The sequence below is a fragment of the Panthera onca genome, chromosome A2, assembly GCF_046562875.1.
Source record: "Panthera onca isolate mPanOnc1 chromosome A2, mPanOnc1 haplotype 2, whole genome shotgun sequence".
NCBI lineage: Eukaryota > Metazoa > Chordata > Mammalia > Carnivora > Felidae > Panthera > Panthera onca.
The window spans coordinates 55502079-55563026 of NC_138340.1; the positions used below are offsets into that span (position 1 = coordinate 55502079).

Consider the following 60948-nt stretch of genomic DNA (forward strand, 5'->3'; position numbering starts at 1 on the left):
AGAATCCCAAGCAGGCTCCATACTGTCAGCACAGAGCCTGACACGGGGCTTGAACTCATGAACCTGAGCAGAAATCAAGAGTCAAACACTTAATCGACTGAGTCACCCAGGTGCCCCTATAGGTGCTATTCTTATCCCCATTTCATAGATGGAGACACCGAGCCGAATCGGGAGGAGACTCACAGTAGCAGGTAAGGAGCAAAGCACGAACCCAGGTCTCAGGCCTATCAGCAAGTGAGGCCTGGCCTGGGACAGAGTCCCACAGCCCACCCCATCCAGAAAGTGAAGGGGGAGCTTCTTCTAATCAATCAGGCCAGGAGCCTAAGAGGAAAGTACACATAGGAGAGGAACTGAACATTCACAGGAAAGGAAACACAAGAGCTCACTCATAAAGATAGAGCTAAATTAGAACCATCTGGAGAGATGAGTTTCTATGTCTCAGATTGGTAAAGACCGAACAAGCTGATAAAACCCTGTGTTGGTAAGAGGTGGCGGGAAACAGTAATCGCTCAGACATTGTTGTGGGAGGGCCAGGGGAAGATAGTATCAATATTACAAATGCCTGAACCCTCTGACCAGCAACCCCACTTGTGGGAATTTACCCCACAGGCATGTGGAAGCCACAGTGGGAGAACGGCGTATGTTCAGGGTTCTTTACTGCAGCACGGTTCATAGTAACACAAGTTTGAACAGTTAGGTCCCCGACAGGGAACTGGTGAAATCAGATGCTTTATTGTATGTTGGCACAAAAACACAATGAGGAAGCTCTTGACATGCTGATAGGGAACTGTGTACAAGAGACCTTAAAGTAAAAGGTGAGGCGGCTAGACCTGACGCCAAAGGCACGATCCATAAAAAGAAAAATGGGTAGACTGGACCTCATCAAAATCAAAAGTGTTTGCTGGGCAAAGGTGCTGCTAAGAGCATGGAAAGACAAGCTGCAGAGTAGAAAGTATTTGCAAACTTTCTATCCCAAGAAGGACTTGTATCTAGACTATATAAAGAATAAACTCAATAGGAAGAAAACAAATAATTCCACTAGAAAATGGGCAAAAGAGGGGTGTCTGGGTGGCTCAGTCGGTTAAGCGTCCGACTTCAGCTCAGGTCATGATCTCACAGTTCATGAGTTCAAGCCCCACATTGGGCTCTGTGCTGACAGCTCAGAGCCTGGAGCCTGCCTTGGATTCTGTGTCTCCCTCTCTCTCTGCCCCTCCCCTTCTTGCTCTTTGTTTATCTCTCTCTCTCTCAAAAATAAATAAGCATTTAAAAAATTAAAAAAAAAAAAGAAACAGGGCAAAATATTTGAATAGGTAGTTTAACAAAGAGGATGCATGGTCACCAAAGAGGATCCATGAATGGAAAATAGATACATGAAACATTAGCCATTGGGGAAATGCCAAATAAGGCTCTGAGGAGAAAACCACTAACCTATTCAAATGACTCAAATAAGAAATACTAACAATATCAAGTTCTGATGAGGATATAGAGTAACTGGAGCTCTTGAACACTGCTGGTGGGAATGCAGAATGGTACAGCCACTCTGGAAAACGGCTTGGCAGTTTCTTACCCACTTAAGCATATGCTTACCATTCAACTCAGCAATTGTACTTCTGGGTACTTATCCTGGAAAAATGAAGACAGGTTCACGCAAAAACCTGTCTGTGAACATTCACAGTAGCTTGATTTGTAATTGCCCCGAACTGGAAACAACCCAATGTCTTTACACAGGTGATTGGATAAACAGACTGTGGTGAACCCATTAAATGGAATACCACAGAGCAACAAAATGGAATGGATTATGGATAAGCACAACAAACTGATCATAAGGGCATTATGCTGCGCTACAGAGTGCCAGTCCCAAGAGTGTACATAGTGTGTGATTCCATTTATATATCACTGTCAAGTGACATAATTACAGTCATGGAGAAGCGATCGGCGGTTGCTGGGGGATAGGGTTGGGGAAGGGCATGATTATAAAGTGGTAGCACAAGGGAGTTTCTTTTGGTGATTGGAACAGTTCTATATGCTGATGGTTACAAAATCTATCCGTGTGGTAACATTTCATAGAACTCTGCCCCAGAAAACAAAACAAATGCATGTAAAAACTGGTGAGTCCCAAATAAGGTCTGATTTGGAGTTAATAATATTGTACCAAGGTCAATTTCCTGGTTTTGACAATGCACTATGATTATGTAAGATGTTATCACTGGGGGAGCTGGGGGAAGCTGGGTGAAAGGTCCATGGGAACTGTCTGTACTATTTTTGCAACTACGAGTCTTAAACTATTTCAAAATAAAAATGTAAAAAGTAGTAATGGTTTGGGGCTGCTTGCTTTTATTTGCTGTAAAAAAAAACCAGCGAGGTGAAGAATGCGTGCGGTGAGAGTCCCACTTGTGTGAAATGTAAATGCAGGAGTAATTCCTGTCTCTGACAGAATATTCCTGGAAATACACACAAAGGACTGAGAATATTGGAGCCACATTGGAGGGGACTGAGTGGCAGGGACACAGGGGTGAGAGAAAGAGAGAGGAAGCTTGATTTTTTTTTTAGCTTTCCTCTTGAGACTTTCTGATTTTATGATGAAAACATCTATCACCTTTTAAAACTTTTTATTTAGTTTTTCTAAAAGCTGAGAGTCGGACCTGGGGCCCTGGGGAAACAGAGGAGCCATCTGTTTGGCCTCACAGCACGCCCAGTCCAGAAGGGAAAGGGGCCATGTCCTGGGGATGAAGATTGTATCAGGAAGGCAATATCTCACTAAGCTCAGAGAGACTACAAACACAAAAGAATAATTGACAGGGCGGGGGGACACCCAGCTCTAGCTGGCAGGGCCCCGGAATTGATGGCTCCTTCTTCTTCATGACAACAATGACCAGAAGTAATAAACAGAGCCACCAGGACAGTGGACACTTACCCAGGCACGTAGCCGAGCACTTCTCTGAGACTAACTCACGTAACCTCATGACATCACTGTACAAAGGAGGAAACTGAGGCACGGAGGCAAAGTGACTTGCCCAAGGTCCCACGTGGAGTTTGCAGCACTGTGACATCCAGGGCTTCCTGCCCAAACTATGCTGATTTCCACCTTGGATCTCCTGACCAGAATCCCACACAACAGATGCTGGGCCAGAGTCACAGAAGGGGAAGGGCCCCCAGCTTGGAGGCCTCTCAGGCTAGTAGAGAGAAGGAGGTGGTGTGGAGTCAGGCAGGCAGCACAGTGAGGCACTGGATGTCCTCATGGAGCTTGACGGGGAAGGGCAAGCAGATGACAGCGTGTGAGGTAGAGATCGTGAAAGAGGGCCTCAGCTGGGGCAGGCTGGTCAGACAGTCCTGGGTCCCAGTCTCTCCTTGCACCCTCCTTTTCCTCCCCCCAAATGGGGAGCATAATCATGCCCTCCTCCCAGAGCCTTCTTGTAGGCACCAATAGGCACAGGATGCCTTGTTGTCAGTAGCTCCAGAAAGTTGATACTACAGCCCAAATGTCCATCAACAGGTGAAAGGGTGATTTGTGGAAGAGCATATAGCAATGAATGAGCCTAAATCACAGTTATGTGCAGTGACAAAAACCTCAGAGAGTGACGAGAAAAAGAAGCCAAGGGCGGGGGCGGGGGGAAACGTGTTCTGTTCATTAGTGTATTTTTTATTTATTTTTAAAAAATTTTTTAAATGCTTATGTTTGAGAGAGAGACAGAGAGACAGAGTGTGAGTGGGGGAGGGGCAGACAGAGAGGGAGACACAGAATCCAAAGCAGGCTCCAGGCTCTGAGCCATCAGCACAGAGCCCGACGCGGGGCTGGAACTCAGGAACCGCAAGATCATGACCTGAAGTCAGACACTTAACCGACTGAGCCACCCAGGTGCTCCCATTAGCATTTTAAAATAAGCAAAACTAATCTATGGTATTAGAAGTCGGGATCATGGTGATCTCTGGGGTCTGGGGAAAAGGGCAGGGAAGGGACTGGGAGGGAGATGAAAGGAAGGGACTTTCGGTCACACAGGTGTGCTCATTTTGTGACAACTCATCAAGCTGTACCCTTGTGTTTTGAGCATTTTCATGTATGTATGTTATACTTTAATAAAAAAGGTTTGTTAAAAAAAAAAAAAACTAAAGGAAGGCAACCTACAGAATGGGAGAAAGTATTTGTGAATCACATATGATAGGGGATTAATATCCAGAATACAGAAAGAACTCCTACAGCTCAACAGCAACAACTACCACAAAAGCCAGCCATGTTAAAACATAAGCAAATAGATAGGCCTCCAAGAAATAACCAGGAAGTATTTGAAAAGATGCTCAACATCACTGATCATCAGGGAAGTGTAAACCACAACCATACTGAGATACCACTTCATAGACCTGAGCATGGCTACTATCAAAAACAAAACAAGTGTGGGAAGGATGTGGAGAAATTGGAAGCCATGTGCACTGCTGGCGGGAATGTAAAATGGGGCAGCTGCTGTGCAAAACAGTATGGCTGTTCCTCAAGAAACTAAAAATAGAATTATCATACGATCCAGCAATTCCACTTCTGGGTAGATACCCAAAAGAATTCAAAGTAGCGTCTCAGAGAGATATTTGTACACCCTTGTCCACAGCAGCATGATTCACAGTAGGCAAAAGGCGGAAGCAACCCAAGTGTCCACTGATGGATGAATGGATCAACGCAATGTGGCATTACATACGATGGGATATCATTCAGCCTTAAAAAGGGAGGAAATTCTGACACAGGCTACATGGATGAACCCTGAGGACATGGCGCTCAATGAAACAAGCCAGTCACAAAAGGACAAATACTTTCGGATTCCACTTATGGAATGTACTTAACATAGTCAAATGCCCAGGGACAGAAAGTAGGATGGCACCCAGGGACTGAGGGAGGGGAATGGGGAGTTAGTGTTTAATGAGAAGAGTTTTAGTTCGGGAAGATGAAAAGTTCTGGAGATGGATGGTAGTGATGGGTTCACAACAGTGGGAATGCACTTATGTCACTGAAAACTGCATGCTTAGAAATGGTTAAGATGGTAAATTTTATGTTATGTGTATTTTCACATAGTTAAAAGCAAACAAGTAAGCAAACCAAAGGACTGTGGACTGGCCTCTAAGTGGACTGGAAAGGTGACCTGAGATGGACCTCACTGAGCTTGGGTCTCCTCACCTGGTGACTGGAGGTAACCAGTGCCTGTATCTGCTGAGGGTGTGGTAAGGTCAGGCGACAGACAGGGCATCTCATGGGTCTGAAGGTGTCAATGTTCTCATGACTTCCTGGGAGGCCACCGTGGGAATGGGCGGGACACGAGTTTCTCATGCATAGTCCCTGGCAGGGACTAAGAGTTCCCCCAGGCCGGGGGAAGCCTGCTGCTCACAGCGGGTGCCATGATGCCAGGCAGTGACTTCACGTGACAGGCCAGGGAGCTGAAGGAGGCCTAGGTGGCGGGCAGGGTGGGCGAGCCCAAGTTATTCTTCTCTGTTCTCAGGGTTTTCAAATGAGGTGTGATAGAGGTGCTTCCCCACCCCTCAACAACAACTGGCAGACCTTGTGGCCTTTCTGGTCACTTCTGGGGATCAGCAGAGGTCTCCCTGTAGGTATTTTAAGAAGTCCAGCTGGCCAAAGTTAAATCAACATTTAGAGTTTGTATCCAAATGGAGACCTGTGTCACTGCCCAGCTAGGTGGGGCCTGATGGTGAGTCCTGGAGGCCACCTGGCTCCTTGTAGGTGGGGTGTGCCCACCTTGGGGGCAGGTAGGCACCCCCCCACACCAGAAAGGGGGCAGAAAGGGCCTGTCGGCCAGTGCTGCTGTCATCTGGCATCTGGCTCTCTCTGGGACAGCCGCCTCTACATCAGTGTTCACTCTCAGGGGTGCTTTGTGTGTTCTTAGGAACTCCCACCCCACCCTGGCATGGGCACTCCTGAGGCCCCTTGCCACCTGCCTTTATTGGACTCCCCACACAATCCACTTCTACTAATGTCCCTTCATCCCAATTCTCTTTGGATGGGTCCCCGAAGATAAACCCAGCCTAGTCATATTCCCACCCCCTCTTAACCCATCTGCCTACAAACTGCCTCTCTCTACTCTGCCTGTGCTGGTAGCCTTTGGATCCCTTTGGACTGGTCTGGGCAGGGGCTGGGCCCCAGCCTTGTTCCCCTCATGCACCAGGGGGGAACTGGTCATGTTCTCCTGGAGATGTCTACCCATGCACTCCCCTGGTCCCCTGGAGATCCTGAAACCAGGGGATGTTGCCCAGCTTGGCGTGAGATGGGGGATGCTCCAACTTGCTGCCTCCAACCTGACTCTTCCAAGCTCTCTCCTTGATCTGAGACTGTAGGTGGAGGATGGCCCACTTTATAGAATGTTCTCTCCCACCTCTCCTTAGAATGTGGGGGTGCTTGTCCCCTGTTATTCTCAGCTTTACAGCCTCAGCTGAGATAAGGCAAAGCCCCATCTAGCCAGCTGTTTCCCTGACAATCTCAAAAGGCTTTCTGCTGGGCCCAGTGACTCAGAGAGGTCAGTTCTACTTCATGAAGGAGCAAACTAGGGCTCAGAGAGGCCAGGCAGTTTGCCTAAGGTCACACAGCCAGCAAATGGTGAGGTCAGGATTTGAGTTCTCTCTCTTCTGGGCTACTCTGCCTTAAAGTGGCTGCCAAGGCAAGAGCTGGGATGTTGAAGTAGGACCCTACGGGGAGCAGTGGTCTTACAAAGCAGATTTCTCAGCCTCGTCCCAGGTTAGCTATCACCTCCAGGCTCTCTCTACTTGTGTGGAGGGAGTGGGGATGGCAGGTAGGAGGACCTGGGGAGCACTGCAGTGAGGGAGGGCTCCCCCAGAGGACAGAACCACTCCTTTACCCCAGTACCCCTGCCCTCTGGCTGCTCCTTCTCTTCCCCCGCACCCTTTTAGTAGCTGGGCTTCCTGTCCAGACTCCATTCATGACCAGCAATGAAACTTGAGCCTTGAGCAGAAACTCTCAGCCTCAGCCTCTTCATCTGCATCAGGAGGATGGTCAGAGTCCGGCCTTTCTGGCCAGGCTGCTGTTAGGACAGGGCTGTATCATGTGACTTAGGGTGTGGACTCCAGGCCAGAATTCTTGGAATTAAATTCTGCCTCTGTAGTTCCCTGGATGTATGGTCTGTGGAGGTTACCTAACCTCTCTGTGCCTCAAGTTGCTCATCTGTAAAATGGGGGTAACCATAGAGAACTGACTAGTAGGAACGCTGAGAGGATGAAGTTAATTACTATGGACAAGACTCCCACAGGGGTGCTGGCTCCTGGTATGGAACAGATGGATGTGAGCTGTACTGTCATGTTACAGGGGAGGAAATGGGCGAGGTGGTTTGTGCAGCATGCAGCCTCTTCCACTCAGTGTCCTTACCTCTGAAGCCAGATTGCCGGCAGTTGAGGGGTCTGGCATGTGTGGGACCTCAGGGCCTCTACTCACCGCCCCCAGCCTCCCCAGGCCTTGCTCCTAGTTCTCCTGGCCAGCCAGAGTGCATCTGGCCAGAGCCCTATCCAGCCAACCCTTCCTGGAGGAGGATTCAGGTATTAGTGGGGATCCGGAGCCTGGGGGCTGAGTGGGAGGAACTGTGGTCAGGGTGACTGGAAGGCTGGGTGGGCAGAGGCCAGTGCAAAGGCAGCCCTCTGTTCTTCACTCCTAAAGGCCCCAGTTCCACTGCATCTCTAGGACATTTCCTGGGAGAGATACATGGCCTCTTTGACCTTCAGCTTCCTCATCTGTCAGAGCTGTCAGAGGTCCATCATAGGGATTCAGTGAGCTAACCACATATCAGGTGCTCAATAAACAGTGGCTGCAATTGTTATATCAGTATCTCATTGGTGGGGGTGGCTGTCTAGGGCTTAGAGATTAGTAGGATGCCAGAGCCCAGAAGAAAACTTGAGAATTATGGCCGTATACATACTTTGCAAATGAGGAATCCAAAACCCAAGGTCACACAGCAACTAGGCAAGGGAGCCAGGGGAACCACACAGGGATCCAGGCTCCTCAGTCCACTGAACCAGTGTTGTCACATGGGCAGTTTCTTGCATGGCCCTGGGAATATGCAGAGGGAAGGGGGGGGGGCGGTGCTTGTGACTGGGAGGTGGGTGGAAGGACCAGAAACTCCCTGGGGCACGTAAACACACTCACACTCACACACTCACACACTCACACACTAGAAGTGGCTACTAGAAGTAGCCATGGTCGGAATCCCCTACTAGTTACTCAGTTCTAGGGTTGGGAGATGTAATACAGAGCCAATGCAGGCTGGACAGAGTGGGGGACACAGATGTCCCATCCATGACTGCCATAAGCTTCTGAGTGACTCAGAGAATTGGAAGAGCCTTCATTCATCATCGACCTCAGCCCTTCATTATGAATACTGCTCTTTTAAATTATGGAATACTCCCAACATACAGAAAAGTGCAGAAAATAATGTAGCAAATGCCCACGGATTCCTCGTCCAGCTGTCATAAATTCTAGCGTGTTGGCTCTTGCTCCTCTTCTTCCTCCTGCTCCTCCTCCATCTTCAAAGATCACATTAGGGATACAGTAGGAGCCCTCAGGTACCCCTCACAGATGCACTTCTCTCCCTCCCTCCCATGAGAAATCACCCCCTGAATCTGGAGTGTATCCTTCCCTCATTTGTTTTCACACATACATCTGCATCCGTAAACATTACCCGTGTCTGCTTACTATCAAACTTTATATAAATGGGGCTATCCTATGAGACACTCTGCAACTTGTGGTTTTGACTTAGCCTCAAGTTAGCAAGGTTGTTCCGCACTGTTCCACAGAGCTCGAATCCATTCACTGACAGTGTCTAAATAAACGGCAGTTCATGAGCCCTTCTCCTACTGATGGAAGGCTAGGCTGTTTCCAGTAGTTTGCCCTCACAGATCAGCTGTCCTGCATGCAAATGTTGATCCAGGGGCGCGATGGCTGGGCACAGGGTCTGAGCACCTTGGCTTCCCTAGGCGATGCCCTTCTGCTTCCTGGGGTGGTGATGCTACTCTGTAGCCCCACAGCTGCACATCAGGGATTCATGTTTCACTAACGCTTGAGGGTAGACCAAAGCCTCACTTCTTAAATGAGGAAAGTGAGATGCAAGGAGGAAAAAGATCTGACATCCTAGAGTTGGTGACCAAGGGAGCCAGGGCTTGAACCCAGTTCCCTCCATGTTCCAGTTATCTATTGCTGCATAACAAACAACCCCAACACTAAGTAGCTTTAAAAAAAAGCTATTTTGCTCATGAATCTGCAATTCCAGCAGGGCTTAGAGGGGAAAGCTGGTCTCTGTGGTGTCCAGCTTGTGGTGTCAGCTGGGACCACTCAACTGGAAGATCCATTTCCAAGATGACATATACATGGCTGTTGAGCTCAGCTAGGAATGAGGGTGGGGTCTTAGGGGCCTCTTCATGGGCTGCTTGGACTTCCTCAGGGCAGAGTGGCTGGGTTCCAAGAGCCAGTGTCCCAGAAACTGGCACAGTGTCACTTCTGCCTTACTCTACTGGTCAAACAAGTAAAGTGTCCAAATTCAAAGAGAAGGAGGGTCTGTGTTACACCTTGTGTCTTGATGGAAGAAGTGTCAAAGAATTTGGGAGTCATGCTTTAAAACTGACACATGTGACTTCTGCAACATGCCTTCAATAATGTGGCTTCAAGATGCTCTAACTTTATTATCAACATTTTTAATTGATAGATTTTACTTTAAAAAACATAAAATTTGGTAACATTGGGCCTTCATTCCCAGATGGCCTCACTAGCTGGGGTGAGGAAAAAATCACTCTGGTAAATCTCGTGTTTTCTGCATTCCCCAGCATTTTGAACTGACCCCTATGGACCTTTGAGTTGGTAAAGTATGGGTTATAATTCTAAAACATTAGAAGGGCATTGGGGAACAATCATTCCATGGGGATTAATATGAACACAGTCTGGAGTGTTTAACTGAGAGATATCCCAATATGAAGCCCTTGGAAGATGTTCAGCTCTATGGGGAGAATAATCCTGGAAGGCTTCCCAGAGGAGGTGACACTTGAGCTGACTCTTGAAAGACAGGAAGGATTTATAAAGGTTCAGGACTCTGGGAGCCAATAAGTGTGATCTCCAATTGAGTCGCTGAGCAGTAAGATCATGAAGGACATAACAGCAAGGAGTTTTCCCTGGGTGTCCAATCTGCGGTCCCAAATCCAGTCTCTTCATTCTTGGGTGGGAATGTAGAGCAAAACTTGAGGCTTGAAGTGGGTGATGACTTGAAGGACACCCAAAGACACCAGACCCTCAAGATACTGTTCTCTCTGGCTGGCCATACTGCTTCAGATTCCACCATCAGCACCACCCCTGAGATTGCAACAGTCTGCAGGAGGCACATGATACTTGTGAGGAAGGACACGTGTGTGCATAAATTAGTCCCTTGCCAGTTAATCTGAAGTGATATGGATTAATGAACCCATCAGATTAGCTAGCATAGACAAGGAACTCCTGGGATGAGTAAGTAAGTGTTGATAAAGAGAAAAGAAAGCGCTGGTTGAAAATGGCTGGGTGGGGCCCCACCATGGGAAACCCTGAGCGTCACAGGGCAGAGGAAGATCTCAGGTCGCCAGGGAAGGGAGAGACAAAGGCAGGAGTAAGAAGGTGAGAGCCTTGAGGGCCACCATTTGTCACGGCTTCCTGCAAGTCACTTAGTCTCTCTTTTTTGGGCTGCCATTTCCCCCACTGCCAAAGAGGAGACCTCTTCACACTCGTGCTCTGGGAGTCGAGGATCCCTTAAGCCTAACCTTCCAAGACACTAGGATCCCAAGTTCTCATGGATTCTAATTGTATGATTGTTTTATTAAATGTTGTCTTTCCACGGTACTTTTGAAAATACAATCAAAGACACCGTGGCTCAAAGACTCAACTTCCAGAGCTCCAAGAGTTTAACATTTGATGTTCTTTAGGGTGTAAGCTTTAAAATTCAATCATTCTAAGCTTTTATGAATCCATCGTACTTTCTCATCCAGACCCATGATTGTAATGAAGCCAGTGATTTATTCGTGTGCCACCTGCAGTACGAATTTTCTTCAAATTTAAAACTTAAATTTAAAAATGTTTCCTTTTAACTTAACCTCATTCTAAATAATAACAATTATCTGTGAAATCGTGAATTTGAGGGACAAACTATTTCCCCAAAAACATACCAAATAAGCTTTGGTAATGTAAGTCCTGGCACCCCCTCGAACCATATCAGGCACCATCAGCAATTTCTATACCACATTTCAGAAGCCACTGCTCATGTTTGGAGGCTGGGTGCCCTTCTCCTGAGCTCCCAGCACAGAGACGGGAGTGGGCAAGATCCACAGGGAGATACTATGCATCTATACCACCATCTAGTGGCCAAAACGCCAGACACAGAAGGAAGGAGCAGAGAGCGGGCGCCTGCGCCTGGGAAAGTTGCAGGTGAGGTAAAGGGACAGATGACTTGAGAAACAAAGCAATTTGATGGCTAATCAAGTTCTAAACGGGCAGTACAGAGACAACTTAAGTGTCCCTCCCTGGATGACTTTAAAAGAACTATAGTACATCATGTGGTATAACATGCAGGCATTGCCAAGGATGCTATAAAGAAATATTATTGATACGGAAAAGATGCTCAGTTGAGAAAAAAAACACTAATCAAAGCAATTCCATGCAACTTATTTAAAGTGTGAGTATAAATCTACTTTGGGTGTCCATTTAGAGAGAATGTTACCTTCCCAACTTCCCCATGGCAGTAAATGAACCCCATTCACATAGCTGCTCAAGCCAGAAACCTAGAAATTACTCAACCCTCTCCCCTACCCCAATCCACCCACTTCTCTCCCTCTCCACAGCTACCACCCTGGGCAGAACCAGCATCATCTCTAGCCTGGGTGACCACATTGGCCTCCCAAGTACAAACTTGTCCCGCTGCCTTCTCCATGCCATAGCCAAGAAAGCTCTCTCTGATTAACACCTGCCTCCCGATCAAAATTCCCCAGCAGCTTCCCACCTCATGTAGAATAAAAGCCACCTCCTTGCCATGGCCCCCATGTGCCAGTCTCCTCTCTAAACCTCTCCACTCCACTCCTGCTCGCCGAGCTGCTGTCACTTCCTCAAACCTGGAGACTTTGCCTGGGCTGGCTCCCGACCCCGAAACACCCCTGGCTCTGTTCCATCCACGCCTGCCTCACTTCTACTCAAACCTCAGACCTGGGCACAGTGTCACCTCCCCTGAGAAGCCTCTGTGGGTAATGGGATTTCATCTCTGTATTTTGATTTGCCTGGGGAACAAGTATTCGTATGATATAATCAGAAGAAAGCAATCGAGTTATATTTGCTTTAAAGTAAAATCAAACATATAGACCACTGGCACACAGGGAGTTCAAAGAAGGGGGAGATCTGTGTGGGCTGGAAGGCTGGCAAAGGTTTCCAGGGGAGGTGATGATTGGAGGAAGGGACATTAAGCCGAGGAAGGAGGACAACATTCCAGAAAGGGAAATATGTGAACAAAGGCATGGATGTGGGCAGGGGCAGCTGGAGGAGGTGGTGCTGAGTGATTTTGCCTGCCTGGCACATTTAATTCTAGTTGAAAAACTTTTTTTCCTCTCAGGATCCACCCTTCCCCCATTCTCAGACCATGTGTTTCCAGTGGGGCTGATTCTCAATACGGGTGTGTGAATTAACCTGGGCCAATGAGAGCCCTTCCTGGTATTTTTGCCTCATCTACTGAAAAAGGGTGTTGTATTTCCACTGTAGTTACCAAGCTGGGAGGATGTATGCCGGATCTTCTTTGCCATTGTAAAGGAAGAGCTTGCCTGAGAATAAAGCCCGTGCAGCAGAAACCAGAGCCAAAAACGGAGACAGTCCCATTCCTCACGACGGTGCTTGAGCACCTGGATTTCCACCCTAGACTTTTCAGATCTGTGAAGCCATAAATTTCACCTCTTTTGAGGGTTAGGCTAGTTTGCCATCTGTTTCTGTCACTTGCAACCCAAAGAGTCCTAATTTCCACATGAGTTTGGCTGAAACAGAGACTTGGTATGGAAAGAAGGTACCTGAGCAAAGGCAGCAGAAGCAACAAATATGGTGATCATTCTTTGAAGGGAAGACCTTTATTCCCAGTGGACTGAGGCATTTAGTCTGAGAATTAGAGTTTGAATCTTTGAGCCAAGCCAGAAATCTGAAACGATAGGCCTTCCCTCCTGACCGCCCACAAGCCACAATCTCTCTCATCTATCCAGAAATCCTTTGAAAGGAGACCCAGGGACAGAAATGGCCTGGGGCAGCTCCCGTTCTTGGCCTCCTGGGGCTCTGGAAGGAAACTTTCTAAGTCTTCCCAGACCGCACTGGGAAGGCCAAATATCCACAAGACAACTAGGCAGGGGACGAAATGGGTGAGGGTGGGGATCATCTGATGCATTTTCCGTTGCTCTTTCCCTGCTTGTACACAGTCCAGCTGCTCCCAAGAGTCTTTGGTGTCTGGCAGGGAGATGCTGCGGAAGAAAGGAGAGAGACACAGGCCCCCTGGTTCTAGTCCAAATCTAGTTCCTCCTAAGAACTGCATGAAGACATGACATGTGGCAAAACCCGAAGGCCCTGAAGCACCTGGGTCATGTGTTCCCCCGTGAGGCCTCACATATTGCCTGGCACAGGGTCCTATAAAAGGGTCTAGTTTCCATTCAGAAAAAGACCCCAAGCGCTTGCTGGGAACGAGCAGAGCAGAAGTCCATTAGGGCTGGGATGGGTGATCATACATGTCACTGACTTGTCTCTTCAGGGCACCTCACACTCCTGCCCTCCTGCAGCCATCTCATCCAGCCCCCACAGGGGCTCAGCTCCCTCAGAAACCCTCTGGCCTGACATCAGTCACAAACCACTTTCCAGCGTTTGAAATCTGCATCTGTAGATGTGAGCTAAAATCAATACAGAAAAGTATTTATTAAAATTCAGTGCCTTTTCATGACAAAAACTCTCAGAAAAGAGTATCAGATAGAATTTCCTTAATCTGATAAAGGGAATCTGCCAAACATACAGATACACACAGAGACAGGCAGACAGACAGACACAGACACACACACACACACCTAACATCATCATTAATGGTGAAATATTAAATGCTTTTCTCCTAAGTATAGGATCAAGAAAAGGATGTCCACCACTAACTTTTCTATCCAACATTGTATGGCAGGACCCAGTCATTTCAATAAGGCAGGAAAAATAAAAATAAAACATGATTGGAAAGGAAACTTACAAACTGTATTATTTCAGATGACAATGTTGTATATGGAAAAATCCAAATAATCTGCAAACTATTAGAATGAGTATATTTAGTAAGGTTGCTGAATATAATCAACATGTAAAAATCGATTGAATTTCTATATGCTAGCAATAGCCAGAAAATGAAAAACTTTAAATATCATTTATAATAATATTAAAATCATCTAATATTTATGAGTAAATCTAATGAAAGAGGTATAAGATCTCTATGCTAAAAACTACAGAACTTTGCAGATAAACTGAAGAAGGTCTAAGTGGAGAATTACACGATAGTCACTGATTGGCCAACTTAATATTAAGATATCAATTCTCCCCAAATAGATGTGTACAGTCAATGTAAGCCCAATGTAGATCAATATCTCAGCAGGTATTTTTGAGGAAACGCATGTTGATCTTAAAATCTATATGGAGATTCAAAGGACCTAGAATAGGTAAGGACGATCTCAAAAAAAAAAAAAAGTTGGGGGACTTAACACCACCAGATGTTAAGAGTTTTTATAAATCCACAGGCAGTAAGACAGTGTGGCACAGCATAATCCTGTCAAATGGGCCAGAATAAGGAGCCCAGAAAGAGACAAACACATATTCCTTCAGCTGATTTACAGTAAAGATGTACTACAATTCGGTGGGGGAAAGATGATTTTTTCATTGAGTAGCATTAGTCCAATTGGATTTCCATATGGGGAAAAAAAACCTAACTCGTACCAAATACAAATATGAATTTGAGATGGATCATAGATCTAAAAATGATAAATCTTCTAGAAAAAAAAAAAGATAGGAATATCTTCATGACCCTATAGGATAGGAAAAGATTTCCTAAACAAAACAGACTGACAAAAGATGTTTGCAGTATATGTATGAAAAGTAACTCATATCCAGAACTTTTATAAATTAACAAGAAAAAACAAACATCTCAATTTGTTTTAATGGGCAAAAACTTGCATAGGCACTGTACAAAAGACGATATCCGAAAGGCCAACAAGTGCAACAGCAACATGAGTCATCATGGAAATGCTGATTAAAATCTCAGTAGGACACTATCACCGCCCTCTCTCCCCCATGACTAGTGTGTATGTGCTGGACTCAGAGAGATCTCCCTTCGAGGGAGGGTTGGGGACCGGTCATAGGGAGTGCTGTCAGCTCCTTCAACACCTGCTTCTGCTCTGGAGAACTGCCTTGCCTGGGGCCATGGCCCTCCCGCAGCAGTCCACATCCAGGGACTGAGCGAGGCAGGGTTCTAGGTCTGCTGTTTCCACCAAAGTAGTCACTGGGGTGGGCAGTGCTCACCCCGGGGCTCCCTGCTGGGTTGACTGGGGCTCTGTTGGCCCGCACCGCAGATCAGCTTCTCTCCCTCTGTCCAGTTCTGCTCCTCCCCTTTCTTTTCACAGGTGCTGAGCCCTAACAGATACCTTGCAACCCTGACTCCATCACAGCACCTGCCTCTGAGAAGCCAACTGTGACAGTGAGGATGTAGATGGATATGAAGCAACTGGAACTCTCGATTATTGCTGTTTGGAGAGTAACCTAAAAGCACTTCAGAAAACTGTTTGGCAGCATCTATTAAAAGCAAAGATGCAGATACCCTATGACCTAGGAAATTCTCTTCTGGGTAGATACCCAACCAAAATCAGTGCTTATGTCCACGAAAGCCTTGCTTGCAGAAGCTTTACTCATGACAGCCCAAACTGGAAACGGACGGGATGGTCACCAACAGGAGAATAGATGAGTACATGCTAAGTCTGGACAATGCCACACGACACTGGAAGTTAAAAGAAAAAAGCTCTGCTAAATATGGATGAATCTCATAGGCACTATGTTGAACTGAAGAAGCCAGACCTGAAGAGTGTATACTGTATGGCTCCATTTATGTGAAGTCTGAAACCATGGACAACCAATCTAAGATGATAGAAGTCAGGAGAGTGGACACTGGGGGTGCCTGGGCAGCTCAGTCAGTTAAGCATCTGACTTCGGCTCAGGTCATGATCTTGTGGTTTGTGAGTTCGAGCCCCGCGTTGGGCTCTGCGCTGACAGTAGGAGCCTGCTCTGGATTCTTTCTCTCCCTCTCTCTCTGCCCCTCCCCTGCACGAGCATGTGCTTGTGCGCTCTCTCTTTCTCTCTCGCTTTCTCAAAATAAATAAGGAAACTTTAAATAAAGGAAAGTGGACACTGATGCTGCAGGGAAGCTGCTGGGAGCTGGCAGTACCCCATTTTTTGATCTGGGTGGTGGCCACATGGATGTATACACATGCAAAAATCCATCATGCTCTACAGCTAAGATCTGTGCACTTTACCGAGTGTTATACCTTGATAAAAAAAAAAATAGGGTTAAAAACAAAGCAAAACAGAAGAAGTTCCAAGCTTTCATAACGACTCACATTTACTGAGAATATACTATGTTCTAGGACCCAGGCTCCACCTACAGACACACATTGACACACACAACACAGCCACACCAATACACATGTGCCAAACACACACACCAACATACACACACAGAGCAAAACCATAAAAAAAAAAAAATAAGATACAGCATGTGATACTTGGGAGAGGTTGGGGGCAGGTATTAGTGCAAATATTTGCATTGCTTATTTCAGTTTGCAAATCCTTTCAAGCTTCTTACTGTATTTCTTCCTTTCTACAGCCCGGGAGACCATCACGCTAATTCTGCCTGCTGAGAAACCATGCTCACTGTTGGGGAAGAAGGGATAACCAATTGCACATAGGCTCTTGTCCTTTGTTTTTGGAAAGTGAGGAAAATTGTGGTTTCTTTTCAGAGACTGGCAGGTTTAGAGCTCAGAGAAGCTTCGAATCACTAAGCTGGAAGAAGCACAGCCAGGTGAGGTATCTGAGGCACAGTAGGTGGCCCCAGGCCACACAATAAATGGGTGGTGGACCAGAAACCTGCTTAAAAATAAGATTTTAACTACCCCTAAGAGAGGCAATGCAATGGCATGAAACAAAAGTAGGGGTTGGAGTAGAAACAAAAACCAGCTCTTCTTCCTCCCCAGTTCTTCAAAGACCCACCTCCCTGTCGACTAGAACCCCCAAAGCAGCTCCTGTTAGAATAGACACTGAGTCCTGGCCTCCTTTCCTGCCAAAGGATTTCCAAAGATGCAAACAAGAACCACACTCAAGCATTCCTCCACCCACACTCAGAACCACATCCCAGCCAGAGAGAACGGAAGGGAACTCAGAACTCATTAGTGTCACCCCTGGGACCTAGGCAAAACACATTTCTAAAGGTCTAGGGCCTCAGATGGGGCCATCTGGGAACAAAAAGATGGAAAATCCCAGATCTCAGGGCTGGACTGTCAGGCAAGTGTCAGTCCATAGAAGGGGCTGCGGGCACAGCCATCCTGACACCAAAGTGAGGCATGGCCGACATGTGGTTAGGGCCGTCCTCAAAGGAAGCTGTCTTGGCAGTGGATGAGAGAAGTTCTAGCAAAATCCAGACTTGGTGCCATCCCCTAAGTCTTAAGTTGGGCTTCTTATGTGATGATTTAGTAGTTAATCCACTCAGCTGAGACCCTGGGCTTTCTGGCTGCCTGGAAGGAAGGGGGAGGAAGGAGGATCTTGGTCTTGGTGCTCGGCCCAAGTTCAATGACCATTGGGAAATTATGTAACAGACACACACCATGTCCGCCCACGGGTCTTTCCAGCACACCAACCTCAAGAGACCCTCCTACACCTTTGCTTAATTCAGTCTTAGCCCTGTACCTCTTGCCCAAGCAAGCTCCATTTTCTTTCTTCTTCTTTTAAATTTTTATTTATTTTGAGACAGAGAGGGAGAGCACGATCAAGGGAGGGACAGAAAGAGAGGGACAGAGAGAATCCCGAGCAAGCTCCATGCTGTCAGCACAGAGTCCAACACAGAGCTCCACCTCACAACCATGAGGTCATGACCTGAGCTGAAATCAAGACTCAAACGCTTAACCAACTGAGCCACCCAGGTTGCCCTCAAGCTCCACTTCCTGAAATCTTCTGAGCCCACTGTGTGATTGATTTTCCCTTTTAGGACCATGTGTTCTGGCCAGCATTTCATTGCTTTCTGACCTGGGCTTCCTGATTTCACCACTCCTACTGTCCTGTATAACAGCACAATTCCCCAGGGGGCAGACAGTGCCCCTACCAGTTTCTGCCAGCCCTACAACCAGAACCTAATGGGGTTGGCTCAGGGGCTGGGGCCACTGTCCCAAACAAAACTGAAAGGTATAAGCATCTTGCAACACCCCTGAATGCTTCCTGGTAGGAAAAATGAACTGATGCATCAACGTGCCCAGTTGACTCATGCCTGTTGGGCACAAGTGTGGAAGACTGGAGGATGCTCATAATGACAGCAAGTCCCTGCCCTCTGGACACTCCCGTCCTTGGGGTGAGGCTGGTACACAAAGAAAGAATAATCACACAGCTTTTGGGGGACTTTCAGGGCTGTACAAGGAAGTCAGCACAAAGGCAGCAGGTTTTCATTGTCAGCAGGTCTTCATTGTCAGCTGGAGGTTGCAGAGGTTCAAGGACAAGTGTGGCATCCAGTGGTCCCTACAGGGAGGAGGCAGTGAGTGGTGATATCCAGCAAAAGGCAAAATGGCTACCTCACTGGGGCCACATATGGTAATCTACGTTCCTTTCCTTATCTCCCCCTGGGTCGGTCTCTCTCTCTCTCTCTCTCTCTCTCTCTCTCTCTTTCCCTCTCCTCTTCTCTCCTTCCTTCCCCCTTTCCCCCTTTCTGGGTCTCTGGCACTCCTTCTAGTCTCTCAGTCTCTCTCTTAGTCTCCTGCTGTCACTCTGTCTTTCTGTGACCCTCTCTCTGTCTCACTCTCTAGATCTCTGTCTCCTTGCCTTCTCTTTGCCTCCCTTTATCTGTCTCTCGTTTCTCTTTTCCTCTCTCTCTCCCTTCTTTTTGTGCATCTGCTTCTTCTTCCTGCCACCCACTGGCTTCCTCTGCTTTTACTCAGTCTCTACCCCTATGACTCTGCCTGGCCAGTGCCCAGATCTCTGCACTCCTATGCTAGTGCCCTTCTAGCTACAGGACACCAAAGGAACTCAGAAACGGGGAACAATTACCCATACTCTATCCCAGAACCCTAAACACAAGAGAATTAGAAGGACTTCAGAGAGAATCTAATCCAACGCTTAAAAAAATTTAGGTATACTTTACATACAGTAAAATGCATGCATCTAAAATGCACAGCTTGATGGTTTTTACCTATATGTACATGCATGTAACTACCAGCCAGATCAAGATATAAAATAGTTACAGTTCCCCAGAAAGTTCCTTCACCTCGCTTTCCAGTCAATTCCCACTTCTCCAAAGGTGACTACTCATCTGAATCATTTCACTATAGTTTTGTTAAGCCATTCCAAAAATTCCTTTAAATAGAATCACACAGTATGTAGTCCTTCGAATCTGGCTTATCAGGTTCAGTATAATGTCTATGAGATTCACCTACATTGCTGTTTGCATCAGTAGTTCGATCCTTTTATTGCTGGGTTGCCAAATAGTATTCTGTTCTATGAATTACGGCTATCTCTCAATTGGTTTATTCATTCACCTGTTGATAGACATCTCGATTGTCTATAGTTTTTAGCTGTTAGAATACAGATGTTGTGAATGTTTATATAAAGTCTTTCTGTGGACATGGATTAGTCAACAAAGGGAATATTCTGGCACAAATGACTGAAAACTCCACTGATGGTCAAATCTTCGGGCATGGCTTGATTCAGGGACTCCCAGTCTCATCAGCCTCCACTCCATTTCTCCACTAGGCTTTTAACTTTACCTTTTTTGTATACACGAACCCATTCTCAGACTGTTTGCCCTCTCTCCATCCCACTTGTAACTCAACCTTTCACCACTGCTTATCCAATCAGCAAACATTTATGGGGCCAGCTCTGTGCCAAGCATTGAGCAATGTATGGGTAGGAAAACAATGGGTGAATGAGATCTATCCTTGTCCTTTGCCCTCATAAAAGGTCTAGTAGGAGAAATGGAAAGATAGGGGCACATAAACCCACAAATAGCTGTATATAAGCCAGGAGCTCCAATTACAAAAAGGAATTCTTCAAAAGGAAGGGGAGAGATGTCAATGACTGTCCTATTTGGGGACACTGGGATATGGCCACAAAGGTTTTCATTGCTTTCAACTCTGTGGGCTTCTCTGTGAAGTCTCTCTGCTGCTGCCCAGATGAAATCTTCCAGACGTCAGATGTCCACACAGGGGCTGTTTGTTTGCCTCTGATCACAGACTTGTTTATGAAGTAAGGCTTGGGGAAACATTCCTTGTTCAAATAGATGATTAAAACCCTGCAGGAAAATTCTGTGTCCTTGAGGTTGGGGAACTCAATGTTCCACATCAGTGTTGGTCTTTCCTTAAGGACCTTCCGCTCAGCCATGAGGGCTGGTGGGATGGATTATTTATTGTCTGGATTAAATGTGTCCTCTGGCTATAAAACAGGAGCCAGAGTCCTGAGTGACACTCCCAGGGCAAGACCAATTTGTCCCCAAGAAGAGCTCTAAGGATTGTGGTCTCTCTCTCCTTTCTCTTTTGTCATTTCAGGACAGAGAGATTCTAAGTAAGCATGGATATTCTGCCCCAAGGGGTTTTCACTTATGGGCATCCATTCATTTTATATTCATTTTGTTTATGCCTGATACACACTAGGCATTGGGCCAGGCTCTGGGCACAACAGTGAGCAAGACAGACCCAGCAGAGCTCACAGTCTGGTGGAGGAGACAGATACCCATCAAATCATGACTCCTATATTACACATGCAAGTATAAACCATGGCAACTGCCACAGAAGAAAAGCATAGCGTTTTTGGTGGGTACTTCAGGGTGACCTGGTTTAGATTAAGGATTCAGAGACATCTGAGTTACAGAAATTTGAAGGATGAGCACAAGTGACACAGGAAGGAAAGGAAGGCAACAGCATAGCATGTACAAAGGCACTGAGGGAAGATGAATTAGGGCATGTCCAAGGGACCAAGAGAAATTGGTGGGTGGAGCAGAGTGAGAACGGGGGAGAAAGATTCAAGTAGATAGAGGGTCAATCGCACCTCAGACCCTGTGGAGTCTGAGGAGTCAGAGTTATTCTAAGGGTCATGGGTGCTATAAAAGGCATAAGGAGGTGGCTGACATTGTCCTCCTCCCTCCCTCAGGCTGTCTCTCTCCCTGACCCTTTCTGACCACTGCACTATCTTTCTAAAATAGTCATTATCCCACACTCTCAGCCTAGAATCTGTCAGTGGCTCTTCATAGTGGACATGAAGTCAAATCTCCTTAGCCAGGCTTAAGGTCTTTATAATTGGTCAAGACCTTGAAGAATAAATAAGTGAGTAGAAATTCACTGGAAGTCATTGTTGCCTTTTCTTCTTGTGAATAATGCCATGCCACGAGCTGCTTTTGGGAGTCATGAAGCCACCTTTTCTTCTATTCCCAACAGTGGTCTGAGCATGGATACTGCCCACCACCATGACCATCATCATCATCATCATCTCCATTAGTTAAACTGTGGTTACTGTGCTAAGCATTTTGCACGTTGTATTGGATAGCTGTTGCTTTATAATAAAACAGCTTAAAATCAGTGACTTATAACCACAATCATTTATTTAGCTCACAATTCTGTGGGCTGGTAGTATAGGCTGGGCTCAGTTAGGCAGTTCTTCTAGTATTGACTGGATCTGTGTGTGTCTGTGCTTAACTGCAGACCAACAGGCTGGCTCTGCTTCTAGGGATTGACTGACTGCCAGCTGGGCTGATAGGGATGGCCAATCCTACATCTCTCATTATTCTTGAGCTTCTTCAAGCTCAAGATCAATATCCCCAGATTCAAGGCAAAGGAGAAAGAGACTCCCCCACTTGACAGGACGAATGATCATAGGGGAGGGTCCAGATTAGAAATTTCATTAGGACAAGGACTATTGTTCTCATTTTGATATTCCCCACAATTGGTACAATGTATGGCACATAGTGCATACATTCTCACCAAATGTTTGCTAATTTAGAGGTCCAAGGGGAACAATCATTGGCCCAAGGTCACACAGATTAGGACTAGACTCCCAGATTCCCCAACTTGCTTCCCATGGCAGTCTCATTATCTGGACCTCCTGCTGCCTGACTCCCCCAAAGTAGCCAAAAACAAACAAACAAACAAACAAACAAACAAACCCAACACGAGATTTGGGATGTGATTTTCTGTCTTCTTGACGGTGTCCCAAACCAGACACAGTCTCCAAAATGTACATCTTAGAATATCTGGCATCTGTATAGCATGTGGAAAGAGCACTGGGTCCAGACAGAGGCCCAAGTGTCTCACCCGCCTGATGTACGATCCCGGGCAAGTCGCTTAGGCAAGACCTACCTTTCTTCATCTGAAATGCAGGGCTATAAATCCCTGCCTGCATTCCAAGGCTATGTCAAAGATTAGAGGGGCTAATAGACATAAAGTATCTCAAAAGATTGTACCCACCTCAACTTACAGATCTCTCCAGGTTTGCTCCACTGCATTGGCTGTGGCACCACTCCAGTGCTCAGTGCTGGCCCCACTGCCAGTTCATCTCCCAACTGCTGTGGGCTCAGCCTCACACAGAGTCCTGTCTAGGCTTCAGCACAGCCTCCCCTCACCTTCACTGCAAGAAACACATGCCCTAGATGTCCTGGGCCAACCTAACTGGGCAACCAGAGGCTCTTGTTTCTAGACTCAGATGAAGAACTGTGCCCTGGGATGCCCACACTATGCTCTGGGGTGTCAGATCTGGTTTCCCCAGCAGCTGTCCAAAGGGGCCACACAACACATTCAGGGGAGCTAAGGCTCCATGGGGGTAAATTTGAACCAAGAATGACAAGAGATGGAAAGCCATCAGTGGATAAATTCCTCTCCCTTCCTTAATCACATACCCTGCCAAGATGTTCCAGTTCCATATGGCTTCTCCAGAGACATTCCATGGCTGAGTGGCCTCCTGTGTTTTCTTGTGCTCGTGACTAGCTTTGCAATGTACCACCTTGTGTTTGTTTTCTCTCCTTCCCTGCTTCCCTTCCAGTTTTTCCTCAATCTGTATTCCCCACCCCTACCCTGCAATGAAACATCAGTAGCTAAGTTATGCCTCCACCTCTTTTGTCTGGGCAGCCCAAGCCTAAGATGAAGAGAAGAAATAGAGAAAGTTGCCAAATCACAACCACTCAAAACTCATAATTGGTGTTGGTGAGGATACAGAGTCACTGGGACTCTTGTACGATGCTGGTGGAAATGTAAAGTGGAACAACCACTAGAGAATAGTTTGGCAGTTTCTTAAAAAGTTAAATACACACCTATGTGGCACCTGGGTGGCTCAGTCAGTTAAGAGTCTGACTCTTAATTTTGGCTCAGGTCACAATCTCATGGTTTGTGAGTTCAAGCCCCTCATTGGGCTCTGTGCTGATGGTGCAGAGCCTGCTTGGGATTCTCACTTTCTCCCTCTCTCTCTGCCCCTCCCCTGCTCATGCTCTCTCTCTCTCTCTCTCTCAAAATAAATAAATAGACTTACAAAAAAAGAAAACAATTAAACAGAATTTCTAAAAAAAAAAAAAAAGGTAAATATACACTTATGTGACCTAATATATTCCTAAGTTACATATGTCCACACAAAGACTTCTATATGAATGTTTAGAGCACCTGTATTTAAATAGTCCCCAACTGAAAACAACCCAAATGTCACTCAACTGGTAAATATATAGATAAATTGTGGTGTATTCATACAATGGAATTCTACTCAGCAATAAAAATGAATGAACTATTGATACACATAACATGGGTGTATTTCAAAACAAGTAGGTTGAGTGAAGGAAGCCAAACAGAGAAAGAGTACATACTGTTTGATTCCATTTACATAAATTCTAGAATATGCAAACTAATCTATAATAGGAGAAAGCAGGTCAGGGTTGCCTGGGGACAAGAGTGGAGGAGGGGTAGACTGCAAAGGGGCACAAGGAAATTTTGGGAGGGGGTGTCACCCACCTGATATACGATCCTGGACAAGTCTCTTGGGTAAGATCTAAGGTCATGTTGATTGGGGTGACAGTTTCATAGGCACATCTTAATAAAGATGTAAAAAGAAAAAAAAAAAAGAAATTACCAGCCCCATAAGTGAATTCAACCAAATCCTTAGAGAAACGATAACTTCAGTGCTATTTAAAGCATTTCAGTGCACAGAGAAAAAAGGAAAGCTTCCAAGTTCCTTTTATGAAACCAGCATAACTTTGATACCAAAAACCTGGCAAAAATAGCACATTAATGAAGAGTTTGCTGCTCTGTGCACACTTGTGGAGTTATTATTAACTCTGTAAATCAGCTATACTGCATCTGACCTAGTTTCCAGATTTTTATCTTTGGTTTTCAGAAATTTAATTACAGTGAGTCTTTGTGCAGATTTCTTCAGGCTTATCCTGCTTGGGGAAATTATCAACCACATAAAATGGGAAAAAGAGGCACACTGGCCTCTAAGACAGATGATAATGAGAAGGTTTCTAACTAGAGGGGTCCAGGACCAGGGGAAGAGCTCACACACCTCAGCGTGGTCTCCTTGATGACCCTCCTGGAACACCTACCCTCACCTTGACTCACCCCTGCTCTCCATGCCCATGGCTCCCACCTTAGCTTGTACTCTTCATCACCTCCTGCCTTTTTTCTACAAATCTCCAGCGGTCTCTGAGTGTCCTCTCCTTGCAATCCATCCTCCATAATGTGCAGAGAGCTACTTATGTCACATAGCTATGATCCTGTCACTGCCCTCCTCACTTCCTTTCACAGACTCTGCTCCTCCCGGGCCCATAGGGCAAGGTGCAAACTTCAGTGCATAGCTTCATTCTCCACAACACTCTCACTCAGCATTATATATAATGTTCCAACCAATGTTCTGATCATGCCAAAGAATTCCACTACATGCCTCTGCATCTTTGCAATGCTATTCCCTCTACCTGGGTGGTCTTCCCTCCCTCTCATCAGCCGAAAGCAGGTCTGCTCCCCATATCTGAATTGTGCCTCCATCGCCTAACTCAGGATAAGACCTGGCACTGGGAAGATAACATCAAAGATTTGTAGGGAAGAAGTGCTGCCGGATCTCACTCTGTGTGTCTCTTTGTTTGGTTGGTCCTGATCTACAGCCTTCATAACACAACCGTAATCATAAGGGTAGCACCTTCTGGAATTCTGGGAGTCATCCTAGCAAATGATCAAACCTCAGGGGGTCATGTGAACCTCCCAAATTTGCAGCTAGTTGGTTAAAATAATGGATGACTGGGGGGCCCATCTGAAGTGAGGACAGTCTCATTGGAGGCTGTGCCCTTAACCTGTGGAGTCTGTGATAAACTCTAGGTAGTTAGTACCAGAAGAGCATTGTGACATAGCAAAAGGCATTAAAATTTCTCAGTGAAAAAAAGGACGTAGAAAGAAACCACATCCTTATAATAGAATGCCAACTGATAGATGTAAAATACATTGTTGAAATGAGAAAATAACCTTTTTGCAAGCATCACAGTAGCAAGTGATTCAGGCAATGGATGCTAAACTTATGGGTGAATATTTGATGAGGTAGAGGATATTTATATCGTCTGAAAGTATCACTCCAAAAATTATCTACTAATACAAAAGAGAAGATACTAACTTTACGGAAGAGAAACCTGGAACATACCATTTTAACCAAGAAATAAAAGTTAACATCGCCGACAATAGAACAAACTATCATTAAGGGCCTCTTGATAAGATGCATAGAGAGGGACACAATATCACTTTGGTGATATTCCTGTTAAAAAGCATTATCTGAGTCTGATCAGGAGGAAAGATCAGACAAACTCAGATTGGGGGACATTTTGTAAAACACCTTGGCCTGTACTGTTTAACAATGTTAAAATCAGGAAAGACAAATAAAGGCTGAGGAATGGCTCCAGATTACAGAAAACTAAAGAGACATGAAAACTAAATACAATTTATGATTCCAGAATGAATACTGGACCAGAAAAACAAATATTATTGGGACAATTGGCAATATTTGCACAATGGTTTGTAGATTGGATAATATTATTGAAACAATGCTAATTGTACTGTGGTTATGCAAAAGAATTCTCTTGTTCTTAGAAAATAGACACTGAAATATTTAGGAGTACAGAGTAAAGAGACTGGGAGAACGAGAGAAAGGGATGAAAGAAAAGGGCAACATGGAAACATTTGGTGAATCTGGGTGAAGGGAATATGGGAGTTCCTTGTTACTATTCTTGCAACTTTTTGTTAGTATGAAATTACTTTAAAATATAAAACTGAGGGTGCCTGGATGGCTCAGTTGGTTAAGCACCCAACTCTTGATTTCCGCTCAGGTCATGATCCCATGGTTCATGGGTTCTAGCTGGAGTCGGGCTCCCCACTGATAGCACAGAACCTGCTTGGGATTCTCTCTCTCCCTCTCTCTCTCTGCCCCTCTCCCTGCTTGTGCTCTCTCTCTCAAAATAAATAAATAAACATTTAAAAAATAAAATATAAAACTGAAAAAACTATGTTTAATGTTATTCTATTTTACTTTAAAATCAGATACACATATATTTACACATGTGCATATAATATATTCAAAATAAAAGACTACAAGATATAAACCAAAAAGTTAATAGTTCTTTTCTCTGGTGGTGAGATTTAGGTTAGCTTCTTCTTTTTCCTCAACATTAGTTTCTCATTTTTCCTAGAATAGTTGTGAACTCTTCATAATGACAACAACAAAAGAAATAATAAAGGTTGGACACATGATGAAAAAAATCACTCTTCAAACACCAAAAACACTCCTGAAGAAAGAACAAATGACTCATTCCCTGCCTCCCTGCCTCCCTGCCTCCCTGCCCCCCATTATCCATGTTGTGTTCCTGTCTGTAAACCATGGTTGTCTCTGTCCATGTTCAGGAGGCCCCTTGGGGCAGACAGTACCCACGTGATCTTCCAGGGGACCTCACAGTGCTGTTACAACAGCCCCATGTGATGTGGGCACAGATGACCCAAGCTCAGACAGGAATCAAAATGTCCTAGAAAGAAACTTAGAGCAGAAGAAGCTGGTGACTAGGAAACAGCAATAGGGACAAACAAAAAAGCCCCAACAACAAAGCCTACTCTCTCTAGACCAATGACCAGAGAAAGGGAAGCTTAGCAAGACAGAAAACTTTTAGACAATTACTGCTCTACCCTAGTTAAACATCACAGAAACCATACCAGAAAAGGGTAAAAGGGAGCTAGACTTTGACATTTGCAAGGCTGTAACAAGGCATCCCAACATCCCTGCTGGGGTGGTGTCAGAGAAGGGCAAGCAGGGATCTGGGACTTTCATCTCTGCTGGCCATTAATGCCTCCCTGCTGCCACTGCAGTAGGGAGCCTGGAATTCTACCTCCATCTTGGACTAATAAGGTATTCCTCCCACTCCCCACTGGGGTGGTGTCAAAGGACTTCTAGTGGGAGTCAAGGCTTTCACCATCTCCCAGCAGTAATGGAGAGTGTCAATAGAGACCCATGGGGAGCCAGGATTCTCAGCTCAACCCAGCAGTAATGAGGAACCTCCCCCCTTGGGTTTCAATAGAGGCTGAGTGGGAAACCCAGACTTCTAGCTCCTATTGTCAGTAATGAGGATTTGCCACCCCCCCCCGCTTCTCCTGTGGAAATGGTGTCAAAGAAACCCAGCTAAACAGGAGGTTTAAATAATACAAAAATATCCAGGTTTCAATAGGAAATCACTCATTATACCAAGAGACAGGATGATTTCAGATTGAATGAATAAAAAAAATCAATAGATGCTAACACGAAGATGAGACAGATGTTAGAATTATCTGACAAAAGTCTGAAAACAGCCATCATTAAAAATGCTTCAACAAGCAATTATGAATAAACTTGAAATAACTGAAATAAATAGAAAGCTTCAACAAAGCAATAGAGAATATAAAGGAAACCCAATGGAAATTTTAGAAATTTAAGTCCTAAACACAATAAAATAACCTAAATAAAAGTTCAGAAGGTGGACTCGGCAGAGAATGGAGGGGACAGAGGAAAGAATCAGTGAACCGGAAGATAGAACCATAGAAATTACCCAATTTGAACAGCAGAGAGAAAACAAACAGGAAAAGAAAAGAGGACAGAGCATCAGGGCTCTGTGGGACTATAACAAAAGATCCAACCTTTGTGTCATCAGAGTTCCAGAAGGGGCGGAGCAAGGGCATGGGGCTCAATAAGCACTAGAAGAAATGAGGGGACATTATGAACTTAAACATTTGTTAAGAGGGCAGGTCTCACGTTATGTGTTCTTACCACAAAACAAACAGGTAGACAAACAAATCAACACAAAGGGACATAGGGAAATTTTTAGAAGTGATCAATATGTTTATTACCTTGATTAGGGTGATGGTAATGTGAGTGTATACATATGTCCAAACTCACCAAATTATACACGTTAATTATGTGCAGGGTTTTTGTATATCAATCATGCCTAAATAAAGTGGAAAGAAAGAAAAGAAATAACAGCTGAAAACTTCACAAGTTTGTCAAGAGAAGTAAGCCTACAAATTTAAAAAGCTTAGGCTATGTCAAATAAGATAAATCCAAAGAAATCCACAATAAGATACATCACAATTAAACTTATGAAAACTAAAAACAAAGGAAAACATCTTAAAAACCATCAGAGAAAAACTATACTTTACCTATAAAGAAGAAGGAATTCGAAGACAGAAGTTTTCTCATCAGAAACAATGGAAGTCAGACAAACAGGGTAGTATTTTTCAAGAGCTGAAAGAAAACAACCATCAACCCAGAATCCTGTAACCAGTAAAAGTATTCTTTAGGAATAAAGAGGATATCGAGTAATTCTCAGATGAAGGGAAACTAAGAGATTTGTCACCAGCATATTTACCTTAAGAGAATGGCTAAAAGAAGTCCTCTAAACAGAAAGGTAATAAGAATAATAATAAAAATCACTTTGAAACATCAGGAAAAAAAAGAAAGCACACAGTAAGCAGAAATATGAGTAAATAAAATAGGCTTTCTGTCTTCTCTGGAGTTTCCCAAATTATGTCTGGTGGGTGAAGCATAAATTATAACACTGGTTGCTATGGTTCTACATGTATACAGAAGAAACATCTTAGACAGTTATGTTATATATATTATATAATATTTATATTATAAATAAATGGGGCGAAGAGACATAAAGGGCACTAAGGTTTATATACTTCAACTAGTAAAATGATGACATCAATAGACTGATAAGTTTTGTGTGTACAATTCAACACTTACAACAACCAATAAAAAAATCTATACAGGGATATACTCAGAAACACTATTGATAAATCAATATGGAATTCTAAAAAAATGTTCAAGTAAGCCACCGGCAGGTAACAAAGAGCAAACAAGGGGCGCCTGGGTGGCTCAGTCAGTTAAGCGTCCGACTTCGGCTCAGGTCATGATCTCACGGTTCGTGAGTTCGAGCTCCGTGTCGGGCTCTGTGCTGACAGCTCAGAGACTGGGGCCTGCCTCGGATTCTGTGTCTCCCTCTCTCTCTGCCCCTCCCCTGCTCATGCGCTGTCTTTCTCTGTCTCTCAATAATAAATAAATGTTAAAAAAAAATTTTAAGAAACAGCAAACAAATAAATTGAAAACAGAAAATAAACAAAAAATAAAATGGCAGACCTAAGCCCTATAATATCATCATTTACATTAAATTTAAATGACCTAACTATACAAATTAACAGAGACTGGCAGAGTAGATTAAAAAACAGAAACCAACTCTATGCTGTCTATAAGAAATTCACTTCAAATATAATGGTATAGTCAAGTTGAAAGCAAAAGAGTGGAAAAAGATACAACATGAAAACATTACTTAAACCAACGCAGGAGTGTCTATATTGATGTCTCGTAAAGTAGACTCCAGGAGAAAGGAAATTACCAGAAACAGAGTGGGACATTATATAATGATAAAAGAATCAGTCCACCTAGAAGGCACAGCAACCCTAAATGTGTACGTACCAAATGAGAGCTGCAAAATATGTAAAGCAAAAAATGATAGAACTGAAAAGAGAAATAGACAAATTCATAATTATAGTTGGAGTTTTCAACAGCCCTCTTTCAATGATGGCTAGACAGCTAAATAGAAAATCAGCAAGGATGTAGAAGAATGCTACATCACACCAACCAACACTCCACCACCACCAGCAGAATACACATTATTTTCAAGTACCCATGGAACATATATCAAGATAGATTATATCCTGGGCCATAAAAAACTCAACAAATTTAAAAGAATTGACATGATACAGAATATATTCCCTGACCGCAATGGAATCAACTACAAATCTGTAACAGAAAAATAACATGAACAGCTCCAGACACTTGGAAACTAAAAATCACATTCCCAGGCAATCCATGGGTTAAAGAGAAGTCTCTAGGGTAATAAAAGTACATTGACCTGAATGAAAAAAAACACGACTTATCAAAATTTATGGGAAAGAGTTAACACAGTGCTGAGAAGGAAATTCGTAGAATTAAATGCATCACTTACAAAAGAGGAAAAATCTCCAATCAATAATCTAAGCTTCCATGTCAAGAACTTAGGAAAAAGAGCAAAGCAAAGCAAACCAGAAAGAATAAATTAGTAAGTAGCAGACATCAAAGAGATTAAAAATAGAGAAAATCGATATCACATTTCTTGATGTCAAATTATATTACAAAATTACAGTGTCAAAACAGTATGGTGTAAGCATAAAAACAGACACGTATGTCAATGGAACAAAACAGAAAGCCAGGGAATAAACCCATGTATATATGGTCAATTAATTTATGACAAAAGAGCCAAGGATATACAATGAGGAAAGGACACTCTCTTCAATAAATGGGGTTGGGAAAACTGGACAGCCACATGCAAAAGAGTGAATCAGGACCCCCATTTTATATCATGGACAAAAATCAACTCAAAATGAATAAAAGACTTGAGTGTAAGACTTAAAACTATAAAATTCATAGAAAAAAAACATAGGGGGTAAGCTCCTTGGCATCAGTCTTGGCAATGATGTTTTATATTTGACACCAAAAGCAAAGATAAACTAGTGGAGCTACCTCACACTAAAAAGCTTCTGCACAGCACAGGAAACCATCAAAAAGTAGAAAGGCAACCTATCAAATGGGAGAAAAAAATTTGCAAATCATATCATCTGATAAGGGGTTCATATCCAAAATAAACAAAGAACTCACACAAGTCAATAGCAAAAAAAGCAATCAGATTTCAAAATAGGAAGAAGACCTGAATAGACAGACATTTTTCCAAAGAAGACATACAAATGACCAACAGACACATGAAAAGGTGCTCAACATTACTAATGACCAAGGAAATGCAAATCAAAACTACAGTGAGATGTCACTTCCCACCCGTCAGAACAGTTAGAATCAAAAACACAAGAAGTAACAAGTGTTGGCGAGGATGTGGAGAAAAGGGAACCCTCATGCACTGTAGGTGGGAATGTAAACTGGGGCAGCCACTGTGGAAAACAGTATGGAGGTTCTTCAAAAAATTAAAAATACAACTACCATGTGATCCAGCAATTCCACTTCTGAGTATATATCTGAAGGAAATGAAACCATTCTCAAAGAGATATATGCACTCCCATGTTCATTACAGTATTATATACAACAGCCAAGATATGAAGATAACCAAGTGTCTGTCAATGGATGAATGGACAAAGAACACGTGGTTTACACACACACACACACACACACACACACACACACACACACACATACACACGCACAGTATATATGTATATATATGTATAAAATGTGATATACACCCACATACAATGGAATATTGTTTAGCTATAAAAAAGAAGGAAATACTGTCATTTGCAACAACATAGATGGACTTTGAGGGAATTATGCTATGTGAAATAAGTCAGACAGAGAGAAAAATATCATATGATTTCACTTGTATGCGGAATTTGGAACTTATAAAAAACCAAACCCATAGAAACAGAGAACACATTGGTAGTTGCCAGCAAAGGGAGTAGGGAAATGGGTGAAGATGGTCAAAAAGTACAAACTTCCAGTTCTAAGATAAGTTCTGGGGATGTAATATACAGCATGGTGACTATAGTTAACATTACTGTATTGTTTGTTTGAAAATTGCTAAGAGAGTAGATCTTAAAGTTCTTATCACAAGAAAAAAATTAAAACTATGTGAGATGATGGGCATTAACTAAACTTATCGTGGGGGTCATTTTACTATATATCCATACATCATATCATTATGTTGAACACCTCAAACTTACATAATGTTATATGTCAATTATATCTCAATAAAACTCAGGGCGGGGGAAAACATTTAAAAATAGAGAAAATCTGGGGCGCCTGGGTGGCGCAGTCGGTTAAGCGTCCGACTTCAGCCAGGTCACGATCTCGCGGTCCGTGAGTTCGAGCCCCGCGTCAGGCTCTGGGCTGATGGCTCGGAGCCTGGAGCCTGTTTCCGATTCTGTGTCTCCCTCTCTCTCTGCCCCTCCCCCGTTCATGCTCTGTCTCTCTCTGTCCCAAAAATAAATAAAAAATGTTGAAAAAAAAAAAAATTAAAAATAGAGAAAATCAGTGAAACAAGGACCTGGTTCTTTGAATAAGATAAATAAAATTGACAAGTCTCCAGCAAGACTGACAGAGGAAAAATAGACACAAATTATCAACATTAGGAAACCGAGGATAATACGACATTCCCCACCCTCATCAAAAGAATAAGGGAATAGTACAATTTACATACATAAGTTAGACCATGGACCAATTTCTTGTAAAACACAAACTACTACAACTCATTCAATATGAAATAATTTCAATAGCCCTATAACTATTAAGGAAATCCAATATATAATTTTTTAAAGTCTCAAAAAAAAAAAAAAAAACAACTCCAGGCTCAGATAATTTTATTGGAGAAACTAATAAACATTCAAAGAAGAATCAATACCAATTCTACACAATCTCCCTGAAAATAGAAGAGGTGTGTATCAGTCAGAATTCAGTCAGTGAAATAGAATCCAACAAATATATAGATTAATTGCAAGGAATTGGCCTATGTTGCTGTGGTGGCTGGCTAGGCACTCCAACACCCAGAGGGTGGCAGCCAGTAAGGGCAGGCTGGAACTCTTGGCCATGACATGATGCTGCAGTCCACAGGCAGAATTTCAGGGAAACCACTGGTTCTGCTTCTATAAACAGTTCAGTTGATTGAATTAGGCCTACCCAGATAATCTAAAATAATCTCCTTTGCTTAAAGTCAACTGAATGAATTATGAATGATAATCAATCTATAAAATACCTCCACAGCAACACTTAGATTGTGTTTAATGGAATAACTGGGGACTATAGCCTAGCCAAGCTGACAAATAAGACTGACCATCACAGTCATGCCTTGTCAACTTGGCACCCATACATATTTCCTTAAACCATATACAATCTCCAAAAAAAGAAGAGCTACATCATAGCTTCACGTAACATGATATAACTATTCTTTTTAAAAAATGTTTATTTAATTTGGAATGCAGGCTGGTGCAGGCACTCTGGAAAACAGTATGGAGGTTCCTCAAGAAACTAAAAATAGAACTACGCTACGACCCAGAAATTGCACTACTAGGCATTTATCCAAGGGATACAGCTATGCTGTTTCGAAGGGCCACATTCACCCCAATGTTTATAGCAGCACTATCAACAATAGCCAAAATACAGAAAGAGCCCAAATGTCCATCAATGGATGAATGGATAAAGAAGATGTGGTATATATATACAATGGAGTATTACTCGGCAATCAAAAAGAATGAAATCTTGCTATTTGCAACTACGTGGATGGAACTGGAGGGTATTATGCTAACTGAAATTAGTCAGTCAGAGAAAGACAAAAATCATATGACTTCACTCATATGAGGACTTTAAGAGACAAAACAGATGAACATAAGGGAAGGGAAACAAAAATAATATAAAAACAGGGAAGGGGGACAAAACAGAAGAGACTCATAAATATGGAGAACAAACTGAGGCTTATGGGAGGGGTGGTGGGAGGGGGGATGGGCTAAATAGGTAAGGAGCACTAAGGAATCTTCTCCTGAAATCATTGTTGCACTATATGCTAACTAATTTAGATGTAAATTTAAAAAAATAAAAAATAAAACAAGTTAAAAGAAAAAAATTAAAATGTTTATTTATTTATTTTGAGGGAGAGAGCATGCACATACAAACTGGGGAGGGGCAGAGAAAGAGAGAGGGAGAGAGAGAATCCCAAGCAGGCTCCATTCTGTCAGTGCAGAGCCCAACACAGGGCTCAATCTCACAACCATGAGATCATACTCTGAGCCGAAATCAAGAGTCAGACACTGGTGGACAGAGCCACCAGGTGCCCTGATATAACTGTTTCGTATACAACTGAAAATATACTGTTTCCCCCGAAGAAAATACAAAGTCATTGAGTGATGTTTTCTCCCCGTTGATACCCTGTAACTTAAATACTGTAATATAAAGTTAACTATTATTAATACATCTTATGTTAGATGATAAGTGGACAAAGGAGGTGGACCCATGCTGAAACAAAAATATTTGCTTAAGATCTACACAAACATATTCATAACAAAATAATGAAGAAATACTCATAACTATTATATCCCCCATTTCCACAACTGGTCAGCTGATTGTAGTTGGTGTTCATAACTATGTACTTCTACTACCCATTCCATAGTCCATTTGCCCTCGGCTGGTCATGTTTCTTTATCAAGGTTTGGGTGACCCAAACTTTCATTCCTGAATGGTCTGGGCCACTGATAGTTCTGCCTGAATTGGATTGTTGTCATTTTCCATTTACTTTAATTACATGATATTAGGAGACAGCCTAATGGATCTCTTGTATTCCAGACATACTTTTCCTTGTATTATGCAATGGCCATATTTTGTATACCTGTAGTGCCACATTATACCATGGTCTACCAGCATCCTCTACCACTGAAAATACTCATTAGTGTTCTTAACTGTAATCACATCAGAGAACCAACTTTGGAAAACCCAGAACCGATTCAAAAAACTCTTCCTTCAGATTGCATTTTCCCAGAACTACTTCTGGTACCAAAGTCTGTTTCGGTTAGGGTTCAACCAGAGAAACAGAACCATACATTTATGTCTTTCTGTATGAATGCATATGGATTTAGTGCAAGGAATTGGCTCACACATCTGTGGAGGCTGTCTAGGCAAATCTGGAATCTGTAGGTCAGGCTGTCAGCATTTGGGCACAAACTGAAGCTGCAGTCCCCGGCAGAATTTCCTCTCCCTCGAAGACACCTCAGCTCTGCTTTTAAGGCCTTTCAACTGATTGAAACAGGATGCCAAAGATGATCTAGGATCATCTTCTTTACTTAAAGTCATCGGATTATGAATGTTAATCAGATCCACAAAATTTCTTCACAGCACGGGGCACCTGGGTGGATCAGTCAGTTAAGCATCCGACTCTTGATGTCAGCTCAGATCAGAACAGTTCATGAGTTCAAGGCCTGCATCAGGCCCTGAGCTGATGGCATGAAGCCTGCATGGGATTGTCTTTCTCTCCCTCTTTCTGTACCCCCCCTCCCCCAAGCTCTTGAACTCTCTCTGTCTCAAAATAAATAAACTTAAAACAATATCTTCACAGGAACACCTAATGTTCAAATAACTAGGTACTGCAGCCTAACCAAGCTAACACATAAAACTGATCATCACAAAGAGGTAACTCTTCTCAATTCATTTTTTAAAGCTAGTATGACCCTGATGCCAAACCAGGCAAAGACAGTACAAAAATGTCCTGGGAAGAGCAGGAGCCCCATGGGGTTGGACTCCATCCACAAGCAACTTCAAGAGCAGAGTCATATTTTTCACCTGACCATTTGGCTGCCCAGTTTCCACTTCATGGAGGAAGATTCAGCACATTACATCAGTTTCAAATTACTTGTGACTAGTTTGGTAACTCCATGTTATGAATAAGAGGGTTCCCTTGTGTGCGTGCGTGTGTGTGTGTGTGTGTGTGTGTGTGTGTGTGCACGCGTGCTCATTTGTTAATTCCAGTTAACATTTATTATGCTGTTTGTCATGCACTGGATGAAGGAATTTAATGTCATAAGATTGTTTTATCCTCCCAGGAATTTGACACAGTGGATACCCTTGGCTCTATTTACAAGTGAGGAAACTGAGACTCAGCAAGGTTATATCAGCAGGCCTGAGGATGCTCACCTGGTGGGTTTTGATTTGACCCCAAAGCCTCTCCTCTTCACCTCTACAATAGCACTTGATTCCAAGGCTGTAGACTGTCACCTGAACTTGGGCATCTAGGAGTTCTGCCAGGTCTAAGTTCCTTGAATCTCTGGGAAAGGTGCCCAGAGCTTTAAGTTGGCCAAGAAACACTGTCAATAATCTGTCCCAAGGTTCTCAGTCTTCCCCTAGGCCTTTGCTCACGACACTTCCTCCTACTTTCCAGGGGCTGGGCAGTGGTAACAGTGCAGGCTCCAGAATCAGTCAGAATCCTAGTTGTGTGGCCTGAGTCAGGTGGCTTCACCTCAATAAACGGACTACTTATTCATAAAATGGGGAAAATAGTCTTTATCTCACTGGATGTGGTGGAAATTAAATGCTACGGCGCAGGATGCCTCAATATGAAATGTGCCTACAAGTTACCTGACCAACTTGTTAAAATGCGGATTTGGATTCAGCAGGTCTCAAGAGGAGCTGGAGATTCTACATTTCTGATATGCTCCCAGGTGATGCCTTTGCAGCTGGTCCATGGACCACATTTTGAGTAGCAAGGGGATTGTCCATGTGATGCACTTTATGCAATTATGTATTAAATGCCCCACAATAAAGATAATAAAAATTCACCTGCTCTGGAAACCCAACCCAGGTATCTTGCCCTGTTCTCATAGGTTTCTCTGATTAAAGGAAACATACCAGTTCACTAGAAGGGACAAGTTTGTTTTCCTTGGCACTGACTTCTGAGAGAAATTTATCACCTAGATCCTCATATAAGGGACTCTGATAGAATGAAGGATCATGTCTTCTAGAAACAATCCTGCTGCAGGAGCCAGAAATGTATAAGCAAAGAAAACTTGCCAGCCCCTGGTTGTAGGCCCAGCTCTGTCTGCGCGACCCCTGAGGGAGAGCTCTGCCTCTCTGACGTTTGATTTTCCTACTGGCTGTCACAGAGTACAGGCTTCAGGATGGCGGCTATGCTGCTCTTCTGCTCTCTGGCCTGTAATGCAGGCCTGCCACTACCCTCATCGTAAGATCGTTGGGAGGGCCGTGGATAGCGTATGTCAATGGTTAACACATACTCTGGGTCAAGAATTTCAGGTTGACCCATAAGAAATTGCTGACAGCAACATTTTTTTGACCTGTAAAAATGGCTTGAATTATTATGTGGGATCCTTACAACAAACCTTTGAGGCAGCTACGATTTTTATCATCGTCTCCCCTAAACTACAGATGAGAAAATTGAGGTCCTGCCCAGGATCACATAGCTTGCTATGGGCAGAGCCAGGATTCAGTGCAGGCAGGCTGGCTGCAGTCTCATGCCTGCTCTGCCACACAGCCCCACCTTTCCTCTAAGGGGGCCACAAACAAGGCCCTGAATGTGCAATTCCTCCCACTCCAGCTGTGTCTAATGCAGACCCCTATAAAAGCCAAAGGCCCATAGCTAATTGTCCTTTTCTGGCAGCATTTCTGTAAGGAGCTGAGCCAATTCATTCTGGGAATGCTGCTTTCTGGTGATCTGGCTGGAGCTTAAGAAGCCGAAGAGGGAAGCAAGCTTGGCTTGGCCTTTACAAACAGCCCTTGTCGGAGTGGCTTCTATTCCAGGAGCTCAATATGGAAACTCAGCATCTGTCATGCATTCAGATGTGGCCTAACGACTGTCCACTTGGCCAAATCACTGGCCATCCACCCATATATTACCCATCCCTGCATCCTGGTCCTGAGATTATCTTGTCCCAACCCACCCCGCCTCTTCTCACATAAGTCCCTCCCTGGGGTTGTTGGGCATCATTTCCTGGGCCAGGCACTGTGGTGAGCATGCCTTCAGCCAGCAAGGAAGATGTGATGAATACCCAGCTTATGGATGAGGCTCAGAGAGAGGATGGTATTTACTCAAAGTCACACAGTGAGTGATTAACCAAGCCTGTTGAACTACCATGACCTCCCATCTGAAGGTCCCAAAGAGCCAGTGCCTTTGTATCATTGAGAGGAGCTGCACCGGGGGACCTCAGAACATGGGGTTGGGGACTGTCCTCAGTCCATATGGTTGGATAAGTTTACTCAGTAAGACTCCTACATTCATGGCTATAGGGATTGGCTCAGAGATGGGCATGTGACTCAAGCCAGGACAGAGTTAATCCTGGGACTTTTGCTGGAACTATTGGGAAAAATTGCCCTCTTTCTGTTGAGGCTTCTAAGCAGATAGAATGTTAGCCTGGAGCTGCTGGGGGCACCCTGGCCACTCCATGAGGAAGGACCCACTGGATATGGAAGCCAAACTAGGGGAAAGTGGAGTCAAAATGTGGAGAAAGACTAATTTCTGACAATATCTTTTGAGGCTCTGGATCCAGCCATCCCTCCATATGCTTCTATTTACACACTGCTCTTCACACACAGCTCATCACCTTCCAAAGTAGCCCCTTTTGTTCCTAAACTGAAACCTACCTTTTCTGAACTTACACTGACTGGTCTAGTTCTACCAATCGGAGGGGCAGCAAAAGGCTCTAATGGCAGACAGATATGGTTTCCAATCCCAACTCCAACATTTACCCTTCAAATCTCAATTTAAAATTGGGGCGCCTGGGCGGCTCAGTCGGTTGAATGTCCGACTTCGGCTCAGGTCATGATCTCACGGTTTGTGGGTTTGAGCCCCGTGTTGGGCTCTGTACTGACAGCTCAGAGCCTAGAGCCTGCTTCCGATTCTGTGTCTCCCTTTCTCTCTGCCCCTCGCCTGCTCACACACACACTCTCTCTCTCAAAAATAAATAATAAACATAAAAAAAATTTTAATTGGAATGATGATATCCATGTGACAGGGATGTTGTAGGGATGAAAGAGCTATTACAAGTGCTTTGTTTTTGTTATCTTATCATATTGCTGCTGTTTTATTCGTTACCAGATTGTGAGGCCCCAGACAGCAGGAACCTCATTTTATTTAACTCAGATTCCCCAGCACTTGACAGTGGTTGGCAAAGAGTAGGTGCTCAATAAACACTTGTTGAGGGGCACCTGGGTGGCTCAGTCGGTTGAGCAACAGACTAAGAGCTTGGGCTGTGATCTCCAATCGTGGGATCAAGCCCTGAATCGTGCTCTGTGCTGACAGCGTGGAGCCTGCTTGGGATTCTCTCTCCCTCTTTCTCTGCCCCTTTCCCTCTCTCTCTCTCTTTCTGTCTCTCAAAGTAAGTAAATAAACTTAAAAAAATAAAAATAAATAAATGTTTGTTGAAATAAATGTGAAGTACATTCTGACCTCCCACCCCACCTATAGTGAGCTAGTTAGGGACTGCTGCTGTCACCCAGAATCTTCTCTTATCCCTGCCTTCATCTCCACCATTTCTTTATATAACACGGATGGTTTTCCTTCTAAAAAAATGTACTAACTCAATTATCCTGTGAATATTTATCAGTTACAACCAAAGGAATGAAAATAAGCTCCCATGGTACAGAGAGCCCAGATGTTTGGGGTTAGTTTTCTAACACAATGCTCAACTATTTTACTTATTTGATGTTTTTCTCAAGAAACAAAACAAAACCAATCTGCCCTAAAATTTGGAAACGAGATCCATTTCTCACAGTGTCTCTTGCTCTCTGTTGGGAGTGGTGTGGGCATGCCTGGCAGTCACGACGGGCTGCTGAAATGGGACAAGCAGGTAATGGGAAACAGCTGCTTGGCCTGCGCTGTCTCTAAGCCCCAAATTGGTGACGAGGTGCCGCAGACAAAAGACAGGCGGTTATGGTTTGGGTGGAGGCCCCACAAGCAGTGATTAACTTCTCTTGCCAAGTTCACCGGGCGAGGCAGAGTCTGCTCGGCTGGTCACAGTACGGCAGGCAGCAACCCCTGCACAGACATTGTCTCTGTATTCAGAGCAATGCGCACCCCGAGAGATGAGTCCACCATCCCCCCTCTCTCCGATGGCGGAGAGAACATCAGCCAACAAGGACGGATGCTAAGAAAAGCCCCCACCTTCCTCTGTGTCCTGCAGCACGTCCTCATAACCTTACTCCATGGCACTACCTCAGAGGGCAGCCAGATTACCTTCTAAAATATCAATTAGATCAGGAGTCAGCGAACTACTCTGTTAAGGGCCAGAGAATAAGTATTTTACTATTTGTGGGCCAGGATTTTACCATCTGTCCCCAATACAGCTCTGCCTTTGTAGCATGAAAGCAGCCATGGACCATATGGAAATAAATCGGTGAGACTGGGTTCCAATAAAACTTTATTTACAAAAAACAGGCAGCAGTCTGGACTTGGCCCATGGCCTGTAGTTTGTTGCTCTTTGGTGCCTCTGTTTGAAAGTCTATAATGGCTCCTCATTGCCACTGAATAAAGCTCAAACTCCTAACCACGGGTGTCAAGGAGCTGCCTGGGCTGGCTGGATCCTGCCTACCTCTCTACCCTTGTTTGGGCCCCAGTCCTCACTCACCACCCCCCAGTTGCACATGGGTCTTTGTACTCATGGTTTCCTCTGCCTAGAACACCCCACCCCCATCCCCACTTCACATTTTCACATGACTCACTCATTCCCCTTATTTAGGTGTTGGTGAGAATGGCACTTCCTCAGAAAGGCCATCCCTGCAACCCCCCAACGTGACCACCACCTCCCCCCTTAGTCACTCTATCATAGCACGTATTTTATTTTCTGCGCAGCATTTATCCCGGTTTGAACTGATCTCTTTTGAGTGCTTACTTTTGTTTGTTTGTTTGTTTTCCTTCTGCCCCTTGAGCTCCAGGAGGATAAAGAGCCTTATTCCCACGGCCTTCCACCCATAAAGCTGGAGTGCAGCACAGACTTAGAGAATGAATGAATCGCCTCCTCGCCAGGTTCCCTCATCCACTCATTCCCTCCAGTCCCTTAGCCACTCAGCTGACAGAAACACCTTCTAAAAATGAGTACCCAGATCATGGCCTGTCACTGCTTTAAACTCCCTAATAACTTCCCATTGCTCAAAATCCACACTTCTCACTATTGCCCCAGAGACCCTGCAAAAACAGACTCCCGGCTGCCTTTGCTCACCCACCTCTCCCATTGTGAAGAGCAGGCTGCCTGGAGGGTCCACTGGTGTGACCCCAAAAGACATCATTTGGCACTGAAGGTGTTTTTGCATTGATATCACAAAACGGGTTATGTTCCAGGAATTCACTTTGAACAAAAGAATGAGGCCATGAACACCTGACTCATGAGAGGCTGGGAAGTCATCCAGTTTCCTCAAATCACCCCACCCAGGTCAGCCTCCCTCCTGTGTCGCACTCCGGGTAGAAAGAGAGAACGTGATCTTTTCAGACTGATGCCAAAGCCCAATGGGCCTCGAGATTTTGGGCGGTGTGGGGGAAGACTGGGGAACATAGAGCTTTTAGTGCTCTTTCTGGCCTGACTGAAAGCTATATTCAAATCAAAGTAAAAAGATTAGGGGCAGAGCTATCAAGAGAATATGCAAGCTGAGTGGGCAGTATTGGAGTTGTGAACTCCTTACACAACCAGTTTACAAGGCTTTCTTCACTGCTACAATTCAACTACCTGAAATTCTACAGGAAAGACAGGATCACGTGGATGGCCTACATGGGCCTGATATACCTTATTGCTTGGGCTATATTGAGATGAAGGACTGGAGAGCCAACACTTTATGGCTTCTTCTCAAATGGGCCTAAAGAGTAACACCAAAGTGGCTAAAAGTAGTTCTGATCCTCCAGCTGATGTTGTATGAAGTAGGTAAATGAGGTTAGAAGAATATTCATTTTTTTTCATGGATGTTAACAGAGGTACTTTAATTTTCTGCATGTGTGGTGGTGGTGGTAGGGGGCATGACCCTTAAGCATCTCCGTTTTTATGAACTGGCCTTCCTGAACAGGTGCGCTCACTGGTGCTCTTACAGGGCAGTGTGAATAGCAAGGCACAGTAAGCACTCCACTTCTGGGCATTTTTAAAGCCAGGCTAATGCACCAGGCATCACATCCTGTCAGGCTTATAAAGGTGACCAGTTAGTATCTCTGTCCTCCAATCTTACTTGATCTTGACTTGTTTTCACTGTATCTCATCTCCTCTATTGTGAATTCTTCTCTTTCTGCCCCGAATTCCTCCCTCTTTCTGATCATCTCTGGATTTGGCCGCTCCTCTGACACTTGGGTCCTGGCTCTCCTTCTAAGGGTTAGCCTAGCTCCTCTTTCTTGCTCTGCCTCCTGTGGCCCTAACTGATGCCTGGTAGATAAGCCTTGGCCCCAAATCCCTGAGCAGGGAGGAGAGGTGCTGTGCTAGGTTATGGTGACATCATGGAGAACAAGACAGACACGGTCTCTCCACTCAGTGCATCTGTAACCTCTTCTACATCCCATCCATGGCCAGGAAGCTCTCAACTTCCTAGGACTGTCCTTTTCATTTTCTGACAACCTTATCAGAAAGCTTGAGCTGTCAACAAGCTTGAGAGCTGCCCTAAAGTCATCTGTTTCCTGCAGAGTGCTGACGGTGTGGTGTGAACTCCAAGGCAGCTGTCAACATACATTCTGCCTATCACTTGCTAAGACCAGCCCTGGAGCATGCGACATAAATTAATCACTTCCACTTCTCGACAGCACGGGCTCCTTGTGCTTTTTCTGCCTCTGGTCATTCATGCTCAGCAGATAACCGATAGCCATAGCACTCTGTGGAACATGGGCATGATTCCGGGTGAGCCAGATATAGCCCATTATCATTGCAGTTACAGTGTGTGGGCTCATTGAGAAGTTTTGGGACACTTTATCAATGAGGGAGGCTGTCTCAAAACTCTGGCATTGGGTTTTGTGTGACGGAATGGAGGTGAAGATGAAGGTTGCTGAGATAGCAGGGCCTCCTTATCTGACATATTTTCCCAGTGAGGTCAAATATCAGTGCCATGGCCATCTTCCCAGGCGGAAACCATAGAGCACCAGAGCTGGGAGACCTTGGAGGCTTTGCAGAGGGAAAAAATGAGACCCAGCAAGAGGACAGCACTTGCTCAGGATCCTACAGGGAGACAGTATCAGAGACTCAGGTCTACAAGAAAAACAAGGGCCCCTTTGCCCTCTGCAAAAAAAACAAAACAAAAACAAAAACAAAACAAACAAACAAACCCCCACCCCAAAAAAAACAGGCTTCGAGGAGGAGTAAAATCTTCAAGAATGTGAATGTTTTGCTTTTCTGCCTTTAAAACATATAAAAGGGGCAAGCAAGGAGCCAGAGATGAGCTATTTCTTTAGAATCCCAGCTGAAACATGACTTGTTATTTACATCAAATGTCTGTATTTTTAAAAATAATTCACTCATTTTCAGATTTAGCGGTTTTTTTTGTATGTACGTACACATGAAAAAGAAAATGACATGATTGGTATTGGTTCCATGAGACAAAGAACATTGTGGGAGGCCTAGCTGGCTCAGTTGGTGGAGTGTGTAACTCTTGATCTCATGGTTCTGAGTTTGAGTCCCACGTTGGATATAGAGATTACTTTCAAAAACTTCTTTTAAAAAAAAGAAACATTGTGAACTATCATATGATGATAGTTTTATATTAATGGCATTAATGATTCAAATAGAAAAGTCTTTGGTTCCAATAACGTTGGTTTTTTAAAATCCAACTCATTGAAGTTCATTCTGCCAAAGGTACGATGTCCGACATTTTTGTGAAGGCCATTGTAAATTTGGTTTAAAATACAACTCTTAAAGAAAACATCATTTCTTTTTCAGGTGAAAATTTTAATTGGAGCACAGCACCATGATAAAACCATGTTCTTACTAAATAAAAATAAGTAAAATAAAAATCCTAAAGAAAAGTGTACTTAGAATTAATTGTGGTGCACACATACTTCATAGTTGTCTGCAAAACCACCTGCAATAGTAAATATATGAAAGTTTATACATCCCCATAGTTAGAGTGATAAAACATTTTTTCTCTCTCTTTCTCTCTTTTCCTTCCTTCCTTCCTTCCTTCCTTCCTCTCTCTTTCTTTCTTTTACAAACCCTTGTGTTGAGGACTGACTTTCAATAGATCAGTGTGAGGGAGCTGCTGTGCTACATATGAAACACAAAATATTTTCATGACAAAACAAATGATAAAAAAAAAAAGAATCCCAGTTCACAACTCTAATTATTAGATGAGTTCCTTAATACATTCCTGAGGCCCACACGGGAATGACGATAAATCCACTTACTCGTTGACTTACTCTATAAATATTTGTGGCCTCATTCACTCCTTTAGCAGGCCCTGTTCCAGAGGGCCACAGAGGTGAACCAGACATCTAGCTTTCACTTTCATGGAACTCCTAGTCTACTCAGCAAGGGGGATGGATAATAAAGAGGAATACAGAATGTAGAGAACCTAGAACTTAATTGAATATAGAGAAAATAGAATATTGAATATAGAAAATGTTAAATGGTGATAAGTGCTTTAAAAAAATAAAGTAGATTAAAGGCATTGGAAGTTCTGAGGACATGGGGTTGCTGTTGAGATCAGGTTGTTGAGGAAGGTGTTGCAGAGAAGCTCAAATTTGGGCAGAAATCTGAAGAAATAGAGGAACAAGCCTTGGGAGTATCTGTGGGGAAGACTACAGGCAGGAAAGAAACAGCGCAAAAACCCTGAGGCAGGAGTGAGCTTGCTATATATTAGGACCATCAGGGAAACCAGTGGGGCTGGAGCCAAGGGAGAGAGGTGAAGAAGGGTAGGAGATGAGGGAGAGAGATGGGGGCAGATCACGCAGGGCCTTGTACACTCTTGTTGGGACTTTGGATTTATTCTGAGTAGATGGGAGTAGCTGGAGTTTTTGAGCCAAGAACTGACATGACTGGACTCACCTTTTTAAAGGTCACTCAGGCTGCATGGTTGAGAATGGACTGTAGAAAGGCAAGAGCAGGAGCAACTCTTACAGTGCTGATGGACTGGATATAGGGAGAAGTCAAGAGGGACCCCAAGAATTGGCCTGAGCTAGTGGACAGATGGGGTTGCCATTCGCTGAAGTGGAGAAAATACAGGATGAGCAGGCTAGGGTAGAGAGAGAATTGGAAGTTTGGTTTGGGACATGTTGAAGTTGACACATTTACAATTATCCAAGTGGGATGCCAAGCAGGCAGCTGAACATGGAGTGTGGAGTCCAGGGAGGAGCCCCAAGGTAGTGATAGTGATAGTGATTTGGGAGTTGTCAGCCTACAAGAAGCATTTTATTTTATTTTATTTTATTTTATTTTATTTTATTCTATTTTTTATTTTATTTATTTATTTTGAGAGATAGAGAATGAACAGGGGAGGGGCAGAGAGACAGAGGAGGGAGAGACTCCCAAGCAGGCTTGGTGGTGTCAGCACAGAGCCCGATGTGGGGCTTGAACTCATGAACCATGAGATCATGACCTGAGCCAAAACCAAGAATTGGACACTTTAGTGACTGAGCCACCTGGGAACCCTACAAAAAGCATTTTAAATCTACAAGAGGCAGGAGGAGGTATTAAGCATGGTCAGAGAAGGAGGGGTGCTCTGTAAGAGGAAGAGAGTGCTTCAGGAAAGAGGGTGTTAACAACATTGTCCATTACTGCTGATCAGCCAAGAAGGATTGAGTAGTGACCACTGGCCATGGGATTTAGCAACTTGGAAGTCATTGCTGGCCTTGATGGGCATTTTCAGTGAAGTAATGGGTACAAAAGCCTGATTTTGAGACTGAGAGGAGAGCAATTGGAGACAGGAGGTGAAGAAAATTACTTTGAAGACTTTTTCCGTCAAGAGGAGCAGAGAAATGAGAGAAATGAGGCACAAGCTGGGGGGTGGGGGTTGTAGGGTCAAGACAGAAGATATCTCACAAAATTTTTGGAAATGATGATCCTACCCTCACCCCAATGTCCCCATCACCGGGAGTAAAGGCCATGCCCCAGAGCTCTGCGTTCCCCTGGCAGATCCCCCTCCCTCCCCCTGAACACTCAGAGCCTCATCACTGCCACCCATCTGCTTTGGAGACTTTTAGGGCGCATCTCAACAGTTCTGTGTGCTTTGGTTAAAAGAAAGATATTAATCAGATAAATACACCAAAAATATACAAGACGATTTAATACAAGCAGAATATAGAAAGACAAAATGCCCTCTGAAAGAGAATAATGGAGGGAAATGGCTTATTTTACGAGTTTGGAGAAAGCCTTTTTTAAAAAAGTGGCTTTAAAGATAAAATCTGAAGGATAAGTAATGATTCACCAAGTGGCAAATGATGGAAAGATCATTGCAGGTAGAATAATATGTGCAAAGAATCTGAGGTGGGACATGGCAGAGCATATTATAAAACTAGAAGAAGGCCTGTGGGGCTGGGTCCATTGAGTGAGGGGGACAGGGGCCTAAGAGGGACTAGAAGGAGGCTAAGGTCAGATTGTGGTGGCGTCCTGTGGACTATGTTAAAGAGGCTTTTGGTTTTGGTTTTTTATTCCAAGTGCAATGGGCAGCCACTCAATGAACAAAACATTATGTCCATCTAAATGCCAACTATTTTTATGCTTGAAAGGGAAGGAAAGCAGTCAGAAGGAAGATACTAAGCTTCATTGAGGGAAGGACAGACATGGTGTGTCTTAGCCTGGGTTCCCCAAGAAGCAGATCTTGAGCCAAGGATTTGAGTGTGAGTAGTTTATTTCATGACAGGAAGCACTTCTATGGAAGTAGGAACTGAGATAGAGAGGGAAGGAGCCAATAAAGTAGGTATCACACAAGTTACCACTGTGGGAAACTGGAGGTTAATTCCACTAGGGAGTCTGGGAGCCAGCATAGAGTACAGTGATATCCTGATATCTTCTGTGATATCCTACCCAAGGAGGGGAATTGGCTGCGGGCTGATGTTAGGGGTAGGGTATTTATACTCTCATACTTTCTAGACTACCATGCTTGTGATTACAGCAGTCTCCAGCAGCCAGAGAAAGCCCCCAGGTAGAGATGCAGGAGCTGGCAGATGGAAGTCAAGGAAGCCTGCACTAAAGTGGTAAGACCTGGAGAGGTAAGTATGGGTGGAGCACTGATGCCCTACATTAAGTTCCACTCCTTGTTGATACTTATTCTTTGAGGTGGTTGCCAGTTACATTTTCTACAAAAAACACAAAAGGGTTTGCGGGACAAGCTACAGGCCCCACTTCTGCAATTGTTTCCAAGGTTACAATTGGTGTTCATCATTTCCTTGTGTCACTACTCATTGTACTTACTAAAAAAAGTCTATAAACCAACTATTTAAAATATCCTCAAAGAGCTAAAGGAAATCATGAGAATGATGGGTCAACAAGAAGAGATCAATACCCAGATCAATACACAGATAGAGAAGTTGAAAAGTATAATTACTAAAATGAAAAATTCATGAAAAAATAAACAGGATATTTGAGCAGCCAGGAGAAAGAATCAGCAAACTTGAAAATGGGTCAATTGAGATTTCTCAGTTTCTTCAGAAAGAAAAAACTAAACAACAATGAACAGAGCCTAAGAGACCTGTGGTATAGCATCAAATATACCAACATATGTATAATGGGAGTCCCAGAAGGAAAGCAGAGAGAAAAGAACAGAAAAAAATATTTGAATAATGACCAAAAACTTTCCAAATTTGATGCAAAACATGAATATACATGTTCAAGAATCTTAATAAACCTCAGGATCCTCACTGAGAGACATTATAGTCAACCTGCTGAAAGCCAAAGGTAGAATCCCACAAGTAGCAACAGAGAGATGACTTTTCACATACAAGCCATCCTCAATAAGATTAACTGATAATTTTCTCCTCAGAGACCATGTAGACTGGAAGGTAGTGACATGACATATTCTAAGAACTAAAAGAATAAAATGGTCAACCAAGAAGTCTATATCCAAGAAATCTATACTTCAAAAGTCAAAGAGAAATTAAGACTTTCTCATATAAACAAAAACAGAGAATCTATTGCTAGTAGACCCACTCTACAAGAAATGCTCACTGAGATACTACTTCAGGTTGAAATGAGAAAACACTAAATAGTTACTTGCATCAACATGAAGAAATAAAGGTAATTACACAGATAAATATAAGAGTCAGTATTAAGGTATTCGTGGTTTGTAACTCCTCTTTTTTCCTATATAATTTAAAGATCAAATATATAAAACAACAGTTATAAGTACTATATCAACGGGCACACAATGTAAAAAGATGTAATTTGTGACAATAACAACATCAGTGGGGGGGCAGGCAGAGCTATATAAGAGCAATGTTAAGTATACTATTGAAATTAGTATTAACTCAAAATAGATCGTTATAAAATAGGCTGTCAGTTGTCATTCCCAGGCAACCACCAAGACAGTAACTAAAAAATACAGATAGTAAGATAAATAAGAAAGGAATCAAAATGGTACAGTAGAAAATATCTACCATAAAAGAAGGCAGTAATGCAATGGAGGAATTTGAGGAATAAAAAAGATATGACATATAAAAAAATAGCAAACTGGCTCAACAACTGGCTAAGTAAGGCTGTCCTCAAGAGTCACTACAATAAATGTAAATGGTTTAAACTCTACAATTAAAAGACACACTTTGGCATAGTGGATTTTTAAAAATGATCTAACTATATGCTGTCTATGAAAGACCCACTTTAGATCCAAAGATATAAATAGGTTGAAAGTGAAAGGATGGAAAACTGTATTCTATGTAAACAGTAACCAAAAGAGAGTTGGAATGGCTATACTTATATTGGACAAAATAGACTTTAAGATATAAACTGTAACTAGAGACAAAGAAGGAAATTATATGATGATAAAAGAGACAATATATTAAAAATATAAAACAATATAAACATATATGCACCTAACAACAGAACTCCAAAGTATAGGAAGCAGAAACTGACAGAAGTAAATGGAGAAGTAGACTGTTACACAATTGGAGAGTTCAATACTTCACTTTCTATAATGGATAGAACTACTAGAGAAAATATAAAAAAGAAATAGAAGACTTGAACAATACTATAAACCAGCTAGAAAAAGAAGAGAAACTAAACCAAAGCAAGAAGAAGGAAAAGAATAATGAAGGGCAGAGATGCATGAACTCAAGAATAGAAAAATAGAATCAATGAAATCAAAAGTAGGTTTCTTGAAAAAATTTAAAAATGGCAAAACTTTAGTAAGACTAAGCACAGAGAGAGAGACAGAAAGAGACAAATTTCCAAAAGCAGGTGGAGATGACAAACATAGCATGGTGGTTAAGAGTCTGGACTGTGGAGCCAGATTGCCAAAAGCAAAATGAAAGTAGGGACATTACTAACAACTTTACAGAAATTAAAAAAAAAAGGATGATAAGGGAAAATTGTGAACATTTACATGCCAACAAAGTAGGTAATCTAAATTAAATGGACATACTCCTAACTATATGCTATATGCTATATACCCCTAGAAACACATAAACTACCAAAACTGACTCAAGAAGAAACAGAAACGCTCAAAAGAGCCATAACAAATAAAAAATTAAATCCATAATTAAAAGCTTTCAACAAAGAAAAGCTCAGGACCAGATGGCTTCACTGGTGAATTTTACCAAGTGTTTAAAGAAGAATTAACACCAATTCTTCTCAACTCTTCCAAACAACCAAAGAGGAAACACTTCTTAACTCATTTTATGAAGCCAGCCTTCTTCTGATAGCAAAGCCAGACACAGACATCAAGGAAAAGAAAACTATAGGCCAGTATCATTATGAATATAGATGCAAAAAGTCATCAACAAAATACCAGTAAAAATATTTGAGCAGCATATACAGAGGATTGTATACCAAACCAAGTTGAATTTGTCCCAAGATCAGGAGAGTAGTTCCACATAGAATGAAAAAACAAAAAACTGCCATCATTTCAGTTGATGCAGAGAAGGAATATGACAAAACCCAACACATCTTCATGATAAAAAATGCTCAACAAACTAGGAATAGAAGGGAAATACCTCAACATTATAGAAATAATAAAGGGCATCTATGAAAAACCCATTAGCATCATACTTAATGGGGAAAGACTGGATGCTTTCTCCCTAAAATCATGAACAACACAAGGATGTCTACTCAGTACTTCTTTTCAACATTGTATTGGAAGTTCGATCTGGGGCAATTGTTCAAGAAAAAAAAGGTATCCAAACATGGCAATACTCCCCAAAGTGATCAACAGATTCAGTGCAATCTCTATCCAAATTCCACACGGCTGATTTAGAGAAATCATATATAATTGCAAGGGACTCTGAATAGCTAAGACAATCTTGAGAAAAGTACAAAGTTGGTGAATTCACACTTCTCAGTTTTAAAGCTTAATACAATGCTATATTAATCAAAATAGTATCCTACTGGCATAAGGATAGACCAATGGAATATAACTGAGAATCTAGAAATAAATCCATATATCCACAGTCAACTGATTTTCAGCATGGGTTCCAAGACCCTAGTTCCAGAAAGAATAGTCTTTTCAACAAGTGGCAATGGAACAACTAGATAACCACATGCAAAGAATGAAGTTAGATAATATTCAAAATTAACTCAAAATGGATCCAAGACCTAAATATAAGAGCTAAAACTATAAAATTATTAGAAGGAAACACAGGGATTAATCTTCATGACTTTGGATTTGGCAATAAGTTCTTAGACATGGCACCAAAGCATGAGCAACAAAAGAAAGACAGATAAATTGAACTCCATCAAAACAAAAACTTTTGTGTATCAAAGAGTACAAGAAATAAAGTGGATTCCAACATATGGAATGGGAGTACTTGCAAACCACGTATCTGATAAGACATTAATATCTAGCATATGTAAAGAACAACAATAACAAAACAACTCAATTTAAAAAATGGGCAAAAGACTTGAATAGACATTTCTTCAAAGAAGATATAGAAATGGCCAATAAGCACATGAAAAGATGCTCATCATTAGTCATTAGAGAAATATTAATCCAAACCACAATAAGATACCACTTCACACCCACTAGGATTGCTATAATTTAAAAAAATGTAAAATAATAAATGTTGGAAAAGACATCAGGACATTGGAACTCTTATTATACATTGCTGGTGAGAATGTAAAACAGGGTAACTGCTGGGAAAGAGTTTGACTGTTCCTCTAAGAGTTAAATATAAAATTACCATGTGATCCAGCAATTCTAATCTCTTAGGTATATACCCAAAAGAACTGAAAACAGATGTTCAAACAAAAACTTCTACAAAGATTTCTTAGCAGCACTATTCACAATAGCTAAAAGGGAGTAACAACCCAGTATTCATCAGAGGGTAAATGGATAAACAAAATGTTGTGTATCCATACAATGGAATACTATTTGGCCATAAAAAGTAATGAAACACTGACCTCATTTCAACACGGATGAATGTTGAAAACATTATGCTAAGTGAAAGAAGCCAGACACACACAAAAAAAACATGTCTTATTGTTATTTCATTTATATGTAATATCCAGAATAGGTGAACACAGAGACAGATAGCAAATTAGATGTTAGGGGCTGGGGTAAGAGAAGAATGAGGACTGACTGTTGAATGGGTACAAGGTTTCTTCTGGGGGTTACGAAAATGTTCTGGAATTAGATAGTGGTGATGGCTGCATAGTATTATGAATGTACTAAAAACCACTGAATTATAACTTTAAAAAGGCTAAAATGGTGAATTTTATGTTTTGTGATATTTACCTCAATAAAAAAATACAGCAACCAAAATCCTACAGGATATCACTCTTAGGCTGGCATTTTAACTTTGCTTTTAAGACACCCTTCCAACATTCTAGCAGGCCAATAGTAGCTTCTGGTGATGTATTCCATGGGAAGATCAATGGGTCCTGTGATCATGTGCCCATTGTCATACATCTTTTTTTTAAGTTTATTCATTTATTTTTAGAGGTAGAGAGCATAAACAGAAGAAGGGCAGAGAGAGAGAGAGAGAGAGAGAGAGAGAGAGAGAATCCCAAGCAGGCTTTGTGCTCCACACTGAGCCTAATGCAGGGCTCAGTCTCACAGACCATGAGATCATGACCTGAGCTGAAATCAAGAGTCGGCTGCCTGACCAACTGAGCCACCCAGGTGCCCCTGTCATACATCCTTTGCCATCAAGTGGGTCCCTTGGTATAAGACAATGTGGGATCTTAGGAAGATAAGTCAGACCCTTTGTAAGATCTCATACGGTGGTGCTGACTGAGGCATTGTTGGCAGGAAAGTCAATGAGAAGCAGATGCTGGCTGCCAGAAGTCGTGCCTGCATACAATGAATTATCAAGGCCTACTGAGATAAGGATGAGGAACCAAGAGTGCGTCTTTCAGAAAAGAAATTCAAACTCATGAAAATCTTCCTGAGATGCCCTAGGCAATGCTAGCACTTTACAGGGGGGATCCCTGGAAAAATGAGATGACCTTCTGCCTTTGTTAAAAACCAAAGCTTCCATTTGTGGTGCAAAATGGTTAGCACATTATGTACGCTGTCTCCATTGATTCTTTTGGAGGCTCTTCAAGATAAACATCCTCACTGTGCAAACGTGGGAATTATTGCCTAAAAGGCTAAGTCACTGCACTGTGATCACAGGACTAAGAGGTAAAGGTGACCGTGAACAGGGCTGTTGCACTCTGTGATTCATGATGTTTCTTTAATGAGGCTTGGCAAATACATGACATGTCTACCACAATTACCTATTTTAGTGCTCCTGACAGACATTATTAATCAATCATGGTTTCCTTTCCCTCTGAGTCTGAATTCAGCTTTACCATCCTCTGCAAGACAGCCATTCTCAATCATAATTGGCAAATAAGATAAAAACTCCATTGTCATCCTAGCATCACACACCACACTGACTCCCTCTATCTGAACTGGCATCTCCTGAGCCAGTTTTGAGGTCTACTTTGAGCCAGCATTGAGGTCCAAGTCAATCCAGAAGACTGTTCTAGACAACGTGGCCATTTCTTACCTGGGGCCAGAATGAGATGTGAAGCTGGGAAGCTGGGCACCGATTGAAGACAGAGACAAGGGTCAAGAAACTGAAAGAAATAGGAGGAACTGAAGGCATATGTCCAAGGTCCCAGCCCCATATCTGCTTCATTTCCAGAATGAAGCAAATGACTCAGGCCTGGCCAGTCAGGCCCAGTAATTTTTTTTCCAAGATTTTCTTTAAATTCAAGTAAGTTAACATATAGTGTAGTATTGTTTCCAAGAGTAGAACCCAGCAATTCATCACTTACATATAACACCCAGTGCTCATCCCAACAAGCGCCCTCCTTAGTGCCTGTCACTCATTTAGCCCATCTCCCTACCCACCTCCCCTCCAGAAATCCTCAGTTTGTTGTCTGTATTTAAGTCTCCTATGGCTTGCCTCCCTGTTTTTATCTTATTTTTTCTTTCCCTTCCCCTATGTTCCTCTATGTTCATCTGTTTTGTCTCTTAAATTCCACATGTGAGTGAAATCCATTTTTCTTTCTCTGACTGACATATTTCACTTAGCAGAATACGCTTTAGCTCCGACCACATCATTGCAAATGGCAAGATTTCATTCTTTTTGATGAGTAAGTAATATTCCAGTGTGTGTGTGTGTGTGTGTGTGTGTGTGTGTGTGTGTACCACATCATCCTTATCCATTCATCAGTCAATGGACATTTGGGCTCTTTCCATAATTTGTCTATTGTTGATAGTGCTGCTTATAAATGTTGGGAAGTCCTAGCCTCGGCAATCAGACAACAAAAAGAAATAAAGGCATCCAACTCGGTAAGGAAGAAGTCAAACTCACTTTTTGCAGATGACATGATATTCTATGTAGAAAACCTGAAAGACTCCACCAAAAAATTGCTAGCACTGACACATGAATTCAGCAAAATGGCAGGATATAAAATCTATGTACAGAAATCTGTTGCATTTCAATACATCAATAATAAAGCAGCAGAAAGAGAAACCAAGGAATCAATCCCATTTACAATTGCACCCAAAACCATAACTTGCCAAGGAATAAACCTAACCAAATAGGTAAAAGATCTGTATAGTGAAACTATAGAACACTTATGAAAGAAATTGAAGAAGACACAAAGAAATAGAAAAACATTCCATTCCATGCTCATGCATTGGAAGAGCAACTATTGTTAAAACATCTATACTAACCAAAGCAATCTACACATTCTGTGCAGGCCCGGTAACTGAAAGGAGCACATGAGCTGGGCCAGGCCCAGGGAGTTGGGTTGAAGTTTTGGGAAAGAGGCAGGACAGCTAAACTGTAGAATGTCCACTTGGTGCTTCTGTGGCCATTTTGTTGCCATGAAAGGAGCACCTGGCTGAGAGCAGAGTGAACAGTAAGTAAAGCGGAGCCAGGGATGGACAGGGCAGATTCTTGGTGCTATCACTTGAGCTCCTGGATGTAACCATATCTACAGTCATTTCCCTGCTCATTTTTTCCCCTAAGCCAGTGGGAGTTGTGGCTTTTTTTTCTTTTGCTAGTTTCCAATGAAAAAATCCTGGTTAGCATAATCTATTTGTTTTCTATAACTGCTCTCTGCCTCAGTTATCATTTTAAAATATGTACTTAATATTCTATGAAGATTAAGCATCTCTTCACTTATCTTTGCTCTAATTTATTTACCCCTCTCCCCACTATTAATGCTGCATGCCAACCTACAGGCACTTTCTGGGCTATCTGCTCAAACTCCTCCAGGGTTTATGAGAGATTGGCTGCCAGGCAAGCCTCTGTGCGTCTTTTGGAAAAACCTCTTTTTCTAAGACAGGAACTATTGTGTTTGTTACCTAATGTTCCCTGTGAAGAAATCATGACATAAAATCCTCTGAGTACAGTGCCAGGAAAATGTAGGTGCTATTATTATCTCCTTTTCACAGTGAGAAACAGGGACCCTGAAAGATTAAGTTTCTTGTCCAAGATCACACAGTTAATCCATGATGGATTCAAATCCAGGGCATGTGGCTCCTGAGCTCACTGTCTACACTGAAGTAGACTGTCTGCATCCAGTAAGTAGCTATGATTGCTGTTATTAGCAATAATAATCAACTCCAACAAGGCTGATGATCTGATGGCTTTCTTATCCCTGGTCACTGGCCCTTCCCCATCTTCCAGTTGCCCCAAATTTGCTTTATAAAAAGTAATCTATAGCTGGAGGTGTGTGGGTGGCTTAGTCAGTTGAGTGTCACACTCTTGATTTTGGCTCAGGTCATGATCTCACTATTTGTGAGTTCAAGCCCTGCATCAGATTCTGCACTGACAGCACGGAGCCTGCTTGGGATTCTCCCTCTTCCTCACTCTCTGCCCCTCACTGCTCTCTCCCTCTCTCAAAATACATAAACAAACAAACAAACAAACAAACAAACTTTTAAAAAGTAATCTATAGCTGGATGAGAGGTAAAGTAGCCATGTTAGGACTTCCAGATGGAGAGAGTCACTTAGGATGGACTCAAAGCTGTCTTGTTCCATAGTTATCTATTTCAATACATGAAGCTTCAGAACCAGTTTATTTGGCACAATAGAAGCTAGGTCAATCCATACTTTATTACCTGGCTATTTCTGTTCCAGCCATTTGCCAGTCTAACCTGGGCACTGTGGCCGACAAGAATTGTGAGCCTAGGAGTGAAGAGATGGAGGGGCTCCAGGCCTAGCTGTGGATTAACTATGTACAACTTCAGGTCATTTTCAACCCCTCTCTTAACCTTACCTTCCACACCTACAAAATGGGTAAGTGTGTTAGGGGGTGTCTGACTAGAGTGATAGATCCCAAAGTGTTTTCTAGTAGTTATTTTTCAGAAGTTATAAAAAGGAGACACCACCTCCAACCCTTCCCTGGTCCAGGAATTTGGGGAACACTGGGTAGGACAAACTTAAACAAAAGCATATTTACCACAGGACTTCTCAGAAACTTCACACTGCTCCTGTGCCTTGCAACTTCTCGTAAACAGGGAGATAGAGCACCAGAACTCCCAAATTTACTTGATGAAGGAATTTTTTCTGGGTGCACTATTTTGTGGTGGAGTTGTTTTGTGAAACAGAATTTGAGGAAAGTTAGATTAGGGGATCTGAAGATTCTCTTTCAGCTCTGAGAAGTTGTAATTCAAAATTCATTATTTTGACTTAGGGCTCTGTGGGATGCTAAACTACACCCTGAATCATGGAAAGCAAAACAAACAAACAAACAAACAATTATGGTCAGTCAAGCCTAGATGGAGTTCTGCTGTAATTTGTAGAATTCCAGTTGCTGAAAATGAGACTTTGTGAGTGGAATGGATGGTAATGATCCAATAAACAGAACATTCATGAACTTGGACCAGGCTGGGCAATAGAGGGAGCTATATTGAAAGCAGATCCTGCTATGAGTTTCCTTTTTAGAAATTCCAGGATGCACAGATTACCATTTCTGTACCACCAAATTCTGGGTTGGATATAAAGTCATAAACTTCATGGCTGGAGGACAGTGACCTAGAGACTCTGAGTTGTAAAACCAAAATGGCTTTGAACTTTTGGAGAGAGGAAAACCAAATGTTTGGTGGTGTGCATGTTGTCTGCAGGAAAGCAAATAAAAATGAGCAAACAAGCAACTCGCTGAACCTGCCTGGAGAAGAAATGGATTCCATGACAGCCCTTATTAGCAATTTTAAAACTGTGCACAATGCAATTGACATTCTCTTCAGGGAGCTTTCTTTGTTTTCATATTTTGGTGAGTATAAAAAGTACCCATAGAAAAGGACTTCGTGGATTCTTTGTGTGTGTGTGTGTGTGTTTATTTATTTTGAGAGACAGAGCATGAGCAGGGGAGGGGCAGAGAGAAAGAGGGAGACACAGAATCTGAAACAGGCTCCAGTCTCTGAGCTGTCAGCACACAGCCCGACATGGGGCTCAAACCCACGAACCTTGAGATCATGACCTGAGCTGAAATCGGACGCTCAACCGACTGAGCCACCCAGGTGCCCCTAAAAAATTTTTTTAATGTTTATTTATTTTTGAGGGACAGAGAGAGACATGGCACAGTGGGGGAGGGGTAGAGAGAGAGAGGGAGACACAGAATCTGAAGCAGGCTCCAGGCTCTAAGCTGTCAGCACAGAGCCCGATTTGGGGCTCGAACTTATGAGCTATGAGATCATGACCTGAGCCGAAGTCGGACGCTCAACTGACTGAGCCACCCAGGCGCCCCCTCAAGGATTCATTCTTGACTGAAATCCTCCAAGTCTATTTTCACTCATACTGAAGCTTCCCATCATGAGGGTTTTCAACAGGAAGTGAGGTATGTGACACTGGAGTCAGACATTTAGTCAATGAATGTGTATTGGGTGGCCACTATGTGCCAAGCATCGGGAATACAGCAGCAAACAAAGGAGTCAGAAATCCCTATCCTAATAGTGCTGCCATCCTGTCTCTGTTACTTATCAGCTGTGTCTGCTTGGCCAAGTCTCGTAACCTCTCTGAGCCTCAGCTCATGACAAAATGATCACAGGATTGCACATAATTCCAGGCTTGCTGGAAAACTAAATGTCAGATTTTTCAGGGAGAGCATCAAGCCTAGGGTCTGGTGCTTAAGTGGCTTCTAGACACAGCAGTCAGTATTATGGCTCTTGCAGCCAGAAGGGGAGAAGGGAGTTCAGTTAGATTCAGGGAGGCTTCATTCTACAGGCAGAGGCTTTCAAGAAGGTGCAGGATGAGCAGGAGCATCTGAGAATAGTGGCTCACCTTCCCAATAAAGTCCTGCTTTTTTGCCTGCCCATCACCCGATTCCCCCAAGACTTCCCAGCTTCACCGGTGTGGGCAGCTGCTAGGCTGGTGACCTTGACCCGAGGGCCCTGCCTGCTGGTCTACATCCTCACACAGGGAGCCAGATTCCCTGTCAGACATTCAGCCCCCACTACTCTAGCCCCTTGGATATCCTCCGAGGTAACACGCGTGCCTCTATCCCAGCCTTGGGGCAGGGCAACTCTACCAGGCCCAAAGACATCCAGAGGGTGGTCAGCACAGATCTACCTGAAAGCAATTCACTCAGCACGTCCCAGGAGTCTGGAGACAGGGGTTCTTTGTCCTGCCTGCCTGTCTTCCCTCGTGCTCCTGAGCTGCTCATTTCCTACCTCTGAGTCAGGTTCTCCTTCACATACTGACGGGATGAGATCAGACAACCCTGGGCAGTCCCCCAGTTTTGGCATTCTACAAAGTACAACTATTCCTCTCATAGGACATCTGGCAGAGATTTGGAGCCAACCAAGCTTCAGATTGTCCAATATTACCTCCACTTTCTGAAATGTTTTTCTATCAGCAAAAATGGGGTTAATAATTCCTACCTTTAAATCAAGGCTGTGGACACAACAGAAAGAACATGAATCTTGAGTCAGACAGGCTTGAGTTTGAACACGGGCACTGCCATCTGCAAGGCAAGGCACTTCCTCTCTCTCTAGATGCCTCAGTTTCCTCATCTGTAAAACAGGCATATAGCATCTAGCTTGAAGAATTGTACGGGTGAGGCAAACCATGCATCATGCCTGCACATTGCACATGATCAATAATTGACAGCTCTTATTGTTACTGTGGATGTTATTTACTCTACAAATAAGTGCCTGATTAAAAGCTGATACTGCCCCTAATTTCCACCCCTGTGCTCACCCTCTCTAGGTCTTTGATGCCGGGGTTCCTCCTATCTTTAATCAGTGATGGGGCCTCTATGGCTGAAAGCTACATCCAGAGGGAGCTCAGTGGCCACACCAAATTCCTCTTGGGCTGGAGTCCATGGTCCATGCAGTGTTCCCTATTGAAAGGTGTGTCCTCAAATACACAGTACCCTACTTACCCTCTTCTCCTGGGATCCTAATTCTGGTTCATGCTTTTCAGCGAGTATGAAGCCACCTTTTCTTTGCGTGATTTGAGTCTGAAACTTACCCATTAGCTCACCTGTCACCACCTTCGTCCCCATGTGCTGCTGCACAGCTCTGACTGTCTATTCAGAAGAGCATGTGGCATGGACAAGAACCAGAATCTCTGAGTCTCAGAGTTGGAGGGGAATGAATGTTACTTAGTTGAAGCTCTCTTCTGGTGCTTGAAATTTCTCCACCCTACCCTTTGCTGAGAGTACATCCAGTCTATTCTTACTTGCCTCCAATGACGGGGAACTCACTAAATGCAAAAGTGGGTAATTTTATCATCCACCCACTGGTCAATTAGCCGCCTGGCTCACTTGAAAAAAAGGTCACTCAACAGCAACAAAAAAGCTTCTCATGGGTAAGCAATTTGTGAGTCGTAGTTCCAAAGAACAATACTGTTTTCTTGTCCACCCCTGTCCCCAACTCTGAACTTTGTGGCCACAAAAAAATGGAGATATGACATTTTCCTCTAGAATAACAAAAGTCTGTTAATGTGTCTCTTTTATTCACCCACCCGCTAGACATTCCCGTAAGGAATCTACTTTAGATGCCCACAGAGAATGTATTTTCAATTCTCAACATAATTAGCCAACTTCCAGAAGGAGAAGGAGAAGCATTTATGGGCATATCCTTGGCCAAATATCCTCTTCTACTTTCCAATAGGGAACCCAGAGCAGTTTTAGGACACGACTCAGGGGGTAACATTGTTTTCCTTGTATAGCTTCAGAAACCAAGGCAGAGAAGCGAAGGTCACCCAACAAATCAAGGGCAAAGGCATGCACTAAATCCCAGGAATCTGAGACCTCCCAGCATAGTAATTGATCCCCTAAGATAAATGTTTGTCTTGCTAACCAGGGAAATTTACTGTGGTCTTACAGAGGGATTCTTGAGGCTCAAAATCATAAACAGGGAAACAGACCCTGGTAATAAGTTGAGTGATTAATTGGCAGAGAAAGCTTTCAAGGGGGAAAGGATCAATGAGCTGAGGAAAAATTAAACATCCTTTAGGAAGTTTTCCCAACTCCCTTACATTGTTTTAATTCTTCATGCTCAGTCTCTTCAATAAACATTTTTTGAAGTGGGTTTTCATTTTGATTCTCAGTTTTTGCTTTTTCAGTTATTTTTCTGGCAAGGTTATTTGATCACATCTCAGACTTAGATTATTTCTCAGGCTGAATTTAACTTGACTTTTGCCCGTTGAGGCAGAACCGGCTCTAGCTTATCGGAAGTAAATGGGACCAGGAGGCCATGGAATAATCAAAAACGTAATCAGAAATAACTGAGATATAGCACGCTCTGTTTCCATGCTGGTGAACGGGGGAACTAGTGTCGAGGTCACGGGACACAGGCGGTGTGACAGCTCTGAGGGAACCACTTGAGGAGTGGACGGACTCACAGCGGCTTCCCGCCCTTGAGGCAGCTCGTCAGCAGCAATGTGAGAGCTTGGGCTTTGCACTGAGACGTTGGTTCACCTTCCCAGCTGTCGGTGCTGGCTGTGTGACGGCAGCAGCTTGGGCAACCTCTCTGAACCTTGGTTTTCTCAGTCAGCTCTTGCTAATGCAGCAAGCTCCATTGGGAGTAGGGGCGGTAACTGACGTGTTAGTGTTTTCTCTGTGCCTTGTAGACACCTG

The 60948-nt window shown here is 43.3% G+C and overlaps 1 long non-coding RNA gene across 2 annotated transcripts; it reads right to left on the minus strand.

Annotated features, from left to right (window-relative positions):
• Nucleotides 1-15106: 15106 nt before the first annotated feature.
• On the minus strand, nucleotides 15107-58870 carry LOC132678888 (uncharacterized). Of its 2 annotated transcripts, XR_009609863.3 has the most exons (4): nucleotides 58745-58870; nucleotides 28951-29035; nucleotides 24253-24330; nucleotides 15107-18799 (listed from the first exon to the last, which is right to left on the minus strand). It is a non-coding gene; the product is annotated as an uncharacterized LOC132678888 (long non-coding RNA). The 2 variants fall into 2 exon arrangements; XR_009609862.3 differs by lacking the exon at nucleotides 28951-29035.
• Nucleotides 58871-60948: the final 2078 nt, after the last annotated feature.